Below are 71,050 nucleotides of genomic sequence, written 5' to 3' on the forward strand. Positions count from 1 at the left end.
TAGAAGGGGGGGGGTGAGATAAAGTTACATAAATCTGTCAATGGGGTTAGCTGCTATGATATCTAAATGGAACTTCCATGGGCAGAGGCAGTCTATCCCCCCATTGCAATATACTCAGAAACAAACAAGGGTGGTGGTGGTTGCTGCCTTCCCACCCTGCTTGTGGGCTTCCGAACAACATCTGACTGGGAGGGAAAAAAAAACCTGGCTGCTAGATGAGAAAAGCCTTTGGTCTGCTCCAGAAGAGTTCTTCTTGTACTCTGGAGAGCACCTGCTGGCGGATGCCAATGTCTGTTTTAAACAAAAGTGACAGAGCACCCACCTGCTGAGTTCATAGACCTCAACAATCATAGCTATCAAGCAAGACGAGGAGAAGAACCGTCTGCCTCTCGACATGCATGTGCATTTTCTCCAGCTCCAACCTCGGGCAATTTCCTTGTAGGCAGGCCTCCTGAACTGCTGGCTAACCACAACCCATCAGCAATTTCAAAAAAATTAATAAAAATAAAGAGGCAGAGAGAGAGAGAGAGAGAGAGAGAGAGAGAGAGAGAGAGAGAGAGAGAGAGAGAGAGTTGAGACACGATATTTTTAGCCATTTTGCACAAGCCTTTAAGTATTTGGCTGGCTCATCCTTGCATTCAGCTATTCTAGACAGAGGGGTCTGGGAGGAGCAAGTGAGTCACTGCCTGGCCAAGCCGACATGATTCTGTGTGCGCACCGCCAAAGTGCGTCTGAAGGGGGAGAGCGCTCTTGCTGGGGGGGGGGAAGCACCTGTCTGAAAACAAAGACCAACTGTCTGCATTGAAAGGTGACTACAGGGCTATGGAAAGAGAAGCTGGGGGGATGGCGGAAGAGAACAGCAGGTTCCACTTGATGGCCACACCCTTACTCAGTAGGGAAGGAGGAGAGAGAGCTACTGCTGTGTGTCATGCCTCCACCACCCCCTGCTGATTGCTTTGTATTAGCAAGGTTTAAAAAAGGACAGAAAATACACCGTTCCAGATGCTAGCAGGAAAGTTGTAGATGATGCCTTCTTTCTACTTCAGTATGATGGCAGGCAATAAAAAAGTGGTGGGGAGTCAACCTTAAAGAAAGGATCGTACCAGTAGAAAGTGACACCCCCTGGTGACACTTGTGACATCAGCCCTGTTAATGCAACATTGCTAGCTGTTTCTGTGCCAGTGGTATTTTGTGACATAGTGGACACAGGCTCAATTCTTTGAACTGGGTACCTATGCCGCTCCAGCATGCTTCAAGAAAACAGCTCCTGCCTCATCAGCAGCCTGCCACCAGCATTTTGCTACAGCAGCAGTTCCCAAATACTCCTCAAAAGGAGGCCCCATATAAAGCATGCCTTGCCTATCAAAATGGGGTGGAACCAAGGTATGTGGGATGGTGGCCAGATCTGGTGCAGCTGATGCTCAGCAAAGGGGGTCACAGCCAGTGACTCACTTGCTCCTCCCAGACCTGTTTGGCATTGCAGGAGCTATCCTGGTGCTATCCCTCGGAGCATCTCTAGGTAAGGCTGAGGAAGATACTGAAAACCTGGAGAGCCAGTCACTGTAGGCCAGGGTTTCTCAAACTAGGACATCGTGATGCCCCAACCTGAGGGCCCTGGACTGTTTCCCCTTAAGGGGCAGGGACAGGGAGGGGGAAGGCAGCAACATGATCCCCCGCTTCACATCACTAAGGGGGCTTCTGGGACTGGTATTTACTTACCAGTCCTTGCAGCAGCCTCCTGGGGGTGCAGGGAGCCCTGCGTGACCCTCCACAGGGCTCCCCAGCCTTCAAAAAGTGAAAGCAAAGTGATCGTGCTCCATTTCTGGTTTTGCAGAGGCAGAGCGCAATTGCTCCACTTTCACTTTCTGAAGGCTGGGGAGCCCTGTGGATGGCCTACCCCCAGGAGGCTGCTGCGGGGACTGGTAAGTAAATGCCTATACCCTATAGACCCCTTAGTGACTCGGTCTTGGGGATCGCATTGCTGCCTTCCCTTCTGCATAGCAAGGACTTACTGTGGTCCTCAAACTCTGTGAGAGTTTGAGAACCACAGGTGTAGGCAATACTGAAAGAGGTGGGTCAATGGCCTGATTTGGTAATCAAGTGGCTTCCTGTGAACTGAAGCAGAGCAAAGGCATTCCTGGTCAGAACTACCTGCTTTTTCTGAGTCAAACCATTGGTCCATGTAGCTCTGTACACCAGCTGGCGGTAGCACTCCACAGTCTCACCCTGCCCTGTCTGGAGATGCTGCCAGAGATTGAATTTGGGGCCTCTCACACAACGCAGAGGATGTATATATGACCCCATCTCATAGCGATGTACCAGCAACACAGGCTTTTACTGAAAAATAAAAAAAACTTCTGAAAATGCAGTATTGGATTTCATTGAGAAGGGATGGGGGAGCATTCAAGCCCAAAAGAGAGAAAAACACACACACGAAAAAGATTTCTGACAAGTTGATTTCACTCTTAACTTCTACAAGCAGTGCAAATGTAGCTGGTTTGTTCTGGTCCTGAATGACAGCTAATGATGCAAGGGCGGTTTCTACAAGATCCAACATGCTGCTTTTCAAAAAGGGAGAGTTACTGGCTGCCTGACCTTTACTGCCTGCCAAGAGAATGAGTTCCCCCTAATAAAAACTTGACATTGGCTTAACCAGAGGCTTCCTTCCAAGCATGCCTCCCTTACAGGGTACCCTAAGGATCTTATCTCCTGTTGTGATGGGAAAAGGAAGGTGCCAGGGATGTGGAAAGTAACTGCTCAATTACAGAGATCTGAATTCACACTGAAGATTAAATTTCTACGGGGCAAGAACAATGGTCGGATAAGAGGGGCAAACCTCCAGGTATTTCTGTGATCAACGCTTCCCCCCCATAACAGGGTAAAAGTTGTGAAGGCTGAAGTTAGTTTAAGCCACAAAATTCATTTCAAACTGGGAGAATCCAATAGTTTGAGAACGGTATTGTTAAGGAGTCAGTTTTGTTAGGTAACACAAAACACACACTTGGAAGCCAGGCAATTTTTAAAATTTTTATTATATTTGGGGTATGATCCCTGAAGTCCAGGTCCTCTAGCTCTTCTTGACTGAGAACAAAAACAACATAACACATCCAGCAATACTGCCAAACGCTGAATTTCTGGGGTTCCTGCTCACTGGCTTCATCGCTTATTTCTTGTGCAATGTGCTAGGCCCCTCTCTTCTCCTGGACAAGGCCAATCCCATCCAGCACCACAAAAAGGGAGGGTTTTTCACTTGTGTTTAAATGTATTTTATAGTTCAAAAATATAAACGGAGCTGTTCCAACCAACACAGCCATCATTTGCAGTTTTATGGTTTCAAACTAAGGTTGTGAGCTGTCCTCACCAAAGCAACTTCCAAGGAGAGGAATAGAGCCAAACCATTCCAAAATGGCTTGTACAAAGTCTTGCAATGCTGAATGATGTTTTCCTCATTTGTTCAAGTCAGAGCAACCTGCACACACCCCATGTATATAGACTAGGGAAATGGCTTACTGCAGCCAAATGCAGGGTTAGATCTCCCCAAAAATACTCAATTCTAATCACAGACATATTGGTATTTTAAAAAAAACACACACGCACAAAAGAAACTTTTGGGGAGGACATATGTGGAAAAATTAGCGCATTTCCCGTGCCTTTGCAAGGAGATGAAATTGACCAATCCAGTCCACTTTGTGAGATGAGACAGTAGCCCATCCTCTCCTATGCACATGGTACTTAGATCCAACACAGCCCCCCAGCAACAATCCAACTTTTCATTGCTTTGCTGCCTGCCTCCCAGGCTTCTTCTCTTGCTGACCTCGGCCACTCCCAGGAATTCCACCTCGGCCACGGCCTCCGAAGACACCTGGAGAACAGCAGAAAGGATCTCAGAGGGCCATTTTCACTAATGAAAGGAAGATTCACACCTGTCTCTTCATGTACAGCATTATGGGTAGGATCAAAGATCCTACTAACCCAGTGATCTGTCTCCAACAGTGGCCAGCCAGATGCCCACAAATGGAGCATGAATTTGCTGTCCAGCAACCAATGTTCACAGATAGAGTGCCTCTGGACACAATTTCCATTTGGTCACTCTGTCCAGCAATAGTCTACAGACCTTTCCCCTCTTCTAAAATGTTGTCTAATTGTTTTTTAAAAGAAACTGATATGCTGGAGAGTAGACTGACCTTTGGTCTCATGTAGCAAGGCTTTTGACTGATCTAATGGGTGAGGGAAGCAAGTAATATAAGTTTTTATAATAAATATCAGCACTTATGAACCATGATAATTTAATGGAGCCTCTCTGTATAGAGGTAATCTACATGTGAAAACCAAGTGCTGGGGACAAGCCACGGGGAGGCCATCACATTCAAGTCTTGCTTGCACATCCTAAAGCATCTGAAAGAGCGCTCATGCAGACAGACCCTCAGATGGAACTAGCAAAGCAAGAACCCCCCACCCCCAACTATCATGTCCACATATCACCAGCTCCATCCTTATCCAGTCTGCTGACTTGGGGCTCCAGAAAGACTTAGCAAAATTAGCTTAAGTTAGTTAAAACCCTTGATGGGCTCTTGCCAGTTCCCCTGAGGTGTTGCCTGGGTAGAAGCAGATTAAAGGAGGTTGCCGTCCTCAACTCCGATCTCATGGTGGATGCAGCTGGCTTCCCAGCAGTGTATGGAGCTGTCATTCTTTTCATGCTCTGGGAGCCAGAGCCAAGGCCTTCTGAGCTAATTAGTACTCACGCTAAAGCTTGGTCTTTTAAGCATTCCCTAAGCTAATTAAATCTAGACAGCAAACCAGCAGGTAGGGAAACAGAGTTTTTTTGCTCCCCGATAGCAAGTCTCAGAGATTCAAGGGATGAGCAAACATAAGAAGCTGTCCTCTGCCAAGTCAGACTTTTGTTCCTTCTAGCTCTGTATAGTCTCTCCAGGGTCATAGGTGGAAAGAACTCCCCTTCTCAATGGTTGCTACCTGAACTGGAGGTGTCATACACTGAACCTGGGACATGCTCTGCCACTGAACTACAGACCCTGGACATACCCTTAAGAACTACAGGTACCCTGGACATACCCTTAAGTTTGCTCACTTGACGTTGAGCATCAGGGATTCAGGGGTAAGGGGTAGGGAACTGGACATATGAGGTTTGTTTCAACTCTGCAGGTAAATTTTGAAAGACGATCCAGAGAAGAAGGATCAGCTTACTGAGCCATCAAGCTCAGAACTGTCTATACTGGCTGACAGCAGTTCTCCGTGATCCCAGGCAGAGAGAGGTTTCTTCCCCCTCACTCGCTTCTTGATATTCTTTAATGGGAGATGAACCTAGGATCTGTTACATGCAAAGCAGTACTCCACTGAGTTATAGCCTCAGAGACACAATGCAGAAAGAAGGGCAATAAGCCAGTAGAGATATGGAACTACGCCAAACCAAGAAACCCTTTGGCAGTGGGTGCTCTGAAGTCTTTGGCTCTTGTTTAGACAATGACACAGGGGATCAGCAAACCTTCCAACTCCCAGCTATACGGACCTCCAGAATTAGACATTACCTCGCCCAGTGCCGCCAACACCACGGCCCTTCTGCTGCTTCTGCTGTTGCATCCCACCACGACCCCTGCCCTTTGACACCACCTCCTCCTTCACCATGTCAATGATCTCATCTGGGATGCGCAGGTATTTGATGGTGCTGCCACGGATATAACACTCAGGCATCCTCCAGAACTTGTCTCCATCCTGACAGAGAGAAGAATGGGAAGGAATAAAATTGGGATGCAGCATTTGGACTGGCAAATAAGTTACTTAATCCACACTAAATTCACTGTTCATTTTCAATGAGTTTTTTTAAGTACACAATATGGCATCCTATAAAAGCAAATAAATGGCATACACACTTATGCCCATACACATTTAAGTCTGAGACTTGCTTTGAAGAACTGTCACTTAGAAAACATTAATTATGTCCGGAAATATGGCTTCTTTCATATAACACATATTACATATCTCACACATGCACATACACCCAAGTGTTATGAGATCTGCTGCAGACACCATGCTTAGGGTTCTATCATGGAGTTCGCTCTGCTGGAAGGAGAACTTAGCCGTTTCACAATTTGCTTTCTGGAAATAGGCAACCCACCTTAAAATTTATTTCATCTCAATCCTGAAAGCTGCTTGACTGTGGCCAACTGGTCTGGTTTCATTAAAAACTTCAAGATCTTGTTTTGAATCTTGCTTTTCTTGGTTTTAGTCATTTTTAACTGTAAAACCACTGTGGAAATGGTTTGCAAACCAGTACACAAGTACTGAAAATAAATGCACCTTTATTTCAAAAGGTTGTTCCTCCTTTATGGAGGCAGCTGAAGCAACAGTGTATTTTTTGAAACTCTGAAGGGGGGGATCCCCATTGGTTTCCCCAATATGGGGCTTTCCCACCTCTAGTAATTCTATTATGTTCAGTTTTTCTCTCCCTTCTGTTCATGACCTAAATTGCCAATTGCTTTCACCCCAAAGCAAGTCCTCTGTACTGAGATGAGAAATAAGAATATTTGGCACTCTCTCAAAAGCTAACAGGGTAGAGTCAAAGAGTTTGTTCTTAACTTCCGGACAAGTCTTGGCATCTCCAGAAAGAAGTCAGGCAGCGCCATCTAGTGGGAATCAGGCAAGCAGTATAAAAGCAGAGACAGAAAAGTGGGTCTGTTTACAAGGCCATACTTCAGAGGTTATGAGGACCACCCTGGTCTACATGATGAAGCAAATGGCAAGGTGCTATAGAAGGGCAACTGAGAACTATCACAGCTGGACCGTTTCTGATGAACCACCTAACACCAATGGGTTGCTGGGCTTCTTGCAAAGCACAGGATGCTTGCTCTCCTTTATGGCAGGTGCTACTGCCACAAGCTCCACACTGGGCAGATCTCTGGGCATGTATTGCTTCTGCTAGGTGGAGAGATGCTTGGTTGGCTACAGGAAAGCAACTCTCTTCACTCTATGGCACTTTATTCTGATGATGAAGAATATTGATATACTGCTTTTCAACAACAACAACAACAACTTACAAAGCACTTCACATAGCAAAACAATCTAACAAAAGATGCAAACCAAACACCAGCCACAAGAAAGACATTATGCTGGGTTGAACAGGGATAATTGCTCTCCTCCTGCCATAAGGGGACCACCAACTTCAGAAGGTTCCCAGTTGGCAAGGGAGAGTGGCAGCTCTTCCTTTTCTCCCATTTCTATTTTACAGATAAAAAGCATAAGAGACACACTGAGAACAATGCACACACATCAGCCCTATTAAGGCTTTAAAAAAGATTAGGTAGGGTCAAGGAGCAAAAGTCTATTGCAACACCTATTAGCCATAATAGAAACCTCTGTGTTCTGTGGGACCTCTGTGTTCTGAGGTAGTCTATGTTTTGAATACCATCTGCTGGTGATAATGAATGGTGTATTATTGTTATTAAGAATACTTATATACTGCTCTTCAACGAGAGTAGTTCATAAGGTGGATTACATAGTAAAATCTATCTATCAATTAATGGTTCCCTGTCCCAAGAGGGCTCACAATCTAAAACAAATACAGAAGAGACACCAGCAAAAGCCACTGGAAAAAACACCACAATAGGCTGAAGAGGGACAGTGTATAAATCTTGCCTTCGGGATGCTAGATTCGATGGATCCTTGGTGTGATCCAGAAAGACAATGTTCTTGTAAACAGAGATAAATTAATGGAGGGAGAAGAGGTCTATCAGTGGCTACTAGACAGTAGACTATACAATACCTCCAGTTTTGGGAACAGTATGCTGCAAATGCTGGGGGCACAGAGGAGGCGGTTGCCTTCTTGCCCCATCTGTAGACTTCCCAGAGACATCTGAGTGGCCACTGTGGAATGGAAGGATCTTTGACCTAATCCAGCATGGTTCTTATGTTTTTATGACATAAAAATGGGATTCTGTTTCTAGGATTCAGAAATGGAACCAGAGGTAGAGAGGTCCGGTGCAGTGTTCCTTCTAATGTGCACAACCACATGGCCATGCATCTCCCAGCCAAGCTTTGTACAGAGCAGCTTGGCAACCTGGAAATTTGGCAGTGATGTGATATCATCGTTGAATGTCTGGAGGTGGCTTAGCAACAAGTTGTGACGTCGCGCAGCTGCTGAAAGGTGTCAGTGCACCAGTGCAGACCCCTTAAAGGGAATTATGGTTTGATGTCTTTGAATTATACATTTTTAACATTATCACGTTAAAATATCTGTTCTAGCCTTTTCATTTACCCATGTCCAACATTTTAGCCTCGTGCCAGAATAGGACAGGGAACCAATGTGTTTAGGATATTAATTCCACGGAAGTGAAAGTGACCCCAAAAGCCTCCCTTTGCCTTATGGTATTTTTCCAAACATGGTCTCTGTTCAGAAGCATGTTTGCATCTCTTTCTTGCTGCATCAACATTGGCAGTTACTCACTAAACAACAGGGAAGGCAGCCTTACCCTGGATGTACAGATGACCTCACGAAGATTGATGTTCATCCAGTTGTCACAACTCACCAGGTGGCCATTGTATGTTTCCCCATTTTTGAGTTCCACCAGCTGGAAAGACAAGATATTTGTGATAGGCATTAATGGCTCAAAGGCTAACATCCTGACTTACTACCCATAAAAATAGTAGATGGGGAGGTAAACTTGGGCTTGGACCATACTACTTCAGGCTACAGGTGTATTATGTGTAATATAAGATGTAATCATCAGGTGTAATAATGTGTAACAGGCAACAGGTGTATTATGTGTAAGATAAATCATATCTCTCTAAATATTTTTAAACACAGAAAACGAGTACATCAGGCTAGACTCCTTCTTCCTGAGCTGCTAGTTTTCTATGTACAGGGATTTTTTTGCTGATTTTTATTACATGGAAGTGTATTGCAACCCCCCTCCCCAGCAGCAATGTAGTCCAGGCACAGATTTACCTACATTTGCTGCATCGAGGCCTTTTAGTGACAAGCCTATAGACAAGAGAGGCTGACACAAAACCACATGCAATCCCAGTTCTGGACAATGCCCTGTTCTCAGGGATTCTGTGCCCACTGTGACAAGGTACTTCAGTTCACTCATTTACATATAATAATTGATGACATCTTCTGCAGCAAGATGTGGCAATAGCCACTGGCTTAGGTGGCTTTAAAAGGGGATTAGACTAATTTACAAAGGAGGGGAGGTTTGCCGATAGCTATTACTCTCCATATTACAAGCTATATGGAACCTCCATGTTCACAGGCTGTCTACCTCTGGACACCAGGGAATACCCCTGGGAATAAATAAGAGGGAAGGCCTGTTACCAAAGGAAAGTTCATAACCAAAGCCTTAAAGCATCTGGTTGGTCACCAATGGAAAGGAATGCTGAACTCAATGGGAGTATGCTCTTACTGCACAACAATAGCATCTACCATCTACTGCAGCAACTGTTAACCTGCACATGCCTGATCTTGTCTGATCTCAGAAGCTAAGCAGGGTCAGGCCTGGTTACTACTTGGATGGGAGACCACCTGGGAATACCGGCTGCTGTAGGCTTATACCATAGCCTTTTGAGACTGAAGGTTGCCAACCATTCTACTGGATTGCTGCACAGCTCGGAGCCCTGGAAAGCAGAGCTCCATTCAGCCTGAAGCTCAGTGTTCCTGAAGTTCAGCAATGGCATAGGAAATAATCTCAATGTCCAGAATGCATCCACACTGCCACACAACAGCCAAGGGGGGGGGGGGGTCCATGCACTTAAGCTTACTAGGATAGTAAGGATTTTATTTTATTAACTCTTCTGCTTTTCCTTTAAAATGCTCAATACAATTTCCGGAGGTCATCCACCTGGATGCTGATTAGCCAAGCTCATTTAGCTTCAACAATGCTACAAGTATTGGACACTGTCTGGGGTGTGTGTAGAAAATAGCAAAGCAAGGATTATTTAGGGGTAGAGGAAGAAAAGCAAGTGGAATTTTCACACCTCTAACTACCTAAGAATTACCTAGAAACTGCAAAGTCACTGTAAAATCACAGATGCAAACAGGGTTGTTAGTACTGGAACGCATCTAACAGTGAAATCCTATGCATGTCTGCTAAGAAGTAAATCCCACAGAGTTCACTCCTAACTGTGTATATGATTGTAGACTTAGTTCATCAAACCAATTCATCAACCTGAGCATCAGCCCATATTTAAACTATGGAATCCTCCTGGTTACTCACCATAGGGTGGTTCTGTGCTGTCTTCAGCAAGGAAAGCGGAAGCTGCAAGAAGGAAACAAATGAAGACCTTGAGAAAGATACCAGCAACATAAATGAGCTTCCCCAGCCTAGTGATAGTCACTCTTAATTTTCTTTATCTGGTGCTGGTAAGGAATTGGTGTAACAGTAAGTACGGCATGGTTCATCCATAATAGTTGATAGGATTTCAAAGGATACCTTTAGAAGCCTCCCCTTGCAACTGAGCCTCATGTCAAGGACACCTCTAAAGGTGGGGGAGTTTGGCACCACCCACCATGCTCACAGAAACATAAGTACCCTGTTGCTGAATCAAAGGCACATCTAGTTTCCATCTCAGTTAAACACTCTTCAGAAGCCCACAAGAAGAGCATGAAGACAACAGTCCTCTCCAACAATTGGCATTAAAGAAGTAAGTTGCCAACATGGAGGTTCTATTTAGCTATAAATTTTTTTTTAATCCTGCTGGGTCAGCCAAAGGCCCATCTAATCCGGTATCTTTCCATCAATTGTGAACTAGATGCTTCAAAGAGAGGCCCACAGCTAGTCATGAAGGAAACATATTAGTTCCAGCATCTCATAACAAGTATACTGTCTCTGACATGGAGGATCCATTATGCTACTGTGGCTAAAACTTCCAATAGATCTGCTCTTCATGAACTTACCTAACCCTTTTTAAAAAGCAGAACCTTGCTGGATCAGAGCAAGTGTCCATCAAGGTTAGCATCCTAGTATCTTGCATTCATCCAGAAAACTCCTGTCACTCCCCTCTCCTTTGAAACATATAGCCTGAGGAAGAGTTCTGTGTAAACTAGAAGCACACACCTTCAACTGCATATTTTAGTCAGCCCTAACAATCTTAGCTTATCCCTTTGTGCTTTGTTCTGTTGGACCAATAGGATTAGTTGCCTTTGCAAACCCACTAGGCAGGCTCAGGTATGCCACTTATCTATTTTTTCAGCCTCATGAGACATTCCTCAAACCCTTTCTGTAAGGATTGGACAAGTTTCTGGAGGAAAAATCCATTACGGGGTACAAGCCATGATGTGTATGCACAACCTCCTGATTTTAGAAATGGGTTATGTCAGAATGCCAGATGCAAGGGAGGGCACCAGGATGAGGTCTCTTGTTATCTGGTGTGCTCCCTGGGGCATTTGGTGGGCCGCTGTGAGATACAGGAAGCTGGACTAGATGGGCCTATGGCCTGATCCAGTGGGGCTGTTCTTATGAGACTAGCCTACCTCATAGGGTTGGTTTTAATTTTGTTAAATTAAATTAGCCTTCTTTTAAAGAAGGCTAGGGTGGGGGCTCCTAGTAGTTCTGGTTTACTCTTGTTAAAGTTGTAAAACTACTCACTGCTCTTCCTTAGTGTTTTTTTTTAATGCCCTGATTTAAGTTGTTTTTATTGCAACCTAAACCTCCCTTCCCCTACCTACAGCAGATGCTGCAAGACTAGGTCCCTACCTACATGGGAGTAAGCCGTGTAGTGGGTGAGGAGGCAGGTAAAGCAGAGTTTCCCCACAGGAGTACTTTGAAAAGCGTTGCTGCCGTGTAAGGCACCAAAGCACTCACAACCCTTGGGTGCCTCTCATGTTGGCAAAACTTTTCAAAGGACTCCAATGGGGAGGCTCTGCCTCACCTGCTTGGGTGCCTCACACAGCAGCAGCGCTTTTCAAAGGACTCCAGTGGGGAGGCTCTGCTTCACCTGCTTGGGTGCCTCACAGTGGCAGCGCTTTTCAAAAGACTCCAGTGGGGGAGGCTCTGCCTCACCTGCCTCCCCACCCACTGCTGGTCCCTGGAGTAAGCTTCTAACAGGCTTAAGATCTGGGCTGCAATCTTATGCACATGCATAGCTGCCCCTAAGCCCCATTCCACCAACGAGACTTACTTCTGAGCAAGCCTGCTTGGGTTTTGACCCATAAAGCTGCTCTCTTAGGACGCTTACCTAGGTGACGCCTCACTGAGCTTGGTTCTTGCTTCTGAGTAAACCAGCCTCTGACTGCATTGCATGGCTGCAGCAGCCTGCACAATTAAACCTCCCTGGCTCAGTGAGGCTCAAGGGCCCCCCCCCCGTTACAGTACAGCCAGAACCCTCCCCCCCATCAGCAAGCATATGAACCCAGCCTCACCATCTTCCTGCTCAGGCACAGCCACCCAAACGCCGACTTCCGGTTCCTTCCAGCCCAACTTCCGCCCGCCGAAGACTTTTTCGACCACAAAGCAGGCGGCCAATAGGAGGCCGTCTTTCATCCCTCCCCCACCGCCGACGAGCATCAGCGTCGCGAGATGATGGGGCTCTGGAGAGAGGCCAGGGGCAGTGGTCCATTCCCCACAATGCAGTGCGGTGGAACCTCTGCAGGCCTTCCTCTGAGGGACTTTGGTTAAGACCAGGCTTCAGGCAGGAATAGAACAGGCCATTTCTCAGCATACCGCAAAACACAGTCGCTTCTCCACCACATTGACACTCTTTAAAGTGCACATGGAGCCCTTCAGCAGCAGGCAGTTTCAGCTTTAAAGAAATGAAAAATAAACCACCAGAACATGTGTGTGCACACATATGTATGCATGTAGCTGTGTGTGTATATACACATGCACATATATGTGCATACACACACACACTTTATAATTATAAATATACATGCATACATACATACGTACATACATATATAATTATATATAAATGTGTATACATAGTTGTGTATATGTATACAGGTATACGCACATATATACATACACGTGTGTATGTATACATACATACGTGTGTGTATTTATGTATATATGTACGTATGTATAGGTTTTTTAAAATATCAAACGCATGTATGTGTAATTATGTACAAGTCAAAGTCTAGTTTATAAATATACAGTATTTATTTAAAATATCTCTGAACTGCTGTCCATGAAGACATTTCAGTGAAGCATAGAAATTTCGATAACTTACACCGGGGATGTAGGGAGGCAGTTGAGGCAGAGCCTCTCCACGAGAGTCCTTTGAAAAGCACCCAGTGTGAGGCACCCAAGCACCCACAACCCACCTGCTCCGAAGGGTCTGGGGTCCAGGGTCACGTTCCGCACGTGGGTTGTGGGTGCTTGGGCACCTCATACAGGAGTGGTGTTTTTTGAAGGACTCCAGTGGGGAGGCTCTGCCTCACCTGCCTCCCCGCCCGCTGCATGTCCCTGATTTGCACAAAGCCAAAAACAACACCCAGAAAGTTAACAATACAGCAGTGAAGTCGAACTAATAATAATAGTACAGATCGGGGGTGGCCAACCCATGGTACACGTGCCACTAGTGGCACACGGGCAGTTCCTAAATGGCACATGCAAAGTCAGTTGTCATTAGCTCCAAGACTGAGCAGACGGTGCTTCACCTGGCATGAAGCCCAGAAAGGGAGCAACAAGGCCCAGGAGAGGGCTGAAGGCCCAATTCTATCATATTTTCCAGTGCTGGTGCAACCATGCCAATGGTGCATGGACTGCATCTTGTGGTGGGGAGGCAGTCCCAGAAGCCTCATGGGAACATTTGTTCCCTTACCTCAAGGCTGCATTGCGGCTGCACCAGTGCTGGAAAATTGGATAGGATTGGGCACTAAGTTAGCTGAGCAGAGGCTCAGTTGATCATGTGGGCCAGTGTAACCCCCTAAGTAGGTCTGGGGAGGGCTGAAATAAGATGGAGTGGCACGTTCAAGATTATGTATATAAAAAGTGGCATGTGATGTGCTGTGGGTTGGCCATCTCTGGTATAGATAATACAGGACAGATAGTACAGTATGTTGTTATAAAAGTTAATTCTTTATTAATATTATTAATATTGTGTATAACAAAAAATTGTGTGTGCACAGACATGCATCTGTGTGTGTGTGAGAGAGAGAGAATTCATGCACCATTATTCTGACCAAATAAAATGCAAAATAGCTGTCATTCACCACAGAACCAGGGTATTATTAAGAAACTCCTTAAAGAAAAAAAATTAGAATATTGGATACCTAAGCACTGGAACTATTAAGAAGGAGAGGGGAGATAACAACAATAGCAACAATAACAACAATAGGATTAAAAATCCTAATCTTTTGATGTTAATTATTTTCCTCATAGAGAATATGCATCAATTTCTTGCAGTGCAATACAATGTATGTCTACTCAGAAGAGAGTCCCATTGTGTTCAGCTAGTTGACTCCCAGGTAAGTGTGTACTGTATAGGATTTCAACTTTGATTATTATGCAGTTCTGTCCTATGCCTATGTACTCACAGGTATGTTCCACTAAACACCATTGTTGGCAACCTTCAGACTCAAAAGACTATGGTATCGTGCTCTGAAAGGTGGCTCTGGAACAGCGTCTAGTGTGGCTGAAAAGACCAATTTGGGAGTGACAATCCCTTCCACACTGGGAGCAAGTGCAGTCTGTCCCTGGTCTGTCTCCCTGGCTATGGGCCTTCCTTCTTTGCCTCTTTGCCTCAGACTGTTGGCCAAGTGTCTCTTCAAACTGGGAAAGGCCATGCTGCACAGCCTGTCTCCAAGCGGGCCGCTCAGAGGCCAGGGTTTCCCACTTGTTGAGGTCCACTCCTAAGGCCTTCAGATCCCTCTTGCAGATGTCCTTGTATCGCAGCTGTAGTCTACCTGTAGGGCGCTTTCCTTGCACGAGTTCTCCATAGAGGAGATCCTTTGGGATCTGCCCATCATCCATTCTCATGACATGACCGAGCCAACGCAGGTGCCTCTGTTTCAGCAGTGCATACATGCTAGGGATTCCAGCACGTTCCAGGACTGTGTTGTTTGGAACTTTGTCTTGCCAGGTGATGCCGAGTATGCGTCAGAGGCAGCGCATGTGGAAAGCATTCAGTTTCCTCTCCTGTTGTGAGTGAAGAGTCCATAACTCGCTGCAGTACATGACTCGCATGCAGTACATGCAAGTACATGCGAGTACATGGGAGCCCTGCTGCAGTACTAAACACCACGGGACTCTTATGTTGTAAGAACATAAGAGCTTGGTTGGATGAGACTAATGATCTGTTCAAGCGTCTTGCTTCCAGCAATGGCCAGATATATATGTCCAGGAAGCCCACAAGTAGAGTGTGAAGACCACCAGCACCTTGTATTCAAATGCAGACTGCCTATGGCAGTGGTATTCAAACTGGAATGTCGCAACACGCCAGCCTGAGGGTCCTGGTCCCTTTCCCCTTAAGGGGCGGGAGCAGCCAGGAGGCAGGGAGGAGGCAGTGGCACGATTCCCAGGATTGCGCACTTGGTGCACTTGCCCAAGCCCCCTGCAGCCCCCCAGGGGTGCAGGGAGTCCTGCGCGACCTTCGGCAGGCCCCCCCGGGTCAGGGAAGGTGACAGCGGAGCGATTGCACCCCGCTCCGCTAAACCAGAAGCAGTGCGCGATCGCCCCACTTCCCCTTTTGACCGGGCTGCAGGGACTGGGTCCCTCCAGTCCCTGCAGCAGCCGTCCTGGCTGTGGGGAGTCGGGCGCGAACACCTGCAGGGCTCCACCGGTCAGGGAAAGTAAGAGTGGGGGCGATTGCGCCTCCCCCCCACGCCCCCCCCACGCCCGCAAAGACTTACTGCGGAATTCAAACTCCCTGCGAGTTTGAAAACCGCAGGCCTATGGACGTGGAGGCTCCATTTAGACATCATTGCCAATACCTGATAGATCTGTCCTCTGAACATTTTAGTCACATCTTAAATCCACATGCCTGAGGGCCCAATCCTACCCAACTATCCAGCTCTGGTGTAGCCACAATGCAGTCCCATGGTAAGAGAACACATGTTCTCATACCTTAAGAAGGTCCCAGTGACTGCCTCTACATCACAGGATGCAGCACACCCCCCACTGGCGCAACTGCACCAGTACTGGAAAATTGAATAAGATTGGGCCTTCAGTTGCCCTTTTCTAGACTTACAAGTGTGATTGCAGAATGCTGGAAGCAGAATGCTGTATTGAACAGACCCTCAGGCTACAATCTTATATACACTCACTAGACAATAATAAGTCCCAGTGAACTCAGTGGATTTGAGTTCAAACATGAATAGGCCTCTGCTTTTAGGGTTTGCTATGGTGCTGGTAGTGTGATCCAGCAAGGCACATGCTGTGGATAGTGATATTGTCTAGAATTGATTGAACATTGTGCTTTGCAAGAAAAATGAAACAGCTTCCAAAAATGAAGATGAAGGAACCATGAATGACTTTTACAGTCTAGTTGGAAAGTGTATTAGCTCGCAGTGGTGTGCTAAGAATGGGAGAATGAAGTCACTGAACCCAACCTCTCAACTCTTTAAAAAGAAATACTTCATCTAATTGCTTACAAATGTACCCATTTGCAAACCCCAGTCATTCACAGCCCATGGGAAGGGTTTAGAATGAAGCTTCAAAGTTTGCATGCTGCGGTCTCCTCTGCCCCAGATAAGATAACGCCCAACGAGAGCCATGACTTCTGCAGATAGGGTGGCCTGAGGTGAACTGCACTGCAGACACATACAGATGTCCAAACTCCAAGTGTTTGGAGAAAAGAGAAAAGAGAAAAGTGTTTGGAGAAAAGAGGCGAGACTGCTTAACTGTGTCTGATAGCAAAGTCCCTCACAACCTTTGCTCATGCTATTAGTAGCAGGATGGGTGAGAATTGAAAATAAATGATGAACTAGCAGGAGTTATATCTGCCCAAGAGAACACAATCTTTGTTCTGTGCTACGGCACCTGTTGGTCTTCCTTGGCCCAGCTGACTCAGCTCAGCTGCCAGTCAGTTTATGTGGCAAATGCAGAATGCAGGCTGTAGTGAGGCCAGCAACCTTAGTTTAAGTTTTCTCACTTATGCACAAAGTGAAACAGAGAGCCTTGGTTCGTACAGAAGGTCAACCAACTACCACAGACCAGCTTTTCCATACTGTCAAGTGAAATGTGTCAAACCAAATTAAATAGTTATTGCCTACATCTTGTAGAGTAGCACTGCAAGAAAGAGAATTTGAGGTTACAGTATTTTGAAAAAGGATCTAAGATGGTTCAAAATCTCTGAATCAGATTCCAAAAGTTAGGTTGCAAGGTTATACACACTTATCTGGGAGTAAGGGCACAATCCTAACCAGATCTACTCAGGAGTAAGTCCTATTCTGTTCAATAGGGCTTACTCTCAGGAAAGTGTGGTTAGGATTGCAGCCTGAGTCTCATTCAACTCAGTGAGATTTACTTCTGAATAAATACGATATGTAGAGGTTTGTGCTGTTAGTCTCTAACTGAAGCAGAGATTTAAAAAATAGTGAGAAACCAGAGCTGAACTCAATTTTTTAATGGACTGATTCCCTGGCAATGAATCACATGATAAAACAAGGAAGGTGCACACAGTTCTTTTGTGCCATGTATCAGCCACCAAGCAGTCTACTGGAGGTCTGGCAGGTGGTATATGACACTAAAGAAATCTTGGAAGCTTTCCCTGCCAAAGTGTAGTTCCCTCTTTTCCACCTAGAAATAAAATTGTCAGTTTTGTCCCCTGGCAGGGCTCCTGTGGCTTTTAACTATGGCACAACAAGTACAAATTCTCATTACCACAGGAACATAGGGAGGTGTCTTATCGGGAGTCAGACAACTGGACTGCCTAGCTCAGCATTGCCCATGCTGAGTGGCAGCAGCTCTCCCACATTTCAGTTTTTATCAGTCCTATCCAGTGCTTTTTTTGTAAATAAAAAGGTGCAGGAACGCACAACTTGTTAATCTTTATTTATTTATTTATTTATTTATGTGCTTCCCCCCTAAAGATGAACTTACTTCTTAGTAGACATGCATAGGATTGGGCTGTCAATCTCCACATCCCCTTCCCCCTAGCTATTTTTTCTACACATGGGGAAAAATACTATACAGGTGCACTTGTAGCGTGTAGTATGTAGTGTGGCACTACTTCCAGGAGAGGAAGCAGTGAATGGATTCCGAAAAATGGCTTACATAAGTTCCATGTAATAAAATTACTCTAAGCAACTGTGGGAGTAAGAACAAAAAAGGAATTCTTACACGAGAGGGGTCCTTAGGTGCACACAGAAACAGCTACGTTTGCAAACAAGCAATTAAATATGGTTTAATTCAGGTATCAGAATACTCTGTGTCTTTGGGAAGGCGCTTGGCATGCAATTGTATGTTCTCTGCTGCCCTGAGCAGCTGCTGTGCATTGCTGGAGAGGAGCTGCAAATGCTGGCTGGCAGAGGGCATGCTTGTGGAGGAAGGACGAGGAGGATCTCTGGCAAGGCTGGACAGCACGTTGTACACACGTAGAATCCCTTTTCACCTGCCCTTAGCATGTGAAAACGGGTGCAGATATATATCTCTGCCAGGATTAAGACCCCAATCCTAGGTATGTCTACTCTGAAGTAAGTCTTGTTCAAGTCAATGGAGCTTACTCCCAGGAAAGTGCCTAGGATTGCAGCCCAAGAGCCCAATTCTATGCATGTCTACTCAGAAGTCCACTTTAGTGAATGGGGCTTACTGTGGATAGGGTGGCAGCCTCAAGGCCCAATCCTGTGCCTGTCTACTCAGAAGTCAGTCCCATTAGAGGTAGTGGGGCTTCCTCCCAGGAAAGTGTGGACAGGACTGCACCCTCAGAGTCCTTCCTCTGCCTGTCTACTCAGGCTGCAAGGCTATGACACTTTCTTGGGAGTAAGCCCCATTGAACACAATGGAACTTACTTCTGAGTAGACATGCTTGGGCTCTCAGGCTGCAAGGCTATGCACCCTTTCCCAGGAGCAAGCCCCACTGAGCACAATGAGACATACTTCTGAGTAGACACACCTAGGCTTGTGCTGCAGATTGGCACGGGGCTGCACCAGCCAGCTTCCTTCCCCTCCTCCTCCACCAAGCCAGTACCTGAGCATTCCGTGGGTGCCGCAGCCCATCTCCCTGGCTGGCTGGCTGGCTGGCTGTCCATCCTCCTCCTCAGCGTCGGCCTGTGTACCCCCATGCCCTCCACCGGCTTGGAAGCTGCGCTGGGAAGCAGAGCGCGGGGGGAGGGGAGGCAGGCTGGGCTCAGGCGAGAGCTTGGAGATGGGGCAGGAGGGGGTCGTTGTGCAGTCAGGCAGGGGCCAGGCGCCCGCCTACCCTGCACCCCCCAGCGCCCACCCAGCAAATGCCTCTATTTTGCTCCCCCCCGCCTGGAATGCCTCCAAAGGGGAGGGGCCCCTGCAAAAAGGTGCCGAAACTCCGTCCCCCCGCGTTCCATTAGAAAAAAAGCCCTGGTCCTATCTGAAGACCAGGGATTGAACCTGGAACTTCCTGCATGCAAAACAGGTACTGTACCATTGAGCTATGCCTCCTCCTCCACCTTCTTGCTAAGGGGAAAAAAATGCTACCTGCTGTTGTTTTCTTTATAACCCCTGCTAGGCACATAGCTTCTAAATGTACAGAAGTCCTGCCTGAGAGGAAGGGGGGGGCCACTATTCTTCCAATCGTCCCACTTCCAGTATGTGGATAATAGTACTGTACCGGCTTACCTTACACTTACAGAATTGCTGAAAGGATTGCTAAACTAAGCTTTGTGCTTTAAAAAACCTAAAATGTGTTATTTCAGTGTTTCTTAATGTTTGTCCTCCGCTGTACTACTTCACATGGTCCACCTATTTGAAGTACCACTGGAAGTAACTGGCAATGACATAGTTGCCAGTTATTTCTGGGTTAAGAGGCCAGATGCGATGTGACAAACACCAGTAAGAGGCTCAGGGTGCATGGGAGGGCTTTATTGAGCATGGAAAAGCATGCTTTGGAGCTCTGCCCACTGAGCCGACCCTCCTACTCTTATTTGTTACATTGCAGTCCTGGTCTTGCTCTGGGTGGCAGGTGTCCAGGGGTCAGCAAGCATCAAGTACCACTGGTGGTACCGGTGCCACTGGTTGAGAAACACTGCATTATATGAATGCTTAGATTCCACCAGCCACAAGGCAGTGGAGGTTTGAGATCAGAGTTTTCCTTCTCTCAGATGAGCTGCCTTCCCAGGCTGACGAGTCCCATCTACCTGTTTAGTGCCTGTTTAGTCGCCTCTTACGACAAGTACATCCAAACTGAGGGCCTATTCTTATCCCCAGCCCCCAGGGCTTCAGGAGTCAACCTTGAGGCAAAATCCGGAGCCGGAGTCCCTGAGGCAGTTCATGGCTGAACACAGTCATGTTCTGGCAACTCCTGCGACACTGCTGGAACCAACCGTATTGGCCTCTGCCTTTCCATCGGACCATTTCAGCGACGTGGAGAGGGGGATTTGCTGCATGGGTAACAGTCTATCCTCCATACCTACTTTACCCAGGCTTCGCGCACTGGAGAGGACACTGTTCCAGAGCCACCATTCAGAGCGTGACACCATAGTCTTCCGAGACTGAAGGATGCCAACAACAGATTCCACCAATCTATGCATATTTCTAACCATCTTGTACTACAGTTCTCTGGATTCTTTGGGCTTTTTGCAAGAAGCAGCTCCTGGATCTGTGTTGACTCTGGAGTAAGTTCCACTTAGTGCAATAGGTCTCTGTGCCTGCAATCCTAACTACACTTTCCTGAGAGTAAGCCCCATTAAACAAAATAGGACTTACTTCTGAGTAGACCTGGTTAGGATTGTGTCCTTATTCTTATAGGGATCCAAGAAAAAAAATTCAAGAAAAAAGCCTGTTTAAACCTGCAGCCACCCCCAGAAAAGGGCCAGTGGACAGAAACTATCCCCTCTCTCCAATGGGAAACACAGGCATTGTATCTGAACTGAGAAAGTTAGGCAGGATCCATACTACAATTCCCAGAGGTCCTTGAACTTGGGAAGCCATGACAGTTAACCCTTAAAAACCTGGATGGGAAGTACAACAGATTGAGAAAAAGCAGAGAAAGTGGGAAAGGATCCAAAGGAAAACTACAATTCCCAGAGTTCCTTGAAGTTGGAAAGCCTTAACCCTTTAAAACCTGATGCTGGTGCTCTGGGCCTATCACAGCTTTGTTCTCCATAACCTTTCTTCAGAGACCTGGGCTTTTTACAGGAAGCCATGCCGCTCTGCACCGCCCACGGCTGTCCACTCTATGGTCTCTACTCCCTCCCATCATCCCAGAGGGAACTCATGCCGCTTAAACCTTGCTTTCTATGGTTTTCTCCCGTAAGGCCTTTCTAGGCCATTTTAAGGAAGTGATAGAGTTTTACTCATGCCGCTCTAGGCTTTTGCTCTCTATCGTACTCCTCCCCTCCGCCTCCATCGGATGGGCGGGGCTTCCAAATTGTCACATGTTCAGAGGTGGGCGGGGTCGGTCCCTGAGGGGGGCGGCAGCGCCGCTCGTGAGCTCAGTCAGTCAGTTGCCTCAAGTTGGTCAGGCAGTAGAGGCAGGGACGGTCATGGAGAAGCCCCGGCGGCCCGTGGTGGTGACGGGTAAGGGGGGGTGTCCAAACAGGGGTGGTGAGGGGGTGGGGAAGAAGAATTGGAAGGGGGGAAGGTTTGTGTGTAGAACTTTAGTCCCCCTCTAAACTCTCCCCCCCGAAACTGGAACCCCCCCAAATAGTTCCCTAGCATTTTATGGCCCCTTTAAATAAAGCAGCTTTTTCAATGACTGTCAGTATGACCCACGTTATTAACATAAGAATATATATGTATGTGTGTGTGTGTGTATGTATATATGTGTATATATGTGTGTGTATATATGCACACATACATACATACATATACATATATATCTGTGTGTATAATGTATAATAATTAATACAAGTCTAAACTCTTATATATCAGTTAATTATATTAATTAATTTGACCCATCCCTCAATGTCTTGCTCCCCCAGCTGTGGTATCTCTCAAGGTGTCCCATTCTGATCTGACCCTCTAATACCCTGCAAGTGTTTCCCCTTGAATGAACTGCCCCCCCCTTCTTGGCTTGTCTTGCCCTCCCCACATGCATGCACACACTTTCCTTCTATAGCTGTCTCTAACTTATCCAGGGATGTGTAGTGGGTGGGGAGGCAGGTGAGGCAGAGCCTCCCCACCGGAGTCCTTGGAGAAGCACCGGCGCCTCACATGGTGGTGGTGCTTCTCAAAGGATTCCGGCCACCACACATCCCTGAACTTGCCGCAATCAGTAAGCAACCCCTTTCCCTCATTGTGTTCCCACCACTTCCAATCCCTTATTAATATGCCCACACAACTATTTCCTTTTTTTCCCACCCAATACAAAGTCTGCCCTCTCTCCCAGCTCCCACATTTCATATTCTCCTCTTAATCCTTAACTTGTTTCCTGATGGCTTCAAACAAGCATTGAAGTAGAAGGTGGAATGTGTTGGTTTTTTATTTTTATTTTTTGAGGGGTTGGACAGAGTGCTTTCTGAAAGTCTGTGTTGGTGGGTTTGAATGATAAGCAATTGTTTGCATGGGGAGGAGGCGAATCTTCTGGTGTGATGGGGAAGTGCTTGTTTTCTGTGAGTTTTATAGGTAGGAAGTGATGGGGACCTGTTGACTTAAAAGATGTATTTTGTGCGCTGTTTTAATGTTGTGCTACTTGTCAGTAGCATTAAAGGATAATATATTCTGAATCTTTTCAGAGTAGTTTTGTTTGCCTTGTTAAAACAGTCAAGTTGCTTTTCTGGGAAACCACAATTTAGTTTGGAGTGTAGTATATGTATTTCTGTGTAGCTGAGATATGGAATTTCCCTACAGTTTGTGTGGGGGAAGCTAGCCCTGGCATGGCGGCTCTGCAGCTGAGCCCCCTGGCCTCTTGGGCCTCTTTCTGTTCCTTGCAGAAAGTCTGGCGGCAGCTGGAAAGTTTGGGGTCAAGGTGAGAGGTCTTTACATTGCATTTTCCTACTCTGTATGTACTATCCTGATTCCTGATATCCCAAGTTATGCTCTGGAAAGGGTGTGTATGAGTTTGTGCACAGCAAGAAACTCTAGTTGTTCCTGAATGGTTCATTCACATCCTGTAGCAGTTATGTAGAATTGCAAATTTGTGATGAAGAGGAGGGGCAGAGCTGAGAGAATGAGAGGCCCTTCTTGTAAAGTCTTGTGGGGGGCACAATAAAGGGGTAAATGTGGAGCAGGGAAAGGATGGGAATGGCCTTTTAGATTGAAAGAGAGCAACTTGGAGCAAAGGCTGGTCCACCTGCCCCGCCCCATCACAGCTCAAGTTGTGGTGGTGGGGTGGTGCCCTCTTGATCCGTTGGTGTGGCCTTAATTAGTGCTGGAAGAGTGCCATTGGCTCTTGGCAGAGGAAGAGGTGCCAGGAGTCAGTGCTCTATAGCAGAGACTGAAATAGGAGCCCTCAGGCAAGCTGAAGTTGTATGTGCGCACCGCCTTCTCTAACGCTTTGTCCTCTCACACCTGTGGAACACAATTCTTGCAGCACACTCCGGTTGGTTCTTGAGACGCAGCTGTGTGTGTGTCAGGATAACATATCTTCTCAAAGAGTAGCCTTTCCTTTTTTGTATCAATCTTGTTGGGCCACAAATGTGCATAGAGCTGTGCATAACATGCACTCATGTGCAACTGTGCTGTTAAGATAATTCTGTAAAAATCTGGCAGCTGGTTTTCAGCTAATTAGCCGCAAGGCCTCTAGTTGAGAGCTTGGCCTTGGAGCTCCAAAATGCTCCATTGAATTCTTATCTGATGGCAACAGGCTTGAAATCTACGTCCCTTGCTCAAGAAAAAGGGAGCACAAAAGAGCCCTCTTCTGCCTTGGTGGGGGGAGGGCTAGGCTGTCTTCACTGTTGCTGCTTCTGTCTTAAACACCTAAGTTATGTGGCAGGCACCTGTAAGACCTGCAAAAATTCTATCCATGGAATATTGTTTGCATTAGCAGCTAAGTTTTAATAGACTTTTTAAACTAGCCTTCCAAAAGTGAGGGGAAGGACTCAGGATGCCTACTTTTGCGGAAATTACAAAAGGATTATTTGAATAAATAGGCAAGGTCTGCACACAGCTGGTTGCCTATGGTGAGTTGGGATGGCTGTCCAGGTGATCAAACCTGAGTAACTTTTTCATAAAAGTTGTTTCTGTCTCATTCTCCCCCTCTGTTTTAGACTGTATGTGACCACAAGAGGTATGTGCAGTCAAGGAAACAATTGAGAATTAATCAACTTATTTGCAGACTTCTTCACAAAGCTGAAATTGCAAGTAAAACTATCAGGCAGCTAGAGCATCTTTCTAGTGAAGAAAGGTTAAAGTGTCTAGTGTTTTTTAGTTGAAAGAGAAAAGATGGGTATTTATAAAATGTGCAGTGTGGAGGAAGTGACAGGGAGAACTTATCGCTCTGCTATAATAGAACTTGGGGTATGGTCATTTCACAAAACTTTAAACAGTAGATTTAGGGTCAGCAAAAAGCATGAGCTACTATTTAAATTACATTTAAGAACTTTGCTGTGACAAGATGGGATGCATACCAGCTTTGATGGCATTTAGAGGTATTGGCCTTGATAGTCAAATGGAGCTTCTATTTTCAGAGACAGTCTACCTTTGAATACCAGTTGCTGATGGAAAACAGTGAAGGAGAATTGTAACCTTTGTTCCTTGCTTGTGGAGCCTCCTCCTGGAGCCTCTGGAAACAGCATACTAGGTTCAGTGGATTTTTGGTCAGAACCAATAGGATTCCTCTGACATTCTCAAATATTTTTTGTTAGCCAGGTTAAACTGAACTTGATTCTGTTCATCTGACCAATGCCCAGGACCAACAGGGCATCCGCTCCTGCACATTAATGAAAAATCTGACTTCTCATGTGGTCTCCAGCTGTAGAACAAAACCTGAAGCAGTAATAGCAATTATGGTTTACTGGTTAACAAAGTTACTCATTAGAGAGCTGAAGACCAGACCCAAGCATGTTTGGTGGGACTCTGTCGTAACCTTTGTATTTCAGGCATATTGTTTCGTAATTCTACTTTGTCAAAGAGAATTGTTTACTAAGTAAAAACTCTAGTATAGAGAAGAAAGCATTGAACTTGGACCAGGCTTGTGTTCAAATCCCCACTCTGGTCACTTGGTGACCTTTGGTCACTCCCCCTCTCAAAGCCTGGCTCTACCCCATAGGATTGTTGTGAGGCTGAAATGGAATATTGACAGAAGTAGATCCCTACTGGAACATATGAAAGGTCTTTGTACTCCAACATCCTGTTTCTCACACAGCCACTAGCCAGATTCCTCTGGAAGTCCCCAAGCAGGACAGGAAGGCAACAGTTCTCCCCCTTGACTTGTCCCCCAGAAACTGTTGTTCTGAGAAATACTGCCTCCAAGCATGGAGGTTTCACTTATTTTGACTTGTAGTCCTTGTTAGATTTAGATAGACTTAATTCTCTTTTAATAACGCAAGAAGAACCCTGTTGGTTCCAAGCAAAAGTCCATCTAAACCAGCATCCTGTTTCCAGAAGTGACTGACTAGATGCTTCTGGGAAACCAGAACCCAGAGCAGGTTATGGAACCAGCATCCCTTGCCCATTTTGTTCTCCAAGCAACTGCTGTTCTAAGGTAGACTGAGTACCTGAACATAGGGGTTCAGTTTATCCATTGTGGCTAACAGCCATTGATATACCTCTTCTCTTCTGTGAGTTTATATAATCCTATTTTAGAGCCATCTATGCATGGCCCAAATTACACATCATGTTAAATGTTGTTTTTTTTTGTGTGTGAGGTGGGGGGGGGTGTAATCAAGTTTGGGATACTGGCAAGAGCAAAAGGTTAAAGTGCCCCTTCCCACTTATGTGACTGTTGTTGATGAATAAAGAAAAATCCAGCATTTCTTGGCTGATGAACCATTTAACACCATGTGTATTTTGGTCCTCAGTTGGTCGCAACCACATCTTTTTTTTATTTTTATTTTTTATTTTTTAATAATGCTTTATTTATTTATCACAGATACAGGTAAGGAAAATTGGATAGACTTAGGGCTAGGACTACATAGGTTACACACGAGGGTGGTGGCCATCGATTACAACAAACATTAATCCACACAGAATTAATAATCAATACAAAAATTATCATATTCTTTAACCCAACTGGTTAGTACTTTAACATTCCATATTTTTCCTCTAACCTTACCTATCCCATCATAAAAAAACACACTTCAGACTTTTACTTATACACTCTTCTTACCACTAAACTAATCTCTAAAATAAAATCTTTCTTATCTAATTCTTAATTTCTAATATAACATCTAAAAAAGAAGTCTCCGATTGCAATGGTATTACCTCCTTCAATATCTCTTATAACATGTTATACATCATTTTCCATAACTATCCAATCAAAAAAGGCTTCAAATTTTTACTTATAGACTCTTCTTACCACTAAACTAACCTCTAAAATACAATCTCTTATCTGATTCTTAATTTCTAATATCACATCTAAAAAAAATATCTCCAATTACAATAATATACTTCACTTATCCACCACATATTTAACCCAAAATACAAATTTAATATTTTCTCCAAAATAAATTGAAATCTATAATTTATTTTATTTACCTTCTTTTTTATAAAATAACCCTTTTATTTGTCTTAATACCACTATAATTTACACCATACTTATATTCCAAAATTACAATTCCATCTAATTTAGTTCATATATTTACCACTTTAATTTTCACGATACTTATATTTCAAATTCCCTTTTCATCCACTTTAATTTAATCTAATTAATAAAATATTTATCTTAATACCACTTAATTTCCACAATATTTATATTTCAAATTTTCATTTGCATCTCTTTTAATTTAATATATTAAAAAAAATTCTATTTATTATTCAACCATTTTGCCCTTCTTATTGTTTACTTTGTACTCTGTCTTATTGGTGTTCCCTCTTAGTCCTCCTACTGGCTCTTCCACTTCTTCTTTTTCTTCTTAAGTCCCTCCCTCTGTTTTTCTTTCTTCTTTTTCATTCTGTTATTCTTGAATTCAATCCATAAATTCTTCCTCTTCTTGAGACAGCTTGCTCTCTGGACATTTCGTCTTTTTTCTTCCTTAAGATTCTCAGTTATTATGATAATTGCTTCTTCCATCTCGTGTCCCATTTCAAAATACTCCACTTCTTTAACTTCACCCAACATCTGATCCATTCTTTTTTCTTCTCTATTGTTTATAATCTGTTCCCGCGAGTTTACAAGGGAGGAGCTTATTTGCCCAATTTGTTCAGAGAGTTCTCTGACTTGTTGCTCCATTTCTCTTCTAAAATCCATCAGAAAGTCCACCAACAAGGCCTGACTTTCACAATCAACTTTTAGATTTTCAAAAGCCATTTTTATCAACACCAACTCAAGCCACTTCCTGCAGGGCTACTTTCTAATTTTGTATCCAGGGCTACTTTCCAGATTTTTATATCCAAAAAAAATCAATCAAAACCAACATTCAAATTAGGTTAGTATGCCTTTAAATGACCAAAAGAAGAAAAAAAAAAAAGTTCAAGCCTCTTGCTGAAAAACCAAAACCGAAAGTAGCAGTGTCCAGGCTTAAATAAATGTTTTTTGCTGGGAAAATGAAGGTAAACTTTATTTCCTTCGTTAAAGATTACTTATTTATTTCTCTTCTGTACATACCATTAAAAAAATATAATCTTGCACTTACTCCAGCAGGGGAAGTACCAATTCACCTATTCCCCCCCTGGGTGGCTAACGGCCAGCGTGAATAATCTTGAATTATCTCCTCCTCCTCCAGACTTCTTACTTACAGTTCTCAGTAAAACTTTTTAATGAGCCAAGTTCACTCACTCTTAATAGCTTTTCTTGCTGCGATGTTGTTGTATCTAGGCCGTGGGAGGACGGATTTTCAGCTTTCCGAGCTTCTCAAAGATGGCGCCCGGGATAGATATGCTTCAGCACAGAGCAAAACAGAGAGAAATCCTTGAAATTGCCTGTTTCTAAGGACCCCCCCCCCCGTTCAAGCTCTCAGCTCTTTGTACCGTCTTCCTGGCACCGAAGCATGCCTTAGTTGTTTAGGCACATGAAAACATATCTATTTCACAGTCTCTTCAGGAACCCCCAAAGTTCACTGCAACTTTGCTGAAGGTTAGCTCCGCCCCCCCGGTCGCAACCACATCTTATGGCTACATGTCCCATAAGCAAATTCTATGCTTGGTGAAAGACAACTTTCTCTAATCTTTCTATTTCCTGCCCATCAAGCTCAGCAGGCAAATACAGTACTCTGAGTTCTGGTTTTGTGAGAGAGAAAAGGCATTCCTTTGTGCACTGTGCATTGTTTTATGCTTCTTATGCATCGTGTTAAAGCATTTGGTAAGAAGCATGTTAGCTTTTCTTAGAGAAGGTGCTCCAACCCTCCCTGATGATTGATAATCTCCCTCCCATGTATACTGCCCTGCATGGAATATGAAACTTTGGGCCCAATCTTATCCAACTTTCCAGCACCAGTACAGCTACAGTGCAGCCCCAAGGTAAGGGAACAAATGTTTCCATACTTTGAGAAGACCTCTGTGACTGCCTCTGCAAAACAGAAAGCAGTGCATACCCTATTGGCATAGCAGCACCAGCACTGGAAAATTGGATAGGATTGGTCTGGTCTAGAGGGTAGAGCCTCCGTCTGCCTGAAGATAACATCCACAAGGTCGCCAGTTCGAGGCCACCGCCACCGTGCGACCTTGGAGCAGCTGACAAGTCGAGCAATTCCATCTGCTCTGAGCGTGGGAGGATGGAGGCCAGAATGTGAAGCCAGATCGGAATGAAACACCTTGAATGTAGTCGTTCTTGAAAGAAAGAACCTTCTTTGAAATTGTAAAAATCCCTATTTAATAAGGGATTTAATAAAGCCTGCCTATGTAAACCGCCTTGAATAAAGTCTTGAATAAAGACCAAGAAAGGCGGTATATAAATACCTGTTATTATTATTATTATTATTGGGCCCTCTGTTAGTTTAAAATTCTTTCGACATGGGATGTCCTGTATGTATGTTCTCAAGTGAGTTTGATCTGGACATCCAGGGCAAAGTTCCTTCAATTGGCATGGAGAGCAGCCTTCCCAGTAGCTAACAACCAAGTTTTGAACAGTCTTTATTGTGGGATGTGAAATAAAATGACTCTGGATCAGCTGTTAAATTGAGATTTTCTTATTTTTGTTCCACAGCCATCATTGGAGGAACTTAATGCACGCTTCTTAAATGGCACTGAGAAGGTAGAGAGAGTTTTTGGGGTTATGAGTGGTATAGAGAGAAACTTCCTGTGTTGCATGTAGGCACTGTCCCCTTTGGCTAACTCTACATGGATTCTGATCAGTTTGCATATCTATGTCCCCCCTGAACAGCGTCCTCCCCCATAAAAATCTGCTTCTGTTGTTGCAGGTTTTGGTCCCTTTGGAGAACATTCTGTCAATGCCAGCTGGATTGCGGTTCAGGTAAGGGGTTGTTCTGTCAAGTGCTTTACCCAGTGGAGTATTGCTGTGGTAGAACTGCTGTATGAGCTACTTTCTGTTGAAACATGGTATATATACTCTTAATAACTTGCTCCCATTTAATCCTGTTCCTCCCTAATGTGAGCAGCAATAAAGGCCCCAATAAACGTGCAGAACTCACCACCACAAGATGTTCTATGGCCTTTGGCTTAGATAGCTTCTCTCCTTTATAAGTCTGTTTATCAGTCATGATTAATCTGGATGGCTGTGTGGAACCACCATATGTAGAAGTCTACCTCTGATTACTCAATAATCATAATAATAATGTTTTGCGCACCCAAAAACATGGAAGAGTTGTTGTTTATTATTATTTACTTACAGATTTTTATACTGTCTTTCTCAAGATTTCTCAAGACACAAAGCAGTTTACAATTTGGCAGGCTGCTCTTAAACTCAGTTTTTTCAAGCTGGGATTTTTTACAATTATTGTTTTATATTAAGAGTTTAATATAGGAGTATATTATAATAAACTTTTTGGCAGGAGGGCCACATCATCTCTCTGACACTGTGTCGAGGGCCGGGGGGGGAAAAGAATTAATTTAAATTTCAAATTTGAATAAATTTACATAATATACATAAATGAATATATTAAAGACTGAACTTATATGAATGAATAAGTTCAAATTCATAAGCACTTTCTAACACAGAGAGGGGAGATCTTCAAACCTATTCATAAGCACTTTCAGTGAGGGGTTGATGTTCAGATCAGTTCATAAGCAGTTTCAGAGAGGAGGGATGTTCAAGGTGCTGCTGCCCCAAGGTTGCGGTTGTGTCGTCATCGGAGTACATGATATTACAACCCTTGTTTCATGGAAAACTACAAAACTCAGATCCAGCGAACCTCAAGGCAGTGAGGGAAAGCCAGACCCAGAGCTCACATGTCAGGCCAGCACAGACCCAAGTGAGTCATGGAATCAGGAGCCCCTGCAGGCTTGGATTTGAGCAGCCCTGTTCTATATTATCCCTCAGTTCTTCTCTATGTCTTGCTTTCAATGTGTGGTCATCAACCTGGCTGCACCAAGTCTTCAATTGCACCTTGGCCAGTTCTCAAGATTTACTGTTTCTTGTCAGCTGACTCCACCACATTCTACACATTCCTCCATCAGCGACAACTGGTCTCCCATTCAAGGCTGACTCGGGGCTGATCCTGCTTTGGATCTTCAGGCAGAGCAACAGCTGAACCTCCAGACCATACCTCCTGCCCCTAGAGTTGTCACCTTCATACCTTGCTTGTGGGCTTCCTGGAATCATCTTGTTGGCTACTGTGGGACTGAATAGACTTTTGGTCTGTTAGCGATGTAGAATTTCTGGAAATTTTGAAATCATTAAGGTTTCTCTTGTTTTCTTGGAAGAAAATTTGGGAAACAGTGGAAATATATATAATGGCATCCATTCTAAACCTGTCTTAAGAACATCAAATGATTATAACTGAGCACTTAATGTTTTATTGTTTGTTTCTAACTTTCATAAATATAGCAATAAATACAGTTGCCTTGGTGGTATTCAAGCAATATGCCCAGTGTTAGAGGTGAAGTTGCAAGCTCCTGCACCCAAAGGGACATAAGCATACTTTGCTTTTTGCCACTTGGGAAAAGAGAAAAAAAAAAAGCAAAGTTCAAAATGGAAACCATCGATGACTTATCAGCCAAAGAAAGTTCTTATTTAGACATAGAAACAGCCTCTTTTCCAGGCAGCATGATCCGAAAACAGAAGAAATGCTAAAAAAAAGAACTTGCAATACCAGGATGTGACAGTAGGATGACAGTATGCTTTGCAAGCAACAACTCATCTTTGAGACTTTCCTACCCTCTAAAGAAAAAATGAGAATGAAACATCTCTTGCCTCTGCCCCAGGAGCCAAAAGAAGCAGGTTCCTTCATCCCCTCCCGACCTTTCAAGTTTCTCCTGTTTTGCTTTGCTTGGGTAGTTTCTGTGTCTTTTGACTTGCTTTTACATTTCTCAAAAGCAGGCAGGGCAACAGTGGCCCAGCCCTTTGGGAAGAGAATAGATGATCAGGAAGGTAGGGGATCTAAACCAGGAGGACACCAGATTCAGGGTCATTGCTTCTCACCTCAGACCCCCTCAAGAGCTCTGCAGAGGAAGATAGCCAGTGGTCTGTAAGCAAGGCAGCCGTAGGTGCTTCTCCTGTGATAACGGAGCCCCCTGAGTGCGGAAATGCATTTTGGATCTGAGTTTTATAGGTTTCCTTGAAATGGGTTGTAATATCGTACTTTAAAAGCACTCATTCATTCTAGAAGATAATGCTGTTCATGTGAATTGTTCCTATTTTTCCTAAACTTTGTGATCTTTTTGTACTAAAAAATTACTTGGTAGAGGTCACTTTCCTTTCTGTATTTTTTTCAGGGCCTTTGCATCTTTTAGTCTGATTCTGCTGCGTAGTTTTTATGTTCTTATCTGCAAAGTGGCTTCCTTCAGCTGCTCGCTCCTATATGGTATTATCTGGGCTCCTGTACTGGAGTCAGCAGTTGTTAAGCATAAGGGGGAAACTCTGGCAGAATTTTTGGAGCTGTTTGTACTGGGCAGGAAATGGTTAATGAGCCCTTGGCCTATGTGTCAGCTTGTGGGGAGGAAGGTGATTGAAGTACATAAAGAAATGTATCCATGCTGGGCCAGGTGGGATGCCAGAGGGAGGCAGGGGAGGAATCCCTAAGGCTTCCTGGGTCTCTGGTTCCCCATCCCTGTAGTTGGTGGTTCTGTGCCAGTGTGCAACCTTCTTGGGAACTGAGGCATTAGGAAATACATCTGTGGGTCACACTGCGAGTTAGACAGGATCGGGACAAGCAGTTGCTCTGAGAGGCATCCATTGGTTCTTTCCAGAGCTCAGGCATCCCATCTATCAATAGATGGGAGAAGGAGAAGTTGTAGCAGAGATATTCAATCTCTGCTACAGAGATCTACAGCAGAGATTTTCAATCTATACTGCTCTGGGCCAGGGTATCTTAGAGATCGCCTACTCCCATACAATCCAGCTCGTCCTCTTAGGTCATCAGAGAAGGCCTTTTTACAAGTGCCACTGCCTAGGGAGGTACGTGGGGCGGCGGCAAGAAATAGGGCCTTCTCGGTAGTGGCACCAACACTATGGAACTCCCTTCCCCTTGACTTAAGAATGGCTCCCTCTCTTGAGACTTTTCTGCGAGGCTTGAAAACCCTTCTGTTTAAACAAGCCTTTTGAGTTCTCGGCCTTTTTAACATCTTTTATATTTTTTACAGGCCTGATTCTTTTATGATTTGCTGCTGCTCTATGCTCTTTTTACTGGACTATTTTTTAGCTGACTGCTGTTTTTATGATATGTGTTAATATGTTTTTATTTTAAATTATGTTTTTAATCTGTTTTAACCTGTTGTAAGCCGCGGGGAGAAAGGCTGGGTAAAAATAAAGTTTATTATTATTATCTTTTTTTGTCATGGCACACTGACAAGGTGCTAACACTGTCAAGACACACCATCAGTTTTTTGACAATTGACAGGGCACACCGCATTGCTGGCTAGGGGCTTGCATCCCCGATGGCACCAGTAATATATGACCCTCTCCTAAACTCCCACGGCACACCTGCAGACTGTGCCATGGCACAGTGGTTAGAAATCACTGAGTTAGATTGTGTTTTGCTGACTACCCTTCCTAAATGAAGGCTGCTGCTTAAACATTGTGGTAATATGAAGTAAAATATTTGTGGGGTGCCTGCTGAGGAAGCAGCTTCCACTGCGGTTGACCCACTGAAAAAAGGGTGCAAGCAAGTTTAGGTGGGAGAAGAGCAGAGGTGCCATGTGTCCCAGCAACAGGTCTGAACCTTGCAGTCCTATGTGACCTCACTGGCCTTCAGCGTATCGTGGACACAGACTTGGACAGACCACTACGTTTGTGGCAGATTCCTTCATTGCCCCAATAACTTTGTCAGTTTTGAAAGAGCCACCCGGACATTGTCATTTCTGTGATCACAGACTTGCACGGCTCCCTTTCTGGAATTCTTTATTATAGTGTGACAAGGCCTGGCTAGGGATTGTCCCAGCATTTGCTGGGCTTTGCTTTCACCCTGCTGGCTTTTCACTCTTGTCTGAGGGTACAGTGTTGGGTTCCTGAACTTGTTGGAAATACTAGCTAGCCCCCTTTATGCTGTTGCTCAGGATGGGTTGCTTGTGGGCTGCTACTGTGGCTCCAAGTATTACCCTTGCAGGGCCAAGGAAGGGCTATGACTAGCAGAAAGACTGAGCCAGGTATGCCTTTCCCAGAGTGCCCTGGAGGCAATCCTCTGTGTTTGGCCTCATTTGCTCCACTGTAGCTAATCCCTTGTGGAGACTTGGGGGTGGTGCATCCTCAACTCCTCCTTGTGGATCATGTGAGGAACTGAGATAGTCTTCTTGACAAGGACGAACCTTGTGTTCAGCACCTGCAATGTACATGTGCCAAAACCACATGCTCTACCCTCTTTTCTCCCACTCCCCAACTAGGTGCTTAAGAGATGTGAGGAATAAGACTGAGGAGGTCTGTATATCCTCTGGTATGGCTGAAAAACATGGAAATTATCTTTTCCTCTTAGCCTGATTGTGAGTCCTTCTATTCCCTTCTAGTCAGGAGCTCTGGGAATATTCTCCTCGAATGCTTTCAAATTAAATCCCAAGCCGTAATCAATTGCAGCCAGCTAATGGACAGGCAGCCAGATGTCTGGTACATGGCTGTGTAGGAGGAGGGGTGTGTGTGTGTGTGTGTGTGTGTCCTTAAAATGCTCCTGGTTATGTCTGTTGAGCCCCGGGGTGGAAGCAAGCCTTGTCTGGTGTGATCCTAGCTGCCAGCATCTAGCATGGAGCAGCTGGGAAGAAAGCGGCGCCTGTCTTTTGATCTTTTGATCCCTTAGCTCAAGGTGAACCACTTCACTGAGAAGACAAGGGTCAGTTTGCCAGCAAATGGGGAGAACAAACACCAAACACAGCGCTTTTTCTGCTCTTAAATCACCATATTGGATACATTCCTTTTGTGCACTTCATGCATGGCAGGTGCTCACCAGCTGAGCGGCGGCTCTTGCTTTGCCACACACCTGTTAATTTACTTATGGAATTCCTGCCACTAGACATGGTGATGATCACTGGTAAAAGGTAGCTTTTTGGAATGGACTAGGTGCATTTGTGGAGTAAGCTTATCTGTGACTGTTGGCCAAAATGGACTTTATATGTTCAGAGACAATATGCCACTATCTGTTGCCAAGGATGTACAGCGGGGAGAATGGTTAGTTTCATGTCCTGCTTCTGGACTTCCCAAAACAATTTTGCCGGCCACTGCTGGAAATAAGGTGCTGGACTTGATGAATTTTTGCTCTGATTCGTTAGGACTGCTCTTGTATTCCAGGCTTTCCCTTCTGCATCAGAAAGAAGGTTGCCTGCCTGCAATCCAAGGCGATGATTGTACTTTGCATTAAAAACTTTGTATTAAACAATTTGTTTCCCAGTTAATTACCTTAATCAATTAATCTAACACATTTTTGACTTAAGGCTGAAATCTTCTACACGCTTAACCTAGGAATATTGAATACAGTGAGAAGGACTTAGGAGTAAACATGAAAAGGAATATGGCAACCTTGCATTCTGTTTCAGATTTTTTTAAAAATGGGAATTCCTAGCTGATTTCTTAAAAATTTGTGGTGCCATCTCAGCTGAAAGTTTTCCCTGAGCCATGTGTGTCAGGGATTTGCTTTTCCCCACTGCTCTGCTCCAGCTTCAAGAGGCCCAGACAAAAAAGGAACAGCATGCCTTTAGAACACGTGCGAGTGAAGTATTGTACCCGTCTCAGACAGGACTTCATGGAGCTGAGTGGACACAAAGACGGGTGTCTGAGTTTCTGAGTCCCAGACGGTGTGATCTGCATTTTAATAGACGAAAAATCAATTAAACAATCTTTGTAAATCCTCCCTAGCTTGAGGGGGGCTAAGCGGACTCCTGGTTTATTACATTGTGGGCATTATCCTGCATCCTAAAGCTTTCAAGGAAGAAGGGGGGAAGGAACCCTTCTCCCCTTTCCAGTTCCTTTCTCTTGTTTAGGGATTTCTTCTTGTCTGTGTCCTTGGTTGAATACATACCCCAGCCACAGACTTGGCTGAGATGGGTGTGCTCAGTGGAACTTGGGGGGGGGGGGAATAGCTTAATCTTTGGCACAGCCAGGTCCTCAACAGAATTCTTGGAAATCAAAGTTGGGCTGCATTAAAAAAAAAAAATTATTGCAGGACTTAAAGGCACAGAAGTATAACCAAGGAGCTGTCCTGCCCCTGCAATCTATTTCCTTCTCTTTAAAATAAAACATGGTGGTTTGGGGGGGGGGGAACATTTTCTTTCCAGTTTCTTCAAACAGAAAATGTTCATGTGCAGGAATCGTATGCATCAGTTTTGCACATGTGCAGATGCTCCCTGTTCCAGAGTGGTACCTGCTTTCTTAGAAGAGAGGATTTTTTTTTTTTGTTCTGCAGGTCATTGGAGGCCCAGGTATGCCCCTTCAGACTGTGAAGTTAATTGGCTCCTGTACCCATTTTTTTCTTCCCCTCTTGAAGTGTGTGTTTTGTTTTTTTTCTCCCTACCCGAGCCAGAGGCCAGCGAGGTCAGAGTGCGTTCCGACATCCGTGCGGACAATCGCTGTCAGGCGTCTAGACAGACCAGATAAGGATATTAGAAACTCACAAAGCAGCCCATTGTGGGGAGGTCAGGGAATCGGTCAAATGCGTTCGTTTTTCTGTATTTGTCAGGTACGCAAGAGAGCAGATAAGTTGTCTGGGGGCCAAAGGACTGTTTCTTATAATTGAATAGAAATCTTAGATTTGATTTTAAAAATCTGGTACTTTCTAACTTTTAAAGTCTGTGTGTTGCAGGTTAGCAAAGTTTCATTTCTCAAAAGCAGCTTCTGGTTCACTCTGCACTCTTGTGAGTTCAGCAGATAAACCTTTCTGCATGCCTAATTTTAGTGCTTGCTTTTTTCGTTCTCACATTCTTATAGCAAGTGTTAAATTTTGTTTATTTTGTAGACTCCAAGATTGATTGTATTTGTGATGTGAGAATGTTTTAATTCCTTTTATAAATGAGAGCTTTATTTCTGTAAGTTGGGCAGGAGAAAAATGAGCACCCCCTGTTTGGATGAAAGCCTGCCACCAGTGGGACTGTGTCATGATTAGTCTGCTAGTCCTTAAGGTGCCAGAAGACCATTTTGTTGCATTTGCAGCCATAGACAAATGCTTCGATCCTCCTAGAAGCTGAGTCCTCATGCAGGTTAAACTTTATATAGTGGAGAGCCTGCATGGGAGGGTAGGTGTTTGGTTCCGGAACAATTATTCCCTTGTTTTTTGCATTCAACACAGAAGGAGCTCCCAGCCACTTCCTTCTGCTGCTGGTGTGATCCCAGCTGTATCTGTGTCATAATTCAAAAGTACAGAGAGCGAGGAGAGTACAGAAGGAGATGTATGGTGTGTTAGAATTCAGCTGCTTAATCTCGCTTTTCATTTTTGAAAGAAAGGAAGAATGTAGTGCTCATGATCCTGGAGATAAACTTTGAAGTGCAGGGTGGCACCTGGTGGGAGCTCAGAAGGCACATTACATAAGATTTAGCCTTTTTAAACCTTGGATTACTTATATGCACACAGCTTTACTTATAAACCGTTCTTTACCACCCCATTTAGGCTGTTCTCTCCTGGGAGGGGAATTTTTTTATCTTGGGGCCATAGCACAATGATGTCACATAATACATATCAAACCCATTGCTGATAGCCTATGGGGCTGTACCAGGACTCCCTTGTCGAAGCCTCAATCCTATCAACACAGTGCAGCGGCTTTGCAGTACATCACTGAAGCAGTGATCTGGGTCTTTTAGGGGCTAGAGACTTGGTGAAACCTGAATATTTCCAGTTTGCTGTTGAATCTATGGAGCACCTGATGCGAAGAAAGAATAGGGCACTGCAAAGATGTAGTGCTTTGAGTGAGCCTTTTTCTGCATGGTGATCCTTCTCATATGGCAGCATTGACAGCTTTCTTCCACCAAATCAGGCTCTTGATGGTACTGGCTGCTCTGACTGGTAGCACCTCTCCAATATTTTTGGCAAAGAAGTCCTTTTCCCAACTTGTCTCCCAAAAATTCTTTAATTGAAGATTCTGTGGATAGAACTTGGACCTTTTCCCTATAAAACAGGTGCTTTGCTGCTTTGGGTGCTCTTGATAAACATTCAAAGCTACCTTTATACTGAGTCAGACCCTTGGTCAAGTCAGCTACAAGTCAGCTTTGACTTGCAGCAGCTATCAAGAGTCTTTCTGACCTCACTTGATTCCCACCTGAGGTCTTTTATAGCTGGAGATGTTGAGGATTGAACTTGGGACCTTCTGCACACAAAGCAGGTTCTCCAGCACTGAGCTGTCACTATCAGTATCTGTGGCCTTCGCAGTTGTTTGTCATTTGTTGGTCCACCTAGCCCGGTATTGTCTCTTCTTATTGGCATTAGTTCTCCAAGTGCTCAGTCAGAGAGGGGTCCCTTTCCCAATGCTTCTGTATGGGATCCTTTTTGACTGGCGATTTCTGGAACTGAACCTGGTTGCATGCAAAATGTGACCTTTACAGCTGAGTCTTCGATCTCCATGATGCCTGGCTGCTATAGCTTGCCTCTGTCCATTTCCCCCTCCTCTCCACTGGTGGAATGGGGAGGGCTCAAAACGCTTCCCTCCCGCCCCATCTTTGCTAATGAATCCAGACGCTTCAGACATGGATCAATAACGGCGCACTGTTAATACCCAGAATTGCCTGTGGAGCACCAGCCAAGCTCCTTGATTTATCACTGTTGATTTTCCCGGGCCTTACTGGCCCTCACCTCCTGCCTCTCCTCTCTCTTGTACCGATTAGTAATCCTGTTTAGTTTTCTCTGTGCCTTGCTTTAAAAAAAGGTAATGGTGATTATTTAACCTTTTTATTGTGGTTTTTCAAAAGGTCTTTAACTGGTACTCAATTTTGAACATTTTCCCAGCAACCCCTATATCAAAATTTGATTCCCTGTGAAAAAACAGAGTAAGGGGGAGAAAGAGGGGGAAAATAAGGGGAATAAAATGGAAAGGAAGAACCTTTAACTTGAAACATGGTGGTTGAGTTTTATTTTGCTGCAAAAACTGAAAGTGTTTTTAGGGTGGCAATCTTGTAATCGATTAGATGAATCTGTGAAAAACCTTCTTAATAGACTTATAAACGTACCTTGGGCAACACTTAAAAAGATGTTAGTTTTTAATATGAGAACTTCTAAATACTTCAGATGGCAAGCACCATCTTGGGTATTGCCCCTTCTTTCTTGCACGTGGGAAGGAATGCCTCTTTTGGGACAAGGCGTTCCCCCTTTTTTCGCACATAGAGTCCTTCCTTCTGACTGACACTGTCAGTCAGAATAGCCCACATCAGGCTAGAGAGTCCCAAAATTTGACTTCATAAAAGTCAACTTCGTATGTGCAAAGTTTTCTTGGGGGGAAAAAGCCTTGCTTTAATAGCAAGCTCCTTGAGATTTGCCCTTAGCTGCTTTTCAACTGCACCCCTCCCTTAAAGTCCAAGGGGCTTTCCCCTTGCTGCCAATCTGACAGAAAATGCCTTCTGGTTTTAACTTGATACTTTCTTAAAAACAAGGGGGGATCCACATGTCTTGCTTATACTTCTTCACTCCCAAGTGAAAACGACTGAGGGCCTCACCTGGAGGGGGCATGCATCTACCCCCCCTTCACAAGACTCAGGGGGGCTGAAAACAGCTGCTCTTTGTATGCAGGCCTAAAACTCAGAGGAATTCTCTTCCACCCCACCTGCACATTCCTCCCTTACAAAAAAAAAATCCTCCTGCAATATCTGAAGTTCAGGAAGGCTGCCTCTACTGTGTGAGAAATTTATCTGTATTTCTTGAGATCAAACTGACAAGTAAAAAAGCTTGTTTTAATATTTTTAGCAGACTGATGGCTGACACAGCAGTCCTGTTTTGTTGGGGCTCCCTCAGCTTGCCAAAAGAGCGTGTGGAGGAAATTAGTTGTCTCTTGGGACTTGGCCATCTGCTGATATGGAGACAAGTCTTGCTTATCCTGAATTTTCTCTCTTTTCTGTCTGGAAAAATGTGGTGAAAGCAAGTTGGCCTCTGCCAGGGAAAGCAGGTGTTAGGCACGAGGAGATTTTCTGTATGCAAAAAGTCTATGAAATGGACAAAATGGGTAACTCCATGAATAGGTTGCTTAAGGATAAACAAAATGTTTAAAGTCTTTTAAGTCAAATTGTCTCCTGATGTTTTTTAATCAAGTAAGAGTTAATTTTAATGTGCTGCCTGGTTCCATTGGAATGCCAAAATATCACAGAAGTGATGGGCTCTGTCACTCTTAAAATGTGTGATGGGGGCAGGTATTCCATTTTCTGTTTGAAGTTGCAAGCAGATCTCTGCAGCAACAGTCACTCTGATGTGCTTTTCCTTTCTCCCCCTCCCCCATGAAAGCAAGGGGGAAAAGCAAGTTGCTCTCAAACATATTGATAGTTAGAAGTGGGTGATGGGAGACCCCACAGCCCAACCCATCCCCCTTAGCTGTTGTGCTTTTTGCCCATGTGAGAATCTTCTTTTGTTAGCTTCTGTCGGGAGTCACAAAAGACAACCAGCTCGACTCCCCCCCTTTTGCATGCAAGGATGCCCAGAAGCTGTTGGGATTACCATATGTAATGCAAACTGCGCTGGAGGAAGTTAGTATTGGATCCCTGAGACAGCTAACAAAGCCCCATTGAGCCTTAGGATCTCCAGAGACTGTGGGGGATTCTCATCCATAAGAACATAAGAACAGCCCCACTGGATCAGGCCATAGGCCCATCTAGTCCAGCTTCCTGTATCTCACAGCGGCCCACCAAATGCCCCAGGGAGCACACCAGATAACAAGAGACCTCATCCTGGTGCTCTCCCCTACATCTGGCATTCTGACTTAACCCATTCCTAAAATCAGGAGGTTGCGCATACAACCTGACCCTTGAGGTCCTGGACAGGCAGATTTTTTTTTTTTAATCCAAAGGTATGGGATGCCTTTAATGTTATAAGAAGGTTAAAGTTGCTCAGATCTAGCTTGCAAAGTCTATTGGAATTGAAGATTCTTTCATAACAGGTGGAAAACGGAAATCAGGGTTGAAATATTTGGTTGAGAAAAGTCTTGGAGTGCCAATAAAGTGTGAAAATTGGACATTGCATATCTGTTCAATCTAGCAATGTGTTTCCAACAACGATCAACCAAATATCCCAGGTGGGTGCCCACAAACGAGGCATGAAGGTAACTCTATTTGTCCCCAGCACCTGGTGGTCGGTGGTAGACTGCCTCTGACATTGGAGTTTGTTTAGCTGTCATCACTGATGTTTGTTTATATGTCCAAGTTTGAGAGTGGTTTGTGTGGGGGTTGGTAGAGTTTTGTTTTTTAGAAAAATAGTTGTCTTGTGCCTGCACATGCCTGTCTTGGCAATGTTTGCATGTTCCTCCCATCTCTCTTCCTGCTTACAGGAGCTGGAGAAGCTGGGCCTTGGAGACGATGTGGATCTCCATGTGTATGAAATCCCAGTTGAGTACCAGACAGTGCAGCGACTCATTCCAGCCTTGTGGAAGAAACACAGTCCACAAGTAAGTGAGAAAAAAGACAATGCAGGTCAGAAGTGGCAGCAGAAAACGAGCAGTTTTGAATTGCAGGGAGGCGAAGTCATGAGAGGATTCTTGTTGTAGCCTAAAGTGACCAAGTATGCCATGATACAAAAAAACAAGGCGTGTGGCCTGTCCAGATTTCAGTCCAAAGAAACCAGGCTGCTGTGACACACAAAAATGGAGCTCCTTGAGCAGGTTACCCATGGCAAATGCTGATAGTCCCCAAGCAATAAGGAAATTATATCCTCTTTCCTTCTTTGGACTTCCTTTTCTAGTGTTAAATTTGGTACAAATTATGCACAAATAAGGGAGCTGATGCAGAATTTATTCCACTGTTTCTCCTTAATTCACATTATTTGCTAATCATGAGGGGCAGGGCAAGGATGTTTATAGGTCATTGAAGGCCCACAACCCTTGAATGACATGATTCATTTGTCTGGTCAAATTTTTAAAAATTCCTGCACTGTCTAGGCTTCAAGATGAGACTGAAACCCATTTTTCAATAAGATCCAAATAAAAAAGCAAAGGTCGTCAAGAAATTCTAGCAGGCATTGCCCACACATACAAATGTGTCTTTGTAATTATGAGGTCTGGAAACAGGCTTTTAGAAGGAAGGCAACAACCCTAGGTTGTAGGAAGGCAAATTGTGCATCCGCGGCCACTTTGAGTTACTCCAGAATTAAGGTAGAAATGCACAGCTTTGCACTTAGGAACTGATCTTTCCAATCCTCTTTTTTTCATCTCCACTCAATCCTTTTCATTTTGCTTTTGAAAACAGCAAATCGACATTTAATGATGTAAATAAACTGCAGTCTGTGTAGTGAAGATTGCCTTGGTCTTAATCTGAGTGCCTGTCCTGTCTTGTAAACATGAATTTGACATTTAGCAATGACGAAAGACTGGGGGACATGGCAAAGGTTTATGAAACTATGCATGGTGTGAAACACACTGGGGCTGCAGAATTCTTTTTTCTGTTATACTAGATTGTGGGATCACCCTGCAAAATTGATGGCAGATGCAGGATAGACAAAAGAGTGTCCTTTATGCAACACCAAACTAATTTATGTGGGATAAAGGAATAATAAAGGAATTGTTTGAACTTGAGGAGGAGTAGAGGCCTACCACTGCTTATGAGTGGTGATGGCCGACTGGAACTTCCTTGTTCAGGAGCTTTGGGCTTTCTGTTGTAGCAACTGACTGGTCGCTGTTGGAACCTGGATCCTGGGCTAGATGGATTAACCTTGCTCTGATATAATAGGATTCTTACTATGTTTGCATAGCACACAGTTTTATTCAAGAGGTCTGGTTACCCATTTTTCCTTTTTAAACAGCTGAAACACTAGTTGCACGTGCACTTGGGTAGTCTCAAATCTGTCCTTCTGCGTGGAGTCCAAAGTATTTGACACCAGGTCCTCTTATGTTTTTGCAGCTTGTGGTCCATGTGGGTTTGTCCGGCATGGCCACAACGGTGACACTGGAAAAATGCGGCCACAATGTCGGCTACCGGGGCTTGGACAACTGCCGTTTCTGCCCAGGCTCCCACTGCTGCGTTGAAGGAGGTCCAGAATGCATCGATTCAATTATCGACATGGATGCTGTCTGCAAGAGAGTCTCTGCCTTGGACTTGGATGTTGCTGTCTCAATATCCAAGGATGCCGGAAGGTACAGGGAAAGGAGGAAGAGGTGTGGTGATTGAAGAAGAGATAAGGGGTGGCAGAAAGGAAGCAAAGTCAGTGGCATCACTAAGGGGATGCAGACTGCACCAGGTTACACCATCAGGGTGTACGTGTGACATGAAAAGCTCCAGAGCCCAGGTCTACCTGCCCCGTAGCCTGACCTCTTGGTTAGCCTGCTCTTTGCGAAGTCTTTGCAAGGCCATGTCTACTCAATAGGAAGTTGAGAGGTGGCTGACCAGGCAATTCGAGCATACCCAGAGCTCCAGGGACAGACACAGTCTATGGGGGTGACACCAGGAGTTACTACACTGGGTGACACCAACCCTAGTGATGCCACTGAACAAGGCCACCTGTTCCTGGTGCCAAGGTTTAATTCTGGATTCTATAAAGTAAGAATTTATGATAGTGCTCCAAAATGTATTCATACGAAGTAGAGGAAATACAATTGGATCAGAGGCAGGAGGGCTCCTGCTGTCCACAAGATATACTTGAGCCCCTTACAGCTCTTTTCCTAGAAATTCACTTGCTATAAGTCAGGGGTGGCCATACTTGCTTAACACAAGAGCCACATATTATAACCTTCAGATGTTTAAGAGCCACCAGAGAGAGGTTTGAGAGCCAAGATATTTAAGAAGCATTTAAATGAAGTCTATTGACTCACCATGAACATTAAACTTGTTTAATTCAGTAGTCTCTCAGTTTATATCCGATAAATAATAATTATAAATAAATATAAAGCTTGAAAATTTCTTATTTACATTTTATATTAGTTGTGATGAGAAAAGGACCTCAACCAACATATTTCTGAGAGCCTCACGCTATATACCAAAGAGCTGTGTGTGGCTTGCGAGCTGTGGTTTGGCCACCCCTCATGTAAGTAAATGTGGCTAGATGTTCCTTGAACTGCACTGCAGTTTACGATGGATATAAACAACTTTGTGTACAGTGTCTGTGAAGTAGCTCTGGTTTTAAGCTAACCATGGTTAGTGTTTGCATCAGTAAAGGCATTTTATTTCATGTTTAGAAGGAAGAGAATTTGCACACAAGGGAGGAGGAGTGAGAAGGAGCTTGTGAGCCTGCATGGCCCTACTGATATCTCGGTTAAGAGATCAAGAGCATTGCATCTGTCCTGCATGTTGACTGCAGACAGACCGACCCCCTTAGTTTTGCCTCCCCACTTCCCCCTGCCCTGGCTTAATCTTGACTCTTTTCTTGCAGATATCTTTGCGACTTCACTTACTACACTTCCTTGTACCAGAGCCACGGCCGGTCAGCGTTTGTCCATGTCCCTCCACTGGGAAACCCATACAGCGCAGAGCAACTGGGCCGGGCACTCCAGGCCATCATCGAGGAGATGCTCAATGTTTTGGAACAGTCAGAGAGTGACATCAACTGCCACAATGAACACTGAACCTGGGCCAAAGCCCTCTTCCCCCCACCTTTTCCCCCCTCACTATTGCACTTCCAAAACTATTCCTCGCCAGCCTTGTCGAATCCTGGCTGGGGAATAAAGCAGTGCGTCTGACCGCATCTGCATGGAGACTTGTGGCCGGAAACGAAAACTCTCCTCCTGTCCCTTCCCCTCGCCACCTCCACCTTCTCTGAGGAAATGACTCGGTGTCTTCTTAAATTTCCCTTTTTCCAGAGTAACCCAGCTCTTGCTGGCTTTCTGATGTAAGTGACAGTACGTCCTGACTTAGACACTATCTGCTGAATTGAAGGGACGGACATGTCGGGTTGAGGGTCCACCTCCCAGAAGATCTGAGAATCCAGGAGTTCAGTAACCCCTGGCTGAAGTCCCTTGCGTACCATTGCTTCAGTTTAACTTTGAAAACCGTTTTTGGGTTTTCAAAAAACAATAATGCAGTGTTCTAATTCCACTTCAACATGTAGCTCAGTGCACCAGGTGATGTGGTGGTGGTGGTGGTGGGATTTTTGTTTCAAAGTGCATGGTTGTGGCAGAAAGCAAGCTACTTCTTTAGAAGAAACTTCTTCTACCTTCTTTTTGGGGATGGGTGGACACCCCAGGGGCTCTTCCAGGCCCCCTTCTGCCAGGTCTGAAATGGTCAGTGAATTGGCAAAAGACTTCCTTGGTACCTTGCATCTTAAGGCTCTTGATTCTAAACACTTGGTGATAGGAAAGGATGGGGAGGTCCCCCCCCCTCTTTATGCTGTACCTCATGCCACATATATTGCTGGCATTTTTTAAAAAAGAACAGATTTCCCTGGAATACTGCCTCCAGAATTCAGCAACCACATACCTCTGTGTCTGAGATGCACTACTTCTGGTCTGTTTTCTTAAGACTCCTCTAAGCAGCTAGCAAAGCTGGCTCATGACCCAGGAAAGAGTGGTGGTGTGTTCTCCTCCCCCACACTGGTCCCCCTTTCCCAGTGCCTCAAAGCTAGATGCTGCTGATCAGCCCCACCCACCCCTGTACCATAGAGCGTAATGCGGTGCCCATCCTGTTTCCCCCTCAAACTTCTCTGCTGGGTGGATGATGCTGTGGTTACACACTGCACTTGTTCCGGCCCCCTTGATAATGATCATGAAGATGTGAAGCCTGGATGGATTTGGACCCTGCCAACAGAAGGTTCAACCCAGTAGGATGCCGGCAAAGACTTCCACATTCAGCTCGCCAGATCCTTTCCTGGTTTGTTGCCACCTCTGTAACACGTAGAAGGAGGTGTGTGCCCCTTGCAAGCTCCATGGAAAAATACACTGCACTTTTTAGCTGGGGTGAGGGTTAAGGCATAATATTTGGTTGGAAAATTTAAAAAGCCTGGTTTTAATTAGCGGTGTGTGCAAATTTCACACTCTGCAAAGCAAAGACGCAACTTCCGGTGTGGCGACCAGATCAAGCCACAGCAAAATCGTGGACAGTGGAGTTGCATGTCATGGGTGTGTGTTGCTACACTGCTGATAACAAATGCCTTTCCTTAAACAAAAATCTGTTAAAGCCTTTGGAGCCTGCTGTTTTTCTTTTCTCTTTTTAGAAATACCTGTTGCTATTTTAATCCTATTTTGTTTAAGTGTGAGTGGTTCTGCTTCTAAAGTAACTCTCAGTGAGAGCACTGTGTGTGTGTGTCTGCTCTGCTTGTGAAACCTGATGGATTTTTGTTGTTGAAAGAGAAGGGTTGCTGGGGGGGGGGGTTTGAATGCAAAATGGGAGGTTCCAGGCTGTTTTGAATTTGTTCACTCCCCTAGTCTCTCCCATGCCTTGAAATCCCCACGTTCCCTTGAAAGTGGCAAGTCTGCAGATTACTTCTGTTTTTTTCTTTTAGTAATTTATTATATTTAATATTGTTGTCCAAACATTGGTAGCTTCTGTGCTCCATTTCCCCCACCCCGCAGCAGAGGCAGCAACTATATGGTGTGTTCTTTTTTTATTTCTGCAAGCAGCTTCAGTCTTCAGAACACATCAAGTTCTGTGGCGCCAACAGGGCACAATGTGCCTGTTTTCTGGCATGCTTGACCCAGCACACAAAGCCTGAGTGTGGCTTTTTTCAGCTTGATACAAAAGGTCTTAGGCAGCGTGCCTAAGAACAATTGGGAATGTGTCCCTTCCTGTGAAATCTCTTGGTGCTGCTTAATCTCCTGTTGTCATTTTTTACCTATGGAAGAAAAAGGGGTATGGTAGGGTGGTGTATGGCCCCCCGATGGTAAGTTTGGTGTGTCTTGGAGTGTGTGAGAATGTTTAACATTTAAACGTGCGTAAAGGTGGGATGGTGCAACACTTAAATCTTTTTAAAGAAATAAAGCAAAGGATCAGTTACTGTCAGTTGTTTTTTTTTTCCAGACAGTTGTGCTGCCAAGTTGGTAGCAGCTGTCTAAGCATCTTGGCATAGTCAGCCAGTCAGTTGGTTGGCTTACTTTGGGATAGGATGAGGGTTGGTAAGAAAGAGGTATGATATCCTGATCTTCATTAGAGGTAGATTCCTTTCCCAGCTCTGATTCACTCCTTAAATAAATCCCAGATGCCAGCAGCTTCAGAGGGATACCTTATGTGGTGTCTTCAGTTGCTTTTGGACTGAAAACAACCAATCAGTCACTGCAGGTTGAGTTGAGTCCAAAGTCAAAAGCTGCCACCCCCCCTTCTTTCAACTAACACCTATCTCATTTTTGTTGTGTGTGTTCTGCTTTGCTTTTAAACGTTATTTTGCATCTCCATGGGAATCTGTTTCTATTGACAGCTCCAGGTGATTGCTTTGTTTTCCTTATTTTGCTAGCTAGAAAATATAATTTATTATATAACGTTTTGGGTTTTGCCAACCAGTTAATTTAGAGGGCAGCCGTTTTTCTCTGAAGAGCTGGTGTCTTTTAAGTAGCAAGCACTTGTATAATTGTTTAAGTTACATTAAACTCATTTTATTTAATCTATTATAAATTAACTGTTTTTTGCTTTTCTGTTTTCTTCCCTTTTTCTTCTGTTAAATCTGTATAATGTCTAATTTGGGCCATGTAATGAAATGACATTGGATTTTTCCTCCAGATGAATAGATTTCTAATGAGCATGGAACATGGGTTGCTAATGGCAAGCAAAATTTCTCAAATGTTAGAATGTTTGGGACTATTCCATCACTAAAGAATGGCTCCCTTAATCTTGCCAAATACTTTTTAAAAAGTAATTTCTCCAGGATAGAAATGGTAAATAACGTTTGGGGTCTTGTTGATGTCTAATGGGCCCAAGCTTATCTTAGTTGAAAAATCAGTTCCACTGAACATTCTGGAGATAAATTCCATTTTTTAAGACAAGATCAGTTTCAAAGAAAAGAAAGGGTGTTTGGAGAGTTGTAATCAAATAAGTGACTATTGAGGCAAAGAGATCTTAAACAGGTAAAATTGGTGTTTGATGGACCTGGGAAAACCATGGACTTTGCCTTGAAGTTCTCCAGATTATTCAAATATTGCTTATCCAGCCTGAAATGAAATAAAATTTATTAGGAGAATTGGCAGTTGTGTATTGAAAGAGTGCATGTGCACACCTGTAGAACGTTGGGTGGGCAATCCACCAGTAGGTTGCTGCTTGCACTCACCTCTGAATGATAGATGCAGGATTTAACAGCAGAGGCTGTGTATTACCTTCATGATCTTGCTGGGAGTTTCCCAGAGCCATCTGTCTGGTTTGAGGTGGAATGCTGGACCTTTTTGGGGTCTGATCCTACAAGATATAGCTCATACAGACTAGAGACTGCTTGACACAGATTTATTAAGTCTTAACTGTTCAAGTCTCTATGGACTTTGTACATTTAAAACACATTGATGGACCTTGGATTATAATGGGGTCAGCAAGACTGAAGTCTGTTCGCTTTTGCCTAAGGGGGACACAGAAAGGGATCATCCATAGCGTGGACAAATTGTGGAGCCACTTCACAGCATAGTAACCTGGTTGGCAGAGACTCTTCTTTTTCCTTATCTCTTTTGTACTGGGATTGACCATTGGTCTTAACTTGGCCCAGTACTGCAGTGATGGGGTGAATGAGAAAGCAAGAGTTTCTGACCAATAAGGTTACAGTGCTGTGAGTTGGTCACAGATTGGACCAACACCAGACACTAGCCTAGATGGCTTCAAAACAAAAGGATTGGACAGTTCATGAAGTGCCATTATAGTGACTGTCAGCAACCTTAGCTAAACTCAACCTCTGAACATTGCGGCAGGGTACCTCTGCCTCCCAGTGACTGGAGAGAAATGGGAAGAGGCCCTTTGTGCAAATCTTCACATTTGGGATATTTGGGAAGGAAATCACCATCTTGTAACCTGGAACTTTAGAAGACCCAAAGATGAGGGGTAGAGAAATGGCAAGCTGGGTTGCATGTGAATTTCTGCACATTGGTGTTGATGGCTACCAAGCAAAGTTGGCCCTACCGTTAGGCTTGGTGGTGTGGTTCACTTGAAGCAAATGATTTTGAGATACCATTTAAAGATCTTTTGAAGTTGCCATTTTTTTTGGCAAACTATCAGTTGCTTTGTTTGTTATCACTACTTTTGCCACCATGGTGGACACTGTTGAAATCTTTTGCCTCAAATGCCAAAATGTCTGCGTCCAACTTGGTGCCCAATTGGCTAATTTATGGGCTGGGTCTCCTCCAGATAACTGATGTTCTGATCATGTCATTCTGGCAGCAGCCATCCTTGCTTCTGGTGTGTCCAAATTCTTACGGATGTCTGTAAAATCCTCCAAATTTCTCCCTTGGTTTTGGTACTTCAAATTACCCAGCCATGTTTCTAAAGTATGATATGTTTTCTTGTATCAGATAAGGGCTGGGCCAGATGGCTTACAAAACCCCATCAAATTTTATGATTCAAGAGGAATCCTCTGTTCATTTTTTAATACAATTTGTATGGAATATGAAGCTTAAAGCAACATGACTAGCTGAAGATAATGCAAAATGATTATGCTTTTAAAAAACAAGGATATGTTTCCACATAAATTTGTGTATTGGCAGTATTGTTCCAAAGTGTACAAGCATTGTTCTGTTAATTTCTGAATTTTAGACAGGGCTATGTGTGTGGTTTGCCACCGTTTTCCACTCCTGTGTCTTCCCCTTCTGCATTAATTGATGCTCTGTGACTTTTAAAAAAAACCTTTCTCAAAAGTCATCTTGATATGACTATGTACCATCCATCACATCAAGCTTCTTTTTGAGTGGTGGTTTCACCAGTGTGCAGGAGCCTATGTGGACTTGAGGAAAACACTGCACAAAAAGAATTGGATACAGTTGTCATTTTTGTGCAGTGTGTTCCTCAATGCACACATGTACATTGGTAATACAGAGGAGGAAAAAATGCAAATGAACAGAACGGAAATTTTTAACTTAACTGCACATGCGCCAATTCAGGATTATTGGTAGGAATTCTAGTTAAACTGGAATTGAGAAGTGGAACGCAGCGCAAGTGAAATTCCAAAACACAAAAAGAACCGAATTGGGGAGTGGAAGAAACTCATTCCTCTCTAGGAGTGAATTCACTCGACTTAAAAAGATGCCTAAGTCGACCAAAATATTCATTTTTTGCCCAATACTCAGGTGTCATGGATGCAGCTTTTCTGCATATAGCCTTGTAGGTTCTGGATGCTTGTGTGTGCATGTCTACCTGCATTTAATGTGTGTTGCTCCTGTAGTGCCTTGTATTTGGAAAAAGATACACTTCAAATGTCGTATCTGCCGCAAGAGAGCTGTGTGGAAATGGGGGTGGGTGGAGACCGATGACATTTTCACTCCTGGTTGCTTGAGTAAACTATGTAACCCAAGTCAAACCAGCAACACAAAGTCAACAATAAAGAGTTCACTTCTTGACTGCCACTGGATCTCTTTTTGTCTTCTCGAAGATGCCCATTGGGGCTGCAATTTCCACCATCTGTGTGCAGCAAGAGATTGTAGTCTGGTTCATGCAAGGAGCTCTCCAGAGTCTCTGCTGGAGAGGAGGGGTCTCTCTTAGCTCTGCTCCCTGAACTACTTTAAGAGGAGATTGATTGCAACAAAGCTCCACCACTGAGCTATGGTTCCATCACCACAAGCTCCCTTGCATTGGTCCTCTGAATTCAGTACAGTAATTCCAGCTAGGGCAGAGCTAGCGACCACTTGAGGTGGACAGGGCAAGAATCAGACCTGGGACCATCTGCATGCAGAACTTGTACTGTATGCACTGAGCACTGGGTCCACCTAAGAATGCACAGGAAACTTGGTGCTCCAGTTGTGCTCTGTTAATTGACTCTACTGAGCTTTGAGCTTGCAGAGCTCTACCCACTGGGGTGATGCACTGTGTTCCATCCAGTCCAGTTTTCTGGATGGGAATTCATTGTCTTCATGAAGGCAGGGATGTAACAAAGGAAATTCACTGGCTCAGGTTGGCAGAGATGGGATATGCAAAGAAATAAGGTTGTTCAACAACAACAACAGTATTTATATACTGCTTTTCAACAAAAAGTTCACAAAGCGGTTTACAGAGAAAATCAAATATCTAATGGCTCCCTGTCCCAAAAGGGCTCACAATCTAAAAAGATGCAAAGGAATACCAGCAGACAGCCACTAGAACAGACAGTGCTGGGGTGAGGTGGGCCAGTTACTCTCCCCCTGCTAAATAAAAGAGGAGCACCCACTTGAAAAAGTGCCTCTTACCCAGTTAGCAGGGGTTGTTCACATAGCCAAAGAGTAACTATTTGGCATATTTCCTCATCTTATGCTCTTTTAGGCATTCCACAGAATGCTAAAGCCCCTCTATCCTTGCTCCAAGTTTTAACTTGACTCTGCCACTTTCAGCAGGTGTTGCCTGAACACTTAAAAAACAACAATCCTAAGGACTAGAAACCTGATTGTGTTGGTATGAAACAGAGGTGTCCAAACTTTTTGGCAGGAGGGCCATATCATCTCCCTGACACTGTGTTGGGGGCCAAGAAAAAAAAAGAATGAATTTACATTTAAAATCTGAATAAATTTACATAAATATATTAGAGATAGAACTTATATGAATGAATGAAATTCTTGCAATAACTCAAGGCCTGTAAAAGGCCTTGCACAAAGCAAGGCCTGCATTTCCTTTACTGTCTGTCACGGCTGCATCACAGACGTGAAACAGCAAGCAGTGGAGGGAGCTCTTGTCCCACAGCTCATGCAAGAGGTCAGACAGTTGACCCTCATGCTGAGAGCAGTTGTGTCAGGCCAGCATGGGCTCCAGCAAGTCTCTGGAGGGCCAGAGGCTCATTGGAGATTGTGTGCTCCCCGTGGGCTGGGTTGGGAGTCCTCAAAGGCTGCAAGTGGCCCCAGGGCCGGGGTTTGGGCACCCAGGTGTGAAATAAAGCTGTGATTATCAGTAAACAAGATTCTGTGCTCAGTACCTTCTTTGTTGGATGCTCTTGCTGCAAAAGGATGATGGCAGGGCTGTTCATCAATTGAAAGCAGGTTCTGAATTGTGCATCTAATTGAAAATGTATATTTTAAAAAGGTTCTAGCCCTTACGGCTTTTGATGTATTGTAAGACCAGCAGGTGGGGCTGTTGTACAGGTAATTCTACTCCATTGGTTCGGTGACGGAATGTCTGATCTGCTGCCTGTAGATTTTGGAAAAGACAAGGACTCGCTGTAGTTACTCCATACAATATTGGGGGGGGGGGCTGAAAGCACAGTAACTTTGCACCTTTTGGGATCGGTTTCCTCCATTCTGGCACTGTGTTCCATATGCATTCAGCCTGCGGTTTGAAAACATGTCCCATGTTTTGTCCACAATTTGGAGGGCAAGTCTTGGCACAATGTTTTGAAAAATTGTGGATATGTGGATGGGACTCAGTTATTGTGTTTGATGAAGATTGTTTAACAAAGTGTGTGGCTTTTTCTCATAAACATTATGTTCATGTGCAAGTTTATTCCACTTTTATTTGTTGAGACTGGTACTGGTGAGAGGTGGGCATGAGTGGTAGAATGGACTCTACCAGAATGGACTCTCAGCCCAGCAGTGGCATTGCTGGGGTGTTTGAAAATGGGTTTTTCCCCCAGATTTTGTGATGAAAAAGGCAGAAAGCAGTGTTTTGTATGTTTATTTTCATTCCAGGTTCTCACTTTTAATAACTTTAAATGCTTTAAAAGTGTACTAAGTAGGTAATATAGTGTCAGCAGATGCAGCCACTGTGTTATTTCTAACTGGAAAAGTAATTTTTAATTTTTGGAAAATATCTTAAAAACCAAAATGCATAATTTTGTTTAACTACTACCTTCCCCCCCCCCCAAAAAAAACCCCTCTAGGCGTTGGGGATCAAGTACTGCTGAGGGCCCAGCTGGCTTCCCTGACTCCTGAATGCCAATGGCCATAGTCAAACCCATCATAAGTTGACTGATGGGATGCTGGGGAGGAGGGTGAGATCCCAGTATAAGGCTTTGCCGGAGACGTCTAGTGATCTGGTGCTGTTGTTGCTTCAGACCACAGGTGTGACATGCTACTTTTGCTCACCTAAATTTTATTTTTTGAAAATTCCCTGCAAGTTGAAAATTAGCACTGCAGGGTGACACAGGCTCCAGAGTAGATCTTTGTCTGCTGTTCTGATTTCTATCTGCAGGCCTGTATGTGCCCAAATGTAGCGGGGACAGGAGCATTCTCCTTCTGCGGCCTGAAGTGAAGCAATTCATCTAACTAGTTCATTCTGCTGCCTGTGCAGTGGACTAGGCCTAAAAGGTTTTCTGCTGGATGATGCTCCTACTTTCAGCCCATTCTTATGCAAAGAGTGGGGATTCCAGTCTGCAGAGAATGTTGTCGGTCTGGCTTGGGCATTCACCTATTTGTGTCCCCAGTTGTAGTTTGAACTTGAAGTGGTTCAGTCCTGACACAGATTGATTGCTGATCTGTGGTTTCCAAGAGGCTGGCCTGCAGTGGCTGGCTGGGGAAGACTATGGAAGGTGGGTTCCTGCATTCTTCACCCCTTTGCCCCAGCTGATGCTGAGTATTGGAATGTCAGGAATTTGCTTTCTCCTTCACCTTGATGAAGGCTCTGTTGTTATCTTTGGGCTGGAACTGAAAGAATGTCTCTGCTAGAGAATCTCAACGGCTTCTTCCTGGTGATTTGCTGACAGCTTTGGCATTTTAGCTCTTTATGATTTCCTCTACCCTTTTGCAACACAGACACACAGAAGTGAGCTCATTCTCTCGCCTGCATCTCGTGCTTTCCTTGTGTTTTGTTAATTCATCTGCTTTTGGCTGGGCTCTGAGATATTAAAATATGAGACAGAAGCAGGCCTGTGGATAGCTTTCAAAAAGGCACATCTACCCAAACTTCCAGTGATATATAACTAACTTAAGGAAGTATTCCAACATAGACAATACCTAATCAATTCATTGTTTTACATTGCTGTTAATTCATCCTCCCAAGGAGTTTAGACTCGTGTACGTGGATTCCATTCATTTTTCCCCCTGTCCAGCAGCCACCTTAGGTAAGTTAGGCTGAAAGAGTGACTTGGAAGGTCAATCAGAGCTTTGCGGGTGGGTGGGTGGGTGGGAGGGATTTGAACTGAGACCATCTTAGTGTTCTTAACTACCAACTGACCTTGACCGTAAAGCTTATGATATGCAAGAAGTAGAGCTGGTTGGAGGCTCAGCTATGATAGAATAATTCATAGAGGTCAGGTTTATTGGCAGCTGTCAGCCACGCCTGCAAAATGCAACCTCCGTGGGCAGAGGCAGTCTATCCTTGGATATTGCATGCTGTGAACAAGCCATGAGAAAAGTTTATCACCTTCCTGTCCCGCTTGTTGACTTCCTGGAACTATCTGGCTGACCACTGTTAGAAATGGAACAGTGGACAATTTGATTGTTTATTACAAAATTTATATATTGCATTTTCCTCTGATTGGGGATGCCCAAGGCAGTTTATAAACAGAGATAATGTGCAACAAGAATAATAGAATGGACCTGTGGTTTGATCCAGCTTGGGTTGTTGTGTCCTTATGATAGACAGCATCCAAATATTTGATCTAGCTATCGCTGAATACTAGGTTATGGAGACAAAATAAAAGTTTTGCTTTTGCCTTTGTGACCTGCTGGTGGTTATTACTTGGGGGGGGGGGAAGCCTCCATGTTCAGAAGCAATCTACCTCCCACGTACTAGAATGCTGGACTAGACAGACCTTTGGTCTGATGCAGTAGAGCTTCTTTTTATGGCCTTTTATGAAGTTGAAACCTATGACCTGTAGATATGATGTGTATCTTTAAAAAATGCATTTGGATTTGCTATGTTCTGACTCTTAGCCACGGGGAGTGGCAAGCCTTTGATGAACCCCTCCTTGTCTGCCTTTCTTCACTGTCTTCCTTTACTAGCACTATAGCATGCAAAAAGATTCCTCTTGCGCTAGTCAATGTTCAGTGAGTGACTGCAAACTCCTTTCCCATGATTCTGGTCTGGGGAGAAGACAATGCTCATGCCTATGCTCCTTTTACACTTGGCAGTGCCAAGAATTTTGGGAAAGTAGGTTAATTCCTTAGATGGTGATGTGAGAAATTGATTTTTCCTTCCCCAGAGCTGAATGGAAGTTTTCACCTTCTGTGACAGCTGTGATTCTTCTGAAGAAGTGAGAAACTGGCTTCCAACTTCACTATTTGATCCGATACAGAGTTCCTTGAAAGTAGAACATCATAGCACCTGGGAGATGTTTAGAGCAGGGAGGTATGGTAGATAGGCCATAGACCTGTGGTCCATGCAGCCCTGGATCACCTAACGGCTGCAGGATTCTTGCAAAGGATGCTGGACTTTGCTGTAATCTAGAAAGCTACACCTGCTTATTAGCTGTGAAGGCTAGAAGGAAACTCCTCGTACAGGGACAATCTACTGGTGCACACGGATGCAGGATAAACAGTAGGGGGTCAAACATCACTATTAATCAGGGATGAGCGTTTGAGTCATTTTTTTGCAGCTCATGTCAAGTCACAAATGTCACTGACTTAGACTCAACTTGCAACTTGGGCCACTGACTCAGAAATGAGTCATGACTCGAATTGATTTGAGCAATGACTCACTTTTTGTGTGTGATTATCACTGTTTTGTGTGTGTGCTTACTTTTTGCCACTTCCATATTGCGCCAAAGACTGTGGGGCATCCAGAATCTGGTATTCAAATCGACAGCATCAGCAGACATGGTGGGAAGAGGTTAGGTTGGTTCCAGGAGGTGGGGGTTAGGGGGAGGAGGAAGGCTTAAGGTTTCTTTGGCTGCACGAGGCTGGGGGGAGGAACCAGAAGGAGAGGGGGCAGTAGCAGACTGGGGAGGGGGCTCACTTGCTCAAATAACAGCACAGAATTTGCTTACATAAATAAAATGAAAATGGTGTCTAAAGGACTTTGCTGACTGCAGGTGGAGCATCAGGCAAGTGATAAATGAGAACCACACACATCAGCAGCACATCTGTTTTTCTGTGGAGTTGCGCCTGACTCGCGCCTCAACTCTTTTCTCAAAATGACTCAAGTCAAAATGACTCTATAAGCGGCTCAGGTCGAGTCATGACAGCTGCCTGTCATGATCCGCAAGTAGAGTCAGGGGGTTTGTGACTTGCGACTTGGGTGCAGTGACTCCATCACATTCCTGCTATTCATGGCCCACTTGGATGCTTCCTGGCAGTAGCTGGCTGGCCTCTATTGGAATGATGCTGGGCGGATGGACTGTCAGAGTTCAAATCCAGCAGTGCTCCTCGTATTGTTGATAAATGAGATCTCCATGTTTGGAAGCAGGTGCTGTGGCAGCCCAGGGAAAGACTGTGGTTTCAAGTTCTGTTTTGTGGGCTTATCAGAAGGATCAGGTTGAAAACGGGTTAGACCTTTTATCTCTGATCTGGTAAGATGCTTCTTATGTTCTTAGATGGGTTTATCTCTGCTTATTTACCAGTAAGGGAGCAATATGGAGCCTCCATGTACAGGTACAGTCTACCTCAACGTTTCACAATCTGTGGGTTGCAACTTGTTTTTTGGTGGGTCACAGGCTGCTGTCCAGGAAGCTGGTAGATGTTATGGCACATGATGCGGAAACTTCTTCTGGTTATACTAGCATGCAGCCCACATTGTCTGACGTGCAGCTTCCTGGTTGTGGTAGTCCCGTAACCAACCTAAAATCAGGTCATGACCCATCAGTGTGTTGCAGATTGAGAATGCACTGTGTTATGCTGTTCGGTGTGGCCAATGACGTGGGCCATGGGCTGGCATAACTTGCTTCCACGTTATGCACCATATTATCCAGCAGCTTCCTGAACTTGGTGGGCCTGAGACCCACTGCAGACAATGAGGTGGGTCACAAAGGTAAGGTGTTTGGGAACCTCTGACCTACCTTCAAATGCTGGGTATGGAATAAAGAGTACAGGATTTCCAACTCCATTCCCTGGTGAATCATTTGAGTCTGATACAGCAAAACACTTCATTTCTTAAAGCAAAAGTACAGACTTGGAGTATTTTGGTTAGTTTGGCAAAACCAAAGTAGTTTTGCCATCATCCCTTGAACAAATCCTGTGTATATGCCAGCACTTCCCAAAGTGTGGGTTGTGAGCCTAAGCACAGTGGGTTGCAATCTGTGCCCTCCCACTGCCCTTATGCTGGTTTGGCTCCAAATAGGAGCCATTCCAGAAGCCCCATGACTTACCAAGGCATCTCCCAGCCTGGTGACCCTCTCTACAGGCCTCAGAATGACCCTCAGAAACCAGAAGTGGCTTGGGTCACTGGACTAGAAGAGGCCTCCTCCAGCATTACCAGAACTGTCCTGAGACCCACCAGAGAGGAAGGGGTGGGGGGTTGCAGTGCTGCAAAGTATGGGAATGTTGTAAACTTAGGGGGGGTTGGGGTGCTCAGAGTTCTTGGTTCTCGAACCCTAAAGCTCTCAAGGCACCCCCCCCCCCGTCCAGTAGTACTGCCACCACCCTGTATGTTCCAGTGCCTCAGTCCAGGGACACTGAGACCCTCTAGGCTTAATTCTATCCCTTGCAGGCACTGAGTGCTTTCTCCAATTAAAGCTTCAGTCCTCAAGTTATTAGACCTCAATGAGCACTTGGTAGCTTGCTGAACGGCTAGGCAGGATTCTGAACCTTTGTCCCCAGCAGACAATGAAACAACTTAGTAAAAGATATTTTTGTTAAGTACATAAGGTTACATAAAGTTACAGTAAGGCAGCAAATGCTAGAGGCATATACATCTAGGAGACATATCAGCAATAAAATAATAAAGCTAGCTGGATATCTCTATTAATCCCTATCTCTCACCTGGGTCAGCTTCTCTTGTAGATCTTTTAGCTCCAGGCTATCTGTGAGGCCAGATGACCATGGTGGACAACGGAGCTCCAGTGTGCAGGATGTTGCACCCAAAAACTCTGCTCAAGAAGAAGCACACACACCCCTTGGGGCACTCATTATTATACTTCTTATGCTAATAGTGCTGAGGTGACTTCATACTTATTTAGACTGTCCAATCAGAAACTTTTGAGGACAGAACCTTCTGGGAGTGGGTCTGGTTGCTAGCCCTCCTAGTTCTTATCCCTCCCAACTGGAGATCCACAGCTGCATTCCATTCCGGTGCCCCTCAGTCTACTGAGATGTTAAACTTTCCAATGGGTTGTAATTCTTGTTGCCTGTCCTTTCTGGCCAGCAAAGGAGAGACAACAATCTTTTTGTTTGTTTACTCACATTCTTGCAGCCAGGAATTGCTAGCCACTTCTCCGTTACTGACTTAGTTTGGTTCAGGCTTCACATGCTAACCAAGGCCTAACATATCTGCTAACCATATCACATGCTAACCAAGGCCCTGTAAATATCCATGACAGGGAACTCCTGCTATATGCGCCTGCCTTATGAAATGCAAAGCATATTTGCAGGTAGCACAGTTTTCCGCTTGTTTATTGTCCAACTCCTCTGATTCATCTTTGGGTAAAGAAGCAGAACAATACAATAGAGGCATAATGGCAATATACGATACATGGTTTAAACTGCAATAATTTGCATGACTGGAAGGGAGAGCCTGTTTAGACATTTATTGCATATAAGGTTGGCCCAAAATTTCCCAAGCAGTCCACCTTGTGCTTCTCCCCCTCCCCCCCCCACACTTTACCTGGTGGCAGCAGCATAACACAACCCATTTCCTCCACTGCTGCTCAGATTTCAAAAGGAAGAGGGGACTGGAGCAGAAGAGAAAGCACGAGGGAGAGGAGACTGTATGCTGCAGCACCTCTCACATGCTAGCTTTCTTCTCTCCTCTTCTGGCCTTCCCACCCCTCTTCCACTCTATTCTCCTCTTTTTCAAATCCAGGGAACAACAGGAGGAGGGCAGCAAGTGGACCAAGATGGATGTCCCCTGCCAGTCTGCCAGGGCATCATGCACTGGTTGGTCCTGAAACCCTACTGGTAGATTGCAGGAATTCCAGTAAGAGACGATAAATTGAATGAGACAAATCAGTGGAATGGTCTTTGAAAACTCGTCATTGGCACTGATTTGCTCCAGAACCTGCTCAGTACTCTCCCACAGCTTCACATTGCCAAAAATGACTCATAATAGTGAGTCAGCTGTGTTTCAAGGAGTTCTGTCTGTCACTATGTCTCTTTTCCTTGAGGAAACTCGACAAACTTAACTTCTTAAAAGCTGGAAAGCTGCCAGGGAGGCAGTTGGGCTGTTAGATAATGAGAAAATAAAAGGGATGTTTCAAGCAGATATGGAGACTACCAAGAAGTTGAACGTATCCATTTTCACTATTGAAGAGGCAGGGCTGATGCCTGAACTGATCTTCTCAGGCAGCGATAAGGGACGGAGTTCTAGTGACATAACAAATCACTAGAGCCAGGTAGCATCCACCCAAGAGTTCTTAAGGAACTCATAAGATCATAAATTTCACTTACAACATAAATATGTAACATATCTTTGAAATTAGCCTTTTTGATGGAGGATTGGAAAGTTAACACCAATTATTTAAAAAGGAAATTATACGTCAGTCATCTTTGTGTCTGTTCCAGGTAAACTGGTCGAAAGCAGAATTAAAGAACAAATGATTACATATTTAGAGTGGTCTTTTGCTAAAGGAATATCAGCATGGTTTCTGCAAAGCTAAGTCCTGCCTCACTAACCTTCTTAAGTTCTTTGAGGATGTCAGCAGGCATGTGGTTAGAGGTGAGCAATTGATCTTCTATACATGGGCTTTCAAAAAGCTTTTGACAAAGTCCTTCAGCAAAGGCTTTTGCATAATAGGAATAGTAGGGTCTTTTATAGATTGGTAACTGGTTAAAGAACAGGAAGCATACAGTAGGAAGTACAAAGTGGGGGTCCCCCAAAGATCTGTATTAAACTTATGAATAAATGGTCTTGTGTTGGGTTAAACAACAAATTTGTGGATGACACCAAACAATTTAGGATGGTACAAACCAAAGCAGATTGTGAAGTGCCCCAAAAGGATTTCTCCAAAATGGGAAAATGGGCAATAGAATGGCAAATAGATAGAATAGTTTGGTGTCAAGCATAAAGTTAGGCATAGTTGGGCAAAAAGTTTATCCTCTCACACAACACCAAAACCAGGGGACATCCACAAAAATTGAGTGTTGGGAGAGTTAGGACAGTCAAAAGGAAATATTTCTTTACTCAGCATGTAGTTGGTCTGTGGAACTCCTTGCCACAGCATGTGCTGATGGCATCTGGCCTAGTTGCCTTTAAAAAGGGTTTGGACAAATTTCTGGAGGAAAGATCCATCACGGATTACAAGCCATGATGTATATGTGCAACCTCCTGATTTTAGAAATGGGCTATGTCAGAATGCCAGATGCAAGGGAGGGCACCAGGATGCAGGTCCCTTGTTGTCTTATGTGCTCCCTGGGGCATTTGTTGGGCCACTGTGAGATACAGGAAGCTGGACAAGATGGGTCTATGGCCTGATCCAGCGGGGCTGATCCCAGTTTCACAAATGCATTGATAGGCTCCCAGGTGTTGGTGACTAACTATGAGCATGTGTTCTTGGTGTTGCAGTGGGTGCCTCAATAAGCTACTAAAAAAATGCCGGTTGTAATTGAAATTGGAACAAATGAGTAAATGTGGCAAAGGAGAGAGCCTGGTCAGTTTCAAATCCATACCATCTGGCTTGGGGTAGTGGAGCTGGGGAAAGGGGATATTTCACCTCATTCCCATGATAGATGATTAGTTCAATACAGGTAATTCCACCCCCTTTCCCAACAAGGCTAATAGCCACTTAGGAGGGTCAATAACGAAAATGATGCAAGGGGTACAGATTAATCCCCTTTCACATTGGTGCTGGTTCCTTGATCAAATTATCCCCTTTCTCCATGGTTGCTTTGGGAGATCAAGTTCTGGGTGTCTGAGGCTGAATTTGAACTTGTTTCTTTGGACTTGTATCGCTTGCCTCTTGCTGGCTTGGCTGTTATTGTACCAAACTATGAGCAAATATTCTGCAATCCGTTCCCTGCGGAAGATCAGTCTGGCTTCAGGGGGAAAAAGTAGAAAAGATTCCATGATCTAGGTTGGTTACCAGTTTCCTGTTCTAAAACAAGTTTAACTTCTAACCAAAAGATAAGGATTCTGTCAGGCAGCTTTGTACAAATATGGAAATTTCTACATGAGGTCTTCACCTTGAAATAGCTCTTAGATAATTGAAATTGGAAAACAGATGTCCTATCACAGCAGCACACCAATGTGCACCGCGAGTTTTTGGAGTCACTCTCCAGTCTGCAAATATCTCTGACTCTTGGAACAGTCCAGCTTATTCATTCTTCCAAGTTTTTCCTCCACATCCGTTGTGGACTTTGCATTCCACACCTCTCTGCCTTCTCACGTATGTAAGCTTTTGAGTAATCCCTGACGAGGCCCAGTTGCTCATCCGTTACAGGCAAGCGTCAGGCTTGCGATCAGAAGAACGACTAACTTTCCCTTCTAGCAAAACTCCTGTGAGTTACGAAAAAGTCTTCAATGTGCACACCCTCCCTTCCTGTGACTTTCCATTTTGGCTTTCTAGAGCAGTTCAAGCCCTGTCGTTGCTCACTGTAGTGCTCACAGATCTGTTGTGCTGCAGTGTGAGGAGGTGACACAACATGCATGTTGTGAAAGATGGGGAATGAAAAATTGTTTCAACTGGGGTGGGGAAATTTCAGCAGGAATGTGGGTTGCACACCATGGGTTGCACACCATGGGTGTGCAACTGATGAGATACCACAAGGTGGGTTATAGCAGTAGTTTGTGGCACACCTGGATTTAGAGATGAGATTCCCCCCCCCATTCCTCTTTTATTTGCAATTTCACTATGCATTATATTTCACTGTCCTTGAAGACCAGATTAATTCTACAGACTCTTCAAGTTAATTTTGAATGGGAGCATGCTCGGTTTGCCACAGCTTTTTGCATGTGCTTTTCATCTGCAATGCATTTCGCCCTCTTATCAGCATGCATGTGCTTTGAAAGAACGATAAACAGAAAAGGAAAACTCATGTAACAAAAAGTGAATTTAAAACGTAATTTGAAATGTTTCTCAAGTCTTTCAGCCACAGATTAAAGTACGTTATAGGATCTAGTTCAGCTTTCCACAGTTGAAAGTGAAATATTGGGACTAGATGCTACAGTGTGTTTTAATCCGTGGTTTAAAGATTGGAGTAACATTCCAAATTATGTTTTAACTCATCCAGCCATGAAAGCCTTAGGATGTTTGTAAAAAGTGAATTTATTTGACTCAAACTTGACCAATGGAGATGGATTGTTTTGAAAGCCAATGAGCTGTTATGACACAGCAGGGAACCAATAAGGTGTTAATATGAGTCAGATCTCATTTCCATGTTACCAGAGTTAATACTAGAACTCGGCAGTGCAATCCTAACATGTGCTGAAACAGGCAGGCTGGTGGGCCTGTGCTGTATCCAGCACAAGTTTGGGGCTGGCTGAGGCTTGGTGCGAGGCAATGGCAAATGACTCCCCTTACCTCAGGTAGAATCACTGCAGCCTCAATGAGTCTATTTGGATCTGTGTCACCTAAATCAGTGGTGCAAATCCAAGCAGCCCAGAGCTGCCCCGGGTTGCCCAGGAATGAGGCTAGGATTTGGCATAAGTACCCACCTGCCTGCACTCCCCACATCATCGTCTGCCGACCCACGCACTGACCTAGAAATGCTGGCACAGACTTGCCAATTCCAGGGCTCATGTCAGTGTGGGGAAGCCAGCACATGTCCTTGCAAATTATGCAGAGGATGGACAGAGTGGATAGGGAGATGCTCTTTACACTCTCACATAACACCAGAACCAGGGGACATCCACTAAAATTGAGTGTTGGGAGAGTTAGAACAGACAAGAGAAAATATTTCTTTACTCAGTGTGTGGTTGGTCTGTGGAACTCCTTGCCACAGGGTGTGGTGACGGCGTCTAGCCCTGACGCCTTTAAAAGGGGATTGGACAAGTTTCTGGAGGAAAAATCCATTACGGGGTACAAGCCATGATGTGTATTGCTCAACCTCCTGATTTTTGAAATGGGTTATGTCAGAATGCCAGATGCAAGGGAGGGCACCAGGATGAGGTCTCTTGTTATCTGGTGTGCTCCCTGGGGCATTTGGTGGGCCACTGTGAGATCCAGGAAGCTGGACTAGATGGGCCTATGGCCTGATCCAGTGGGGCTGTTCTTATGTTCTTGCACCAGCCTCTCTGACTCCCAAGTCAGTGCAAACGTGCCTTATAGTGCAAGGGACTTGTGCTGGCCCAAGAGCGCTTTAGATGGCGCCCTTATTCAGTTGGGTGAGTGTTCAAGTTAGCCACAGTTTTTTGTTGGCTACTGATTTGTTTGATGACCTGTACCATTGTATATTAAAATAAAGTTAATGGGGTTACACCAACCCTAATGATACCACTGTATTTAGGCTGCACATATGACATGGTAACTTATTCTGTATGGTCCAGTACTGACCATAATTTATTCTGTATGGTCTGCGAGAAGGTCCATCATGGGGGTGATGGATGAGTCTTGGTGACAAAACCCTAGTGGGTTTCTGAGGTTACACATTTCAACCTTAAAAGCTTCCAAAGTGGCAAACTGCACAATAAAAACAACAATAGATACCAACACTTGGTATCTGTCTAACCAATAGGATAGGTTTTCTCTATGACTCTGTGGAACATACCAAGATCCAGGTCTACAGAGCTTGCGTCCTGAGTACACTTCTGTACTGCAGCAAGTCATGGACTCTTCGCTCACAACAGTAGAGGGAACTGAATGCTTTCCACATGCGCTGCCTCCGACGCATCCTCGGCATCACCTGGCAGGACAAAGTTCCAAACATCACAGTCCTGGAACGAGCTGGAATCCCTAGCATGTATGCACTGCTGAAACAGAGACGCCTGCATTGGCTCGGTCATGTTGTGAGAATGGATGATGGCCGGATCCAAAGGATCTCCTCTATGGAGAACTCGTGCAAGGAAAGCGCCCTACAGGTAGACCACAGCTGTGATACAAGGACATCTGCAAGAGGGATCTGAAGGCCTTAGGAGTGGACCTCAACAGGTGGAAAACCCTTGCCTCTGAGCGGCCCGCTTGGAGACAGGCTGTGCAGCATGGCCTTTCCCAGTTTGAAGAGACACTTGGCCAAGAGTCTGAGGCAAAGAGGCAAAGAAGGAAGGCCCATAGCCAGGGAGACAGACCAGGGACAGACTGCACTTGCTCCCGGTGTGGAAGGGATTGTCACTCCCGAATCGGCCTTTTCAGCCACACTAGACGCTGTTCCAGAACCACCATTCAGAGCGTGATACCAGAGTCTTTCGAGACTGAAGGTTGCCAACAGTGATGACTCTGTTGACATATCTACAGTAACTACAAACTTCTATTAGCCATGGCTTCCCTCAAAGAATCCTGAGCGCTACTGTTTTGTGAGGGTGCAGAGGACCTCTTCTGAGACCTTTATGGTACAATCCTAAACACGTTTACTCATACATAAGTCTTATTGTGTTCAATGGGTTTATTCTCTAGTAAGTGTGTTTAGGATTACAGCCCTAGTCCGCTCTTGTGGAACTATAGTCCTCTCAGTTCCATGGGGTGAAGGTAGGGGAAAGTGTTGTGATGGCTACTGGTCAAGGGATCTAACCTTGGAAGACTCAGGCTGCATTTATTTTTCAGCTTCTAGCGCTAGAAGTGCTAGAGAGTTGCTTTTCCCTCTTTCCAGCATACTAGGGTCATGTTTGTTTTTCAGGTTCTAGCATGCTCGCCATGCTAGCAATCTTTCCTGCGAGCTTGTTGCTAGAAAACATGGTGGCCTCCATGAGTAATGTTATCCTATTGCTCTGTTCCGAGGAAAGAACTGGGCACGACCATCTTGTACAGTAAGTAGGGTAGGCAGTGGAGGAGGAAGTTTTGAACTTGGACAAAAAGAGCCTTCCATTCTCAAGATTTGAAAAGCATTATACAGAATTTAATAGCTATAAGGCAATGAAACGTCGTGAAAACCCTCTGAAGTACGTTTAGCACAATTCTCCTTTTGTTCTTTAATGCATCATGTTTCTAGCATGTTAGAGGCATGCTAGCGACTTCACTTCCAGCTATTTTCAAGCTGAAAAATGAACACAGCCTCTGTATTAATGGATAGTACCCAATGGGCAGGGGTGCTAGACGAAGACTAGTCAAGGGCTTTGGCTCAGGACCTGGGTCTGGCACCAGTGGCGGAATCACTGTTAAACCGATTTAGTTTTGTAACGTAGATGTGCCAGGCCTTCTGGGCAGAGATGCCTTTCCTAATACCACATGACCTCCTTTCTCTTCCAGCCAAATTAACCTTGGCGTAAGACAGAGTTGGGATCTCTAACTGTCCCTCCTTAGTGGGAACTCCCTACTTTTGTTTCCTTGTCTCAGGGAAAAAGCCATTATCCCCGTTCTACTCTATAGTTCCGTTTGGGAACCATTACTAGTTCAAATATACTAGTGTGAGTTGCTTGTTTTTTCCAGGCTCAGCTCCCTCCCCAAGGATCTCTAGAATCAAAATCCATGAATGGATGCAAGCCTTTGTCTCTTGTGCACACACAACCTGCTGTTTTCACTTGTGGACTGTTGGAGGGTACACACTTACTGGCCGGGCAGGTAAGCAGACTTTTGCATAGAGCAGCAGGATTCTGTTCCAGCGCCATACTGTCATGCAGACGCTCCGTGGTGCCTCACTTGCTTATGTTTAATTGAATGGGTGCATGCTGAATGATTTATGCCCCTATTTCTGTCTCAGATTCTTTGCATCTTTTAGTTGTTGGGATGCTCGGTACTTTGTCAAGGTGCGCAGACAGTGTTGTCCGCTGACCCTTTGGACACTGGAGAATGCACCAAAGTCTTGCTGTCAGAGGCACTCTACTTGATATCCAAAAACCCTGTGGTGGTTTACTAGCTTCTTAATGGGGGAGGGGGTAGTCTATAGAACTATAGAGTCTCCACCAAGGTGCTAGGCATCAAGGAGCGCAATAGCTAGGCTGCTTTCTTTCTGAATCACACAGACTTTGAATCCACCAATCCAGTTCTCCATCTCTTATAAAAGACTTTTTGTTAAGGAAAACCAGAAGCAGCAGCAGGAGACCAGCAAATTCATCTGCCCAAGGGGAACTTTGTTGCACCAAAGCATGAATCGGAATAAATTTGTTCCTCTTTAAACAGTTAGAAAAGCCTCCCTTGTCTTTTTCCTGCCACAAAGCAAATTCATTATACAAAGCTTAGCATTAAGGACACCAGGACAGTGGGTCTGACTCGGGTGAGTCCACCTCCTCTATCATTCCTGTTTTCCACTGTGGCCAGCCAGGTGCTTCCAGGAGCCCATAAGCCAGGTTTCAAGGTAATAGCCACAAGTCTGGCTCCCTTCTCCACGTGCACACAGCCCCCTGAAGATTTCATTCTGGTCCCTCTTCTGGCATGCAGAAAGACCCGAGGGCCCCCACACCAACTACCCTCCTGTGGCAACTTCCCCCTTGAGGTCCCCCTGAACATGCTCCACCCCTTTTCTCTACCTCCTCCTCCTTCTCCCACCCCCCAGCATCCCATTCCCACTGCAGAACAGCTGGACTGGGGGTGGAGTAAAGTGGCAATCGCTCTACTTCTCAGCATTTTCTTGGTTCCAGTTCTTCCAAAGTTGGATGTGTGAAAGTGGGGCAGGTAGGTGGACGCAAGCAGCGGCAAGCAGCCAGTGGGGCAGCTATGGGGCAGCAGGTGATGCAGGATCCTGTCTTTTTCCACCTGCTGCTGGAGCAAACCACTTCACTATACTCAGGAGCAGCTAGCCCCGAAGGGCTGTCTCTTTGTCCTCCAGCATCTGAAAACCAGATGCAGATTTCTTTTAGACTTGGAGGTTCCTATTTAGCTTTTGTGGTGAATAGCTACTGAGATCCAATTTTCAGCAAGGCCGCTGTAGTGTAGTTTACCAAGTCCAGTATTTTGTGTCTAGCCGTGGCCAACCAAATGCCTCCCAGGAATCCCATGATCAAGGTGTGAAAGGAACAGCCCTCCTGCTACTTGTGCCCCAGCATCTGGTACTGGTAGTGCATCAATGGGGCCATTCTACCCCCATATATAGAGGTTTCATAGAATAATCATTGATGCACTACAATTCTAAAGCATAAGAGTTTCTGGATCCATTCAGTAGAACAAGACTTTTCATCGAGCACATCCCCATTCCAAAGGAACAGCTTTTGAGGTCTGTAAATGCATTTATGCTCAGTAAGAACCGGTTTTCTTTCAGACTTGGGGTTGGATTTCAGTATCAAATATGTTGAGGAATTTATTTCTAGAATGGAGGGGAAAAACAATGATGGTGTGTTGTCGTTTTTTTAAAATCATACACTGGGGATGGGTTATACGGGAATCCAGGAAACAGAATCATCAGCGCAGCTGAGCTCTTGTGAATCAGAGATGATTTAATAGGGGCGTCCTTAGGATTTAGTGTTTGGATGGATTCATTCCGAATGGTCATGGCATGTTTTATGGCGGTAGCTTGCTTGTAAATTGCTGAGGCATAGGCTGGCTGGACATTTTCGGAAGCAACAGCGCTATTGCTTGCGTGGTTTCACCACCTGACCCAATTGGAGAGGAATCAAGAAACTACAAAACCAAGTGATATGAAAATATTTATACAGTACTGCAGACTGACTCAGTTTTTCTGAAATCCCTCTTAACATTCCAGCCTTGACTGGGGATGACTCCCCTCTTCCCAGGAGCCAATGGACTTTGGCCATTGCAAAGGAAGTCTTCTGTCTTCTTTAGAATGGCCCAGTGACCAGAAAAAAATGACCTGGTCCACATATGGGTGGGCCTTATGCCAAGGAGCCATGCTCAACCAGCCCTTGAGACAGCAGTGGCACATGGGTCTGCTTACTGAGGGATGCTGCATCTTCTTCATGCACTCGCCCTATAAGCCAGCCCAGGCCCCAATGGGGAGGCATAGACCAGGAAGCAGTACAGTGAGAGAACAAGGGGCAGTAATGGACATGAATCCTCTTTTGCCCTGCTTACTATCCATCACTGTAGTGGCAGCAGTGGAGAACTATCACCCATCCACTGTCCAGGTAGCTCCCCTTGCTGGGTTCCATTAGTCATGGCCTGCCTGGAAAGCTAACCATGCAGCAGACAGGTTTATGCCCTGCTTGTGGCTGTCCAGTGTTGGCAACTCTGGGGTAGATGGATCCAGCAGGGATGTTCTTATGGAAGGTGCTTATTTATTTATAGAATTTTTGCCCTGCTTTCTTTCCCTTTTGGGCACTCAAAGCAGCTGATAGACCTCCCCACAGGCTATTATTGCCTACTGGAACTTCCATGTACAGAGGTAGTCTGTCTCTGAATACAAGTTGATGGGAAGCATCTGCAGAAGGGAACCGTTGCCATCATGCCCTACTTGGGAGCCTCCTCGGAGAATTTGACTTGGCCACTGTTGAAAACTGAATTGCAGTAGATGTTAACTTCCAGGTGGCCAGTTCTGTCCTGCCTCTGGAGCCCAGGTGGGATGAGTCATCGCAACCCAGTAGCTCACAGCTTCTTGACTTTAGAAACGAGGTGAGAAGGCTGGAGGATGGATCCTGTGTTTCTGGTTAAAAGGCAGCAAAGCAGAGGATTGAGTTTTTTACCTGTCTTTAAGGACAGGACTTTACTTTGTCCTCTGATAACTACTGAATGAGACCAAAGGACCATCTAGCCCAGCTTGTGGCCAACCAGATTATCCCAGGAAGATCACAAGCAGGGCAGAAAAGTGACAGCCTTCACTGTTGTTTGTCCCCCAGCAACTGGTATCCAGAAAGAGACTGAACGTGGAGGTGTTCTATTCAGCTCTCATCACAAATAGCCATTGATCGTTCTCTTCCCTCCTCCATGAATTTCTTAGCTCCTTTTTAAAAGAAGCAAAGAAGAAGAGTCCCGCTGGATCAGACCAAAAGTTCTTCTAGTCCAGCATCCTGTTCCCTGCAGAGGTGGGCCAGATGCCACCAGGAGGGTAACAGCCCTTTCTTGTGGTTTGTTTCATGCGTACAGATGGTGCAATGTAAATATCTAACAATGATAATAGGTAATAATAAAAGGTATACTGCCTCTGTACGTGGAAGCTTCATTTAGCTATCAGGATTAATAATCAGTGATGGCCTGCATCGTTCATGAATATCTCCTAAAGATAACACCACCTTGTGAGGGAAGGTGGAGAACAATCTCCTTTGCACATGGAAAAAACAAATGTTTTTGAAACTGAAGAGTGCACTCTCGTGCTCATGTGAACACGGCATGCAAGATACCGAACGCAGTAAAGAGGGTTGGGAGGCTGTGTTTCAAAACACCCCCTGAAATTGTTATATAGGCCTTTCGCTGTAGCTATGAAAACACACTGTGAATTGTCACCGTCTGGTGCTTGTTGGGGGGGGGGGGTTCGCCCTTTTCTCCCCACCCCCTGCCCAAGAATTCAGTGTCTTTGGGGCGGCCCAAATTCCAACTGTCTCTCTGTGTTTACTCCTTTCCTGGTGACGCAATGAGGGCGTGAGCTGGCCATGGCAATTTTTTCTCTGGTATAAAGCCAGGTTCTGGTCTGTTTCATTTATTCGCCGCACAGACAACGGGTAAAACAGTTGGGGAATGTTTTTCGCAAGCTCTACCCAACACTCTGTTTGCACAATGCCAAGCTTGCGACAGGACAGCAGGTGTCTTATCACTGCCTTTGCAATGCTAGCTCTGCTCCTCGCCTATGGGGTGGATTCAAGGCCACACGGGGGGTATGACCCTCAGCTGCACCTGGAGGCTATCAAACAGACCATCTTGGCAAAACTGGGCATGGAGAAGCCCCCAGCCATCCGGGAGGCACTGGGCCAGGACGAGCTCCAGAAGGCACACCAACTCTACCAGGAAATGCTGACTCAACTTGGAGCGACCCAAACCACAGCAACAATGCCAGGCGCAACTGTGCATCTCCTGAGGCCAACATGTAAGTGATAATCTCTGGAGTGATGATTACAGGTTCCTGATCATCCTCTCCTTGGAGTTTAACTTTTGGCTGCAGATGTCGTGGCCCTTTTCGTTTTTAGCTGTGGGTTGCAGCTCACCCTGCGATGACCCAAGCATCTCCTTCAGGGCGCAGATCTGGTTTCTGAAAAGTAGTTGGCAAGCGACACTAAAAGAATATCTGTGCCCACCAATTCAAACTGGTTTAAGATCTACAGATCATTCCTTCAGAGGACCTGAGAAAAGTGTCTGTATGAAGGGTTTGAGAAGGACCTGAACCTCTAACAGGCAATTCTCTGTGCCTTTTCCAAATTACAGTTCCCAAGATTCTTTGAGATGGGAAGCCATGATGGAGAAACTGGTATGAAAGTAATGCATATTTATATAGGCTCCAAATATCTTGTCTCTTGACTCTTTGTCTCCCTGGTCCTTTCTTGAAATTGCTGTGCTTTTTAATTAATGATATCAAAGCAGCTTACAAAAAGAAAACAATGCCAAAATAAACAGGTCACAATCTAAAATCAAGCAGAGACTAAAAGCTATTTACATAGTAGAATTAAAAGCCTTTTGGAAAAGTCTTCATACCACTTCCAGGGTTGGTTTCCTGGTGATTGATTTGACTCCAAGATCCTACGTAGGGTACATCTGCACCATGGGATTTAAACTGGATTTATTTAACAATCATTCCATTTAAAAGTGGGATCAAATCAATTAATTAAAAAATGCTCTGCAATGGGGATCTCTAATGCTTAGCATAGTCATTAAACTACTGTTCCCAGGTGTCTTTGGGGGTGGGTGGGAAGCCATGACCGTGAAAGTCTTCATGCATGGGATTTGTAAAACTCATTAAAGCAGTCTTTCTCAAACTATGGGTCGGGACCCACTAGGTGGGTTGCGAGCTGATTTCAGGTGGGTCCCTATTCATTTTAATATTTAATTTTATATATTAGATTTTTTGCTACCATTGCATGTGACTGCATTGGGAAAACTCTGTATATTCTTTTGACAATGATAGTAAATGGGACTTACTCCTAGGAAAGTGTGGGTAGGATTGTAGCCTAGGATTGTTAAAAATTGTCCTGCTTGATGATGTCACTTCTGGTCATGATATCATACCTGTAGGTCCTGACAGATTCTCATTCTAAAAAGTAAGTCCCGGTGCTAAAAGTGTGAGAACTACTGCTTTAAAGTATTCAGGATTGTCTAGGAGTGATGGTGGTGTTGGTGAGGGGGCTTGGAGCTGGGTGAACG

General features: G+C 44.7%; 3 protein-coding genes across 3 annotated transcripts in view; 2 read left to right on the forward strand and 1 right to left on the reverse strand.

The window, feature by feature from the left end:
* Positions 1–3,013: 3,013 nt before the first annotated feature.
* LSM4 (LSM4 homolog, U6 small nuclear RNA and mRNA degradation associated) lies at positions 3,014–12,426 on the reverse strand. Its single transcript, XM_066636127.1, has 5 exons — positions 12,368–12,426; positions 10,224–10,265; positions 8,481–8,579; positions 5,544–5,727; positions 3,014–3,862 (listed from the first exon to the last, which is right to left on the reverse strand). Exons 1-5 carry the CDS (start codon positions 12,368–12,370, stop codon positions 3,771–3,773), a joined length of 420 nt encoding a protein of 139 aa, XP_066492224.1. The 5' UTR covers positions 12,371–12,426; the 3' UTR covers positions 3,014–3,770.
* A 9,055-nt stretch (positions 12,427–21,481) lies between these two features.
* PGPEP1 (pyroglutamyl-peptidase I) lies at positions 21,482–50,204 on the forward strand. Its single transcript, XM_066636324.1, has 5 exons — positions 21,482–21,599; positions 29,477–29,529; positions 41,100–41,216; positions 42,664–42,896; positions 44,129–50,204. Exons 1-5 carry the CDS (start codon positions 21,566–21,568, stop codon positions 44,319–44,321), a joined length of 630 nt encoding a protein of 209 aa, XP_066492421.1. The 5' UTR covers positions 21,482–21,565; the 3' UTR covers positions 44,322–50,204.
* Positions 50,205–69,475: 19,271 nt separating this feature from the next.
* Positions 69,476–71,050, forward strand: part of GDF15 (growth differentiation factor 15) — a 2,591-nt gene continuing 1,016 nt past the window's right edge. Inside the window, exon 1 of the mRNA XM_066635538.1 lies at positions 69,476–69,782. Within this exon, the coding sequence (XP_066491635.1) occupies positions 69,476–69,782 (307 nt within the window). The remainder of the gene's footprint in view (positions 69,783–71,050) is intronic.

This window comes from Tiliqua scincoides, chromosome 8 (assembly GCF_035046505.1).
Source record: "Tiliqua scincoides isolate rTilSci1 chromosome 8, rTilSci1.hap2, whole genome shotgun sequence".
Classification (NCBI taxonomy): Eukaryota; Metazoa; Chordata; class Lepidosauria; order Squamata; family Scincidae; genus Tiliqua; species Tiliqua scincoides.

Bases quoted from the DNA above. Each gene is read 5' to 3' on its own strand.
- PGPEP1 (XM_066636324.1), top strand. From the start codon at position 21,566: ATGGAGAAGCCCCGGCGGCCCGTGGTGGTGACGG. The intron at 29,530-41,099 runs GTAAGGGGTTGT...TCCTGCTTACAG, and splicing joins CCAGCTGGATTGCGGTTCAG to GAGCTGGAGAAGCTGGGCCT. The intron at 41,217-42,663 runs GTAAGTGAGAAA...ATGTTTTTGCAG, and splicing joins GGAAGAAACACAGTCCACAA to CTTGTGGTCCATGTGGGTTT.
- LSM4 (XM_066636127.1), bottom strand. The intron at 8,580-10,223 runs GTGAGTAACCAG...TTGTCTTTCCAG, and splicing joins CAGCACAGAACCACCCTATG to CTGGTGGAACTCAAAAATGG. The intron at 5,728-8,480 runs GTAAGGCTGCCT...TCTCTCTGTCAG, and splicing joins AGGTCATCTGTACATCCAGG to GATGGAGACAAGTTCTGGAG.